Source organism: Scyliorhinus canicula, chromosome 1, assembly GCF_902713615.1.
Source record: "Scyliorhinus canicula chromosome 1, sScyCan1.1, whole genome shotgun sequence".
Classification (NCBI taxonomy): Eukaryota; Metazoa; Chordata; class Chondrichthyes; order Carcharhiniformes; family Scyliorhinidae; genus Scyliorhinus; species Scyliorhinus canicula.
Window position 1 is genome coordinate 305,594,138 of NC_052146.1, and position 71,454 is coordinate 305,665,591.

A 71,454-nucleotide genomic window follows, 5' to 3' on the forward strand; every position below is an offset into this window, starting at 1 on the left:
ATTGTCTGGAAATGGGGCTTAAGTGGTGATAATTGGTTTCTCACCAGGCTACGGCGAGATTCCGATTACGCTTACGGGAGCAGGCCAGTTGCATCACACACCGCTTGGCGCGGTTCTCGCTTTCGACCCCTCTTGCGATTCACTGGTTTGTTTCACTCGAGCAAGTGTAATGAACCTGGAGACCCACTCCTCATATTTCTCAGCTGTATAGAAGAGTTGGGAGCATGACGCAAGGATCTTGGTATCAGCACGGATGTCACGATTCTTTGTGTCAGAAGGAGATGCTGACGGATTCCCGACAGCGTGGGGTGGCCCACAATGAAATGAAAATGGCTTATTGTCACAAGTAGGCTTCAATGAAGTTGCTGAGAAAAGCCCCTAGTCGCCACATTCCGGCGCCTGTCCGGGGAGGCTGGTACGGGAATCGAACCGTGCTGCTGGCCTGCTTTGTCTGCTTTCAAAGCCAGCGATTTAGCCTGGTGAGCTAAACCAGCCCCTATGGGAAACCCCATTGGCCGGCGGCAGGAACGTAGAATCCTGCTGCCGGCGGGGTGCACCATGCCAGAAAACGGGCGGGATGGACAATCCTTCCCTGTATCTTGTCCAGGGGCGGATTGGTAAAGGACATGAGTTTTCTTGTGGTTGAGGTTGAGACCGATTCTTTGGTATGCTTCCGTGAAAGTGGCAGGCACGGCTTGAAGATTCTCTTCGGAGAGAATGGAAATGTTGATGACATCCACGTACCGAAGTTCCACGAGCGATGTCAGTCTTGTTTTCTTCTCGGATTTCATCCAGCTGAGATGGAAAGGTTTTCCGTCCATCTTGTTGACGATGTTCACTCTTCTAATTTGATTTGATTTATTATTGTCACATGTATTACTATTCAGTGAAAAGTATTGTTTTTTGCATGCTGTACAAACAATGCATACCGTACATAGGAAATGAAGGAGAGACTGCAGAATATAATGTTACAGTTATAGCAAGGTGTAGAAACAAGATCAACTTAATACGAGGTAGTTCCATTCAAAAGTCTGATGGCAGCAGGGAAGAAGCTGTTCTTGAGTCGGTTGGTGCGTGACCTCAAACTTTGGTATCTTTTTCCTGATGGAAGAAGGTGGAAGAGAGTATGTCCGGGGTGCGTGGGGTCTTTAATTATGCTGGCTTCCTTTCTGAGGCAGCGGGAATTATAGTTAGCGTCCATGGATGGGAGGCTGGTTTGCGTGATGGACTGGGCTACATTCACGGCCTTTTGTAGTTTCCTGCGGTCTTGGGCAGAGCAGGATCAATACCAAGCTGTGATACAACCAGAAAGAATGCTTTCTATGGTGCATCTGTAGAAGTTGGTGAGGGTTGTAGGTGACATACCAAATTTCCTTAGTCTTCTGAAAAGTAGAGTCGTTGGTGGGCTTTCTTAACTATAGTGTCGGCAAGGGGGGACCAGGACAGGTTGTTGGTGATCTGGACACCTAAAAACTTGAAGCTCTCGACCCTTTCTACTTCGTTCCCATTAAAGTAGACAGGGGCATGTACTCCACTACGCTTCCTGAAGTCGATGACAATCTCCTTAGTTTTGTTGACATTGAGGGAGAGATTATTGTCGTCGCACCAGTTCACCAGATTCTCTGTCTCGTTCCTGTACTCCGTCTCGTCACTGTTTGAAATCCGACCCACTACTGTGGTATCATCAGCAAATTTGAAAATGAAATGAAATTAAATGAAAATTGCTTATTGTCACAAGTAAAGGACATATCTGACTTGAATGCCTCAGACCTAGGCTTCAGCGAGCAGTGGATACCCCTGTTCATCCAGGGTTTCAGGTTGAGAAACACGTGGATTTGTTTCTTTGGCACACAGTCTTCTACACACTTACAAATGAAGTCAGTTACTGTAGTGGTGTACTCGTTCAGGCTGGTCGCACAGTTTTTAAATACTGACCAGTCCACTGACTCTAAGCAGTCCCGTAGGAGATCATCCGATTTCTCAGACCAACAATGCACAACTTGCACTGGGAAGCTTGCTCCTGACAAGGTGGAGGATGGTGGCGATGAAGATGGAGAAAAGGGTGGGGTTGATGACACATCCCTGCTGACCCCAGTCTTGACTTCAAAGGTTTCTGCCTTATTTCCATAGAATGAGGATTGTCACTGAGATCTTGTCGTGGTGGAGTCGGGGGATGTTGATGAATTTCTCTGGACAGCCGGCCTTTGGCAGGGCCTTCTATAGCACTTCCTGATTGACTGAGTCAAAAGCCTTGGTCAGATCAATGGAGGCCGTATAGAGCAGCTCATGTTGCTCCTGGCATTTCTCGTGAAGTTTTCGAGCAGGGAATCATGTTCACTGTTCCACGGTTTGGTCGGAAGACGCACTGGCTTTCCGCAAGGATTTTGCAGAGACTGGGAGAAGGCGACTAGCGAGGATTTGGGCAACTATCATCCCGGTGATGGAGAGTAGGGAGATTCCTCGGTATTCCCATTGTCCACTTTGTCTCCTTTCGTGAAGGTGGTGACGACGGCACCCCTGAGGTCAGCAGGAATTTCTTCTCTGTCCCAGACTTTCAGCAACTTCTGACGAAGATAACGAGTGATCTCGCCTCCTCCAAGTTTGAAAATCTCCATTGGGATCCTGTCCACTCCTGTGGTTTTCCCATTTCTTCTTGTGTTTAATGTCGGCTTCGACTTCGTCCAGACTGGTGAAAGTCCAAGATCACCTTTGATGGGGAGTTGGGGGATTTCCTCAAACACGTCCTCATCGATGATTGCATCATGGTTGAGGAGTTCTTTGAAGTGTTCTCTCCATTGAAGGCGGATGTTTCCTCTGTCTCTCAAGAGGGCTCCATCCTTATTCTACCCTGACCTGAGGCCTTTCCAACCCTGGTGTTCAAGCCCCCTCAGGAATGTTGGAGAGAATGGTTCCAGGGTGGAATAGAAGCTTTCTTTGGACTTTCAATGATATGGAGTTGGGGCTTAGGCACTCACAAGCATTGCCTGCTGGTTCTTGGCAAGTTGAAGTTGGAGCGTCATGAGGCGCTCGTTGAAGCCGACAGGGAGCTCCGAGAGTCGGCTGACGGGTTCGTTCTTGATGGCGAAGCCAATTCCATGTATCCTGGGCGGATTCTCGTGCTTCTCTCTCTCCAGAAGACAGTGTAACCACTGCCATCTTCCCTCAGCTGTCCTTCGCCTGCTCTTTGGGTCTTTCGCAGAGTAGCGATGTCAATATTGAAGTGCCTGAGTTCACGGGAAACAAGGGCAGTTCTCCGTCCGCTCGATTGTTTTGCTCATTATGCAGGTTCCGAAATTCAGTTTAATTGTTATCCTCTGACTGCAGATGGATCAGCTGCTGGATGTGGTTTCCCAGTCAGGTTGGTGATGGAACAGACTATTTGTAGGGCACCTTTTCTAGCCCACTCCCCATGTGGGGTGAGCAGAGTGGAACCTGAAGACGGCGGCACACTAACGAAGAAAGCTGCCGAAACGCTTTCCTGTTCCTATTGCAAGAGCGAGACGACTGAATCTAATTCCACCGCCTTCGTGCCAGTCCGAAGCCAGCGACTTCACACCTCATGGTCCTGTCCCTGCCACCTCTCGCAAATCACTGCAGGGCTTGTCTGAGATGAGGTGTGCTGGTTTCCTCTGGGTAGATGCCTGATGTGGGACATCGGGAGTGCCGGGAAGGTCCAGTTCCAGGGGTAAGGGTCACAATGGGGATCTCCCTGCTGCTACAGCCTTCATCCCCCATCACAGCCGTTGATACAATCCGAGCATCTCCCACCTGATGCGATGTTGGGGATTTGTTTTGGATTGTTCTTTATCTGATCCCTCCCCTCCAACTGTATCGTCATGGGTGAACCTGCCACGAGGTTAAGACTCCTGAAGTGCCATTGTGAGGTGACACATTTTGGTAAGGAAGGCAACATACATATGGGAAATAAGAGACTAAATAGAATGAAAGAGCAGAAGGATCTGGTGATACACACTGACAAATGATTAGAAGCAGCAATTCAGATTAACAAGAGCGTGGGAAATAAACTGGATTTAATTTCCAGAGGAATAAAATTGAAAAGCAAAGGACACATATAAACATGTATGGAACTTCAGTTAGTCCACACTCATCCTGGGGAAGGGATTAAGTCTGATATAATTTGAAGTCAGGATGATGCGTGGATCAGAAGGGCCCTCGCAGATGGCGATGTTCCCATCCGCCTCCTGCTCTTGTACTTCTGCATGAGCGGGATACTCCGTTCCCGACACCAATTTCGTAATTGGTGATCAGGCAGTGAATCTCGACAACGGAATTGGGGGCGGCGCTTGTTTTTTTTCCCACAGGTTTTACATGGTCCGCCCCTCCAAAAGGGTGTCATCGCGGAGCGTGCCGTACGCCGTAGGGATGACTAGTGACAAGGCGCCATGTCGTACGGCTCGACCACTGCAGGTCGTCGCCGTGCGCATGCGCGACCATGGACCCGGCATTTCTCCGGCCGTTTATTTCGTGGAGGCCGGGCGTATTATGTGGCGCGGCTGCTGGCTCCTCCCCGGTCGCAGCATCGGGGAGGGGGTGGGGCCAATTGTTTCCACATAAAACGCCACAAATCGTCCGCACTTAGCCTCAGAATTGGAGAATCCCGCCCCCTAGGGTTTGGACGATGTTATTCAAAGATGAAGCCATGATTAAAGACCGTGCATGATCCATTTTATTTCCCAATCTCATGACTATAGGTGATGCTTCAGCTTTGAAACAAAAGGTAAAGCCATTCACTTTTCTTCCTCCGAGAGGCTAGGAATGCTGCAATTCAAAGCAGCGTGCCATCCTTTCTAAAGCAAACCTTGAGCCTCACTGAGGGTCGCTCTTAGTCATTCAGATCAGCTGTTCAGTCAGGCCATTGATGGGTGACTGATGAATGGAAGTGAAAAAGTTGAAGGTACACGAGGCAGCAGTGTCATATTCCATTACACTTTCATCATTCAGAACACAAATACAGCAACAAAATAATTCACTGCAGTTACTCATTAGCACTTGGTATATGTCCTTTCAAAATCCTTAGAAAGGCAGGAGAAGGACCTGTCAAACTAACAAGTCTGAATAGAGAAGGAGAACAGGTCAAGGACCCAAACACTGAAGTACTCTCTACAAATGTCAAAGGAATCAAAGGCCACATTTGGAAAAATGATTTTTCCAGTGTGTGTTGTGGAATACACTGTCGGAGAGTGTGGTAGAGGCAGGAGCAATCACACATAGCTCACCTGGAGCATTGTGTGCAAGTTTGGTCTCACCAATGGAAGGTCCCTGAGGGAGTGCAGGGAAGGTTCACTGAAGTCATTCCGGGGATGGAGGGATTGTCCCACAAGAAAAGGTGAAGTACACTTTATTCCCTGGAGTTTGGAAGAATGGGAGGAGATCTCGAGCAAACATACAGAGACTTCATTGCAGTGTTAATGTAAGCCTGCTTGCGACAGTAATAAAGATTATGATTAAAGGATTATTATTATTTATAACAGTGTTCCTCTGGGCAAATCAATTCCAACTTATCATGTTCCATCTGACAACGTGGTTTTGAGGAACCAATTGTGTCATACCTTTGAGACCTGCCTGCACAGGGCCAAACGGAATGGTGTTGGGGCAAAAAATGCTCGGGGAGAATCATAGAATTTACAGTGCCAAAGGAGGCCATTCGGCCCATCGAGTCTGCACCGGCCCTTGGAAAGAGCACCCTACTTAAGCCCACACCTCCACCCTATCCCCGCAACCCCTCCTAACCCTTTTGCACACTGAGGACAATTTAGCATGGCCAATCCACCTAACCTGCACATCTTTGGACTGTGGGAGGAAACCGGAGCACCCGGAGTAAACCCACGCAGACACGGGGAGAACATGCAGACTCCGCACAGACAGTGACCCAGCCGGGAATCGAACCTGGGACCCTGGAGCTGTGAAGCAACAGTGCTATCCACTGTGCTACCGTGCCGTCCAAATGTGTGCCCCTGACGGAAGGAAAAGAGAATGAGACAAAAAAAGAACAGGAAACAAAATGGAGCCGAGATTCCGAGTCTGACATTGTTGAACTCAGAGTTGAGTCCAAAAGTTTGGAAAGTGACCAATTGAAAGATGAGGTGCAGTTCCTCCCGCTTATATTGGACATCACTGGAACATTGCAGCAGGTCAAGGACAGAAATATCAATACGAGCACAAGGTGAGAATTAAACGAGGTGCCCAGGGTCATGTTTGTGGATTGAAGGAAGGTGTTGATAAAACGGTCACTCTATTGGTGTCTAGTCTGCTTTTCCTTGGATTGCCACCTTTCCATGGTGGGTGGGGGGGGGGGTGGGGTGAGGCTTGAATGATCCGCCGATCATGTTGGTGCAGTGACAATGCCACTGGATTAGTACCCTAGAGAGCCAGGTGGACATGAGTCCAAATCTTATCACAACATGGCACGGCGGCACAGTGGTTAGCACAGCTGCATCCCAGTGGGAATCGTTCAATTCCGGCCTCGGGTCACTGTCTGTGTGGAGTTTGCATGTTCTCTCCGTGTCTGCGTGGGTTTCCCCCGGGTGCTCTGGTTTCCTCCCACAGTCCAAACGTGTGTATGTTCCGTGGACTGGCCATTTGAGGGGTTACGGGGACAGGGCGAGAAGGGGGGGGGTGGAAACGGGCCTAGGTAGAGTGCACTTTCAGAGGGTTGGTGCAGACACGATGGGCCGAATAGCTCCCCTCTGCACTGTAGGGATTCTATAGACAGTGGGTGGAGTTTAAAACCTGGTGTTGAAAGTTTGTCTCAGTCGTGGTGGCCATGGAACTACCATCTGGCTCACTGATATCCTTTCGGGAAGGAAATCTGCCGCCCTTACCTGGTCTGGCCTATATGTGACTCCAGACCCACAGCATTGTGGTTGACTCTTAAATACCCTCTGAAATGGCCAAGAAAGCCATTCAGTTCAAGGGCAATTAGGGATGGTTAACAAATGCTGACCTTGCCAGTGACTCCCACGTCCCATGGAAGAGGAAAATGACATTTATAGGTATAAAGGTTCTTTGCCATTCACCTGTGCATTATTTTTTTAATTTGTTCACGGGATGTAGCATCACTTGCCAGGCAAGTATTTGCACATCCCTAATTACCCTTTAGAAGGTGTTGGTGAGCCACCTTCATGAACCGCTGCAGTCCATGTGGAGTAGGTACACCTGCAGTGCTGTTAGAGATGGAATTGTGTGTGTAATTTGACGCAGTATTAATGAGATCCCCAATTTGGTGTCAAATTTAAAATTGTACTTGCAGTTCCTGAGTCGGCGATATCCTGTTGCCTCACAGTTACTAATTCAGGGGTGGGCAAACTACGGCCCGCGGGCCGCATGCGGCCCGACAAAGGTTTTTATGCGGCCCGCCAATGAGGTGCCCGGAATCATAACCGGCATTTTTGAAAAGCCGCCGGGGAAAAGCCACTGAAGTAAATGCGCTTATTCAATAAGCGCATTTACTTCAGCGGCTTTTCAAAAATGCCGGTTATGATTCCGGGCACCTCATTGGCGGGCCGCATAAAAACGCGCGTAGTGGGGTGGATGAGTGGGGCTGTCTCATTGGTCGGTTTAGTTGGGTGTGCGACCAATAGGAGTCCAGGTTACAAACAATAAGCCTTATTATTGTTTGTAACCTGGACTCCTATTGGTTGCACACCCAACTAAGCCGACCAATAAGGCAGCCCCACTCATCCACCCCACTATGCGCATTTTTATCGTTGACTCGGCTAGGCTGTGCTTGTCAGTGTTCAGGATCAGCACAAGCAACTTGACACCTTATTTCAACAAACTGGTAAATGACTGCAGTCAGATGCATCATTCTCATTGACATTGTTCTGTTACTTACTGAGTTACTTTGTTTTTCAAATAAATGTGCTTTTTTTTCTTTAAAGACCTTTTATTTTGGCTATTTAAAATATTAATTATTTTACTTAATATACTATGCGCCCCTTTAAAATTGTGAATTTCTGAATGTGGCCCTTGCACGGAAAAGTTTGCCCACCCCTGTACTAATTCAACCGACAAGCAACTGATGGGTACAATTTACAAAACTTTGATTATAATGAAATCTTTGCTTCTGAATGCAACACTGAGATATTGGTTGCACACAAGAAATGAAACGAGAAATGAAAATCGCTTATTGTCACAAGTAGGCTTCAAATGAAGTTACTGTGAAAAGCCCCTAGTCACCACATTCCGGCACCTGTTCGGGGAGGCTAGTACGGGAATTGAACCCGCGCTACTGGCCTGCCTTAAAAGCCATTCTTTAGCCCTGTGCTAAACCAGCCCCTATATAAGTAAATTCTTTGGATCTAGTATCCTGAGATAATAAAATTATCTTTCCAAATCAGGCAGTGTGGTCAGTTAGTCAGGCTGTGGACTCTCTGTGAAGGGCAGAGCTGAAATAGATCGACCAGGGACTGATCGATAGTCTCAAAAAGCTGAATAGTTGGGCAGCACGGTGGCGCAGTGGTTAGCATTGCTGCCTATGGCACTGAGGACCTGGGTTCGAATCCCGGCCCTGGGTCACTGTCTGTGTGGACTGTGCACATTCTCCCTGTGTCTGCGTGGGTTTCTCCCCCATAACCCAAAGATGTGCAGGGTAGGTAGATTGGCCACTCTAATTTGCCCCTTAATTGGAAAAAATAATTGGGTACTCTAAATTTATTTTTTAAAAAGCTGAATAGCCTCCTCCTGCTCCTATTTCGTATGTCCTTGTTCCACAGCACCATTTAAGAATGGGTAAGGGCATCTCCCCAGTGACCTGGTCTATATCTGATCCTCAGTTAGCATTGCTTGGCTAACTGACAATTCATTTCAATGTTGTTTGTGGAAGCTTGCTGTGCGAAAATAAGTTGCTGCAGGGTAATTCATTACGTGAATGCACTTGGGGCGTTTCAGACAGCTGAGTTAGAGATGCTGCGCAAATTTGAAACTGTGGTGCTTGATGCAATTTTAACCCCAGATCTCTTGATTACTTATTTCAAATGAGTTGCCGCAAGACATTAATGTTAATATTTGTACCGATCGGGAAGTTTACTCTTCATTGCCTTTTCCAAAACTATAATGGAGTGACATCTGGTGACAAGATTGTGCATTACAGTAACGTCAGGCCCAGTGTATTTTATCACGAGGATGAATCCTGCATTTATAATCACAGAAAACGTGAGTTTAGATCCCATCATGGAAATTTGAATTAAGATGGTTGTTTTTTTAAATCCAATGTCAGTAAAAGTAATGAAAATCACTTATTGTCACGAGTAGGCTTCAATGAAGTTACTGTGAAAAGCCCCTAGTCGCCACATTCCGGTGCCTGTTCGGGGAGGCTGGTACGGGCCTCGTACGGTTCCCGTACCAGCCTTCCCGAACAGGCACCGGAATGTGGCGACTAGGGGCTTTTCACAGTAACTTCATTGAAGCCTACTCGTGAAAATAAGTGAGTAAAAGTAATGTTAAAGTTGTCAGATTGTCTGAACTTGTTCACCCACATTCTTGCTGGAAGGAAACCGGTCACTATTGAGTCTGGGCTTTATCGACATTTCTAGCTCTCGCTGGGACTATTAACATTTACAGGGAGATCTGGATGAAGGCAGGTGCAAGACCACAATTTGTTCCCAATCTGTCTCATTCCTGCCAACAGGCACTGGAGTCTACACCGAGGATTAGGAAGTGGCCATTTAGCTCCTCAAGCCTAACCCACTCAGTTAGATCATGGATCTGTATCTCAACTCCATTTACCCACCTTTGCTCCCTACCCCTCAGAACCTTTTCTACCCAACTCGCAGAGGCTGTGATCTGAAATATCTTTGGGCAGCACGGTAGTTAGCACTGTTGCTTCACAGCTCCAGTGTCCCAGGTTCGATTCCCGGCTTGGGTCACTGTCTGTGGAGTCTGCATGTTCTCCCTGTGTCTGCGTGGGTTTCCTCCGGGTGCTCCGGTTTCCTCCCACAAGTCCCGAAAGACGTGCTGTTAGGTAGATTGGACATTCTGAATTCTCCCTCTGTGTACCCGAACAGGCATCGGAATGTGGCGATGAGGGGATTTTCACAGTAACTTCATTGCAGTGTTACGGTAAGCCTGCTTGTGACAATAATAAAAATTATTAATGTCACACCTACATTGAAATAAATAGCTTTGTATTCCTGGAGAAGATAGAGGGGTGATTTGATCAATGTGGGGTTATGTTGTCTGACTTTGCACTCAGGAGTTCCGAGTTGCCATGGTAATTCTACATGCGTGTTGTAGCCTGTAGCTATGGATAGTGATGCTTGAGGCTCCAAACTTCTTACCACCACATGGCTGATCAGGACTCTCGCCCACTCTTACCACCTGCCATTGGTGTATTGGAAGGATTCAGATTCATAGTCAATCTCTTTGGCCAGGTTATGAACAGCTTCCTTGCCCATCGAGTCCTGGAGTGGGGCACGAAGCTGCAGTTTCTCGAGGCAGGGATGGTATTCCCTATGGCTGGTATCCCCAGTCTAGGTGTATAAAAGATTAAAGGGATTTGATAGAATGGATACAGAGAACCCAATGCAACTGAGGGAAGAAATGTTTAGCCATTAAAAAGTGGCACAAAATTAAAATTGAAGCCTGACCATTCTGAAGTGAAATTAGAGGCAAGATTGTCCGATCCGCCAGCCATGTGTATCTCGGCCGCGCGCCGTTTGCTAGCGGTGGGAGTTTATCTTCCCGCCGATTGCCAACGGGATCCCCCATTGTAACCACCGCAAAATCCGCTGGCGGGGTCTGCTGTCGGCGGGAAAATTCAATCGTAACAACCGGAGAATTCTGGCTCAGGAAACACTTCCTCACGCAATCTTTCTCCCCACAAATCTGTCGATGAATTGACGTATTTAACCTGGGACATGGAGATAAGGCTGTAGATGACATTCTGATCAGCCATGATCTGACTGAAGGCCGGAGGATGCCCGAGAGGGTTCACCGCCTCCTCCTGGTGCAATAAAGATTTGCTGGCTCAGGTTTCCTGACAAACTTTCACTTTAAACAAACATATTTAATGTTGCTAAAAGCATTTTAATTTATATTCTCTCCTGTCGCCTCATCTCATGGGTTGCGAATCCATGCGCTTCTCTAGGGCGACACAGTGGTTAGCACTGTTGCTTCACGGTCCCAGGTTCGATTCCCCACTGGGTCACTGTCTGTGCGGAGTCTGCACGTTCTCCTCGTGTGTACCTGGGTTTCCTCCGGGTGCTCCGGTTTCCTCCCACAAGTCTCGAAATTCTCCGTCGGCGGTACGCTCCGTTTTGACGGCAGCCCGGGGATTCCTGATGGCGTGGGGCTGCCCCACAATCGGAAACCCCATTGACCAGCCGGCGTAACGGAGCATCCCACCAGCGTGCAGAAACAGAAGTATGGCACGGCGGAAAATCCAGCCCGTGCTGTTTGGCAATTTGGACATTCTGAATTCTCCCTCCGTGTACCCAAACAGGCGCCATAGTGTGGCGACTAGGGGCTTTTCACAGTAATTTCACTGCTGTGTTAATGTAAGCCTACTTGTGACACTAATAAAGATTATTATTAGAGCCCGTGCTCTTCTTATTTCATTGTCCAAAATCCCAGGTTCGCTCTACCCCAATTCAACACATCCTTCCTCTTCTCAATCATTACCCCTTAACCCCACAATGTACACACCTTTCTTCACCTCCCTCTGCAGCAATGATCACCTGCTTCGGTTTAAATAAATTCAAAAGTAGCCAAATTCTCGTGCATTTATTGAACAGTGAATACTTTACATGGACAAAAAACAGTGATATATATTTCATAAAATAATTTACAACAGTATAAAAACTGTAGGACAGCAAACGGACAAGAGGAACGAAACACTGAGCAATAAGTCAGACAGAATTTTCAATGGCCTGAGTCAATTATAAAAATAAATGCCAGCAGTTTATTATTGATGGCTGGAAGTTATAATTTACCAGGAAACTTTACACAATTAAAATCTCTGTGTGGCATGTTCATTCTACAGTAACAACAACCCTTGGCAGGTATATATATATTATATTTTTTAAAGTTTTAAAACAAAACTTTCTAGACTTTAAAATAAAGCTATTCTACATTTCCCATATCGTCTTAAAACACAATTTATTTTTTTCTGAAATCCCTCCTCTTCCAATGGACAAAAAGGCCCAACATATTGATACGTACACACATGCATTCTCTTGCTCGTCTCTGTCAAAGACGTTTTAAGTTCCGCTTGCTCCTTTTACTGCCTGCTTGCGGCTGTAGCTGGGACCTTTTCCTGAAATGGCGGCAAGCACAATCCTTTGAGCCGTGAAAGGTATGGAAACACAGTGTGCAGTAATCGTAGGAGCAGCTCCCGTTGATGCAGACTGCCCTTTGCTCGTGAGGCATAAACCTGGCCGCTGAGTTACATAGGGGGCAGGTCTTGAGGGTCTCGTCCCACTTGAGTGTCTTCACGATCTGAGAGAGAGAGGGAGAGATAGATAAATCACAGCGTGGTTTCAATTGTGGGTGCACACACTGATGGAAAACGTTCAATTTGCTCGACCAGGACTGGACTCCCATGGATAGGCCCATCCTGCCTCTTGGTACTGAAAATAAAAATATGTTCATCTGTAAAATGAAGTGGCTCCATCTGTAAATGTGAGAAACCAATTCTTAATTTGTACAGAGGCCAGATCAGATTCCCACAGGAGTTGGAGGAGGGTACAAGGTGCGGTGATATGCATGTGCACAGTAATGTATATTGTTATATATTAATGTATATAGTTATTGATACGGCCTCCGACCAGCAGGTGGCGATAAGAGATCCACCATGTGACTCCAGAGATCCCGCAGTTGGTAGTAAGTCGTACTAGTGGACAGTCACACTGGAAGTAGCTCCAGGAGAATTCACTGAATTCACTTATTCGTTACCGTTTGTGTAATAGTTCGTTAGTTATCTTTCCACGTGTTCATTTTGTTAATACACTATCTTGCCAGTCAAAGAACTACATGTTCTGTGTGCGTCAATACTACGGCCACAATACAGAATATAACACAAAGTAGATTCACCAATGTGATACTGGGGATCAAAGGGTTAATTACGACAGGTTGCATGCACCAGGGCTTGCATTCTCTTGCGTTTACACGACAGAAGTTATCTGATTGAAGTCTTTAAAAATAACCAAGGGACTAGGCGGGGCAGAGAGAGAGAGATGTTCATCTGGTGAGAAAGATCAGAACAAGGGAACAAATTTTAAAATTAGAGGCGAGCAGAGTGGGGAGTGGACTCAGGAAGAACTTGATCTGGCAAACGGTAGCGGAAAATTAAGTTACCCGTTGGTTCCGTATCCAATTTTGGGAATTGGGGTTCAGCTTGACAGGGCTGAAGGTCTGAAGCGAGCTTTTCTGAGGGGAATTCACACCCACGCGTTGCACGGAAGACAGTGCTCCTCGGGAAACTGTGTACCTGCGAATGGTTCTCTCACCTGCAAGGTTGGCAGCAGACCCCTGACAATGTGTGGAAAAGGAAAACACTGGTTTAAAAAGAAATGGAGCAACTTAACAGAACACAACAAAAGGATGGAGAGCATCCGAACAATTAAATACAACTACATGGGAGAGCATTAGGAACAGGAGGCCATTCAGCCCTTCTGAATTGTTTTGCCATTCAATTAGCATAATCTTTTGTCTCTATTCCACTTGGTTTTGCTGAACAAGAATTTATCAACCTCAGTCTAGAACATGCCGATTAACTCCCTAGAATCCTTAACTTTTTTGAGTAGAGAGTTCCAGATTTTCACAACGCTTTGTGATTCGAAGTGCTTCCTGGCAACTGCCCTGGAGAACCTGGATCTTACGCTTGGCGTGGCCTCCTCCACCAGGGGAAATAGTTCCTATTAAATCCCATTAATATTTTGAACACCCCGATCAGATTATTCCTCAGTCTTCTAAACAAGCAAATACGAGACAATCATTGGCTTGGAGTGGGGGTAGGCTATGAATGAGATGAGGATTACAATCTCACGTCCCTATAAGCAGAGATTCTGTTGCCTCCCCAGTCGCTCTTTGTTCATGGTTAAAGAACTTGCCAAAACTAAGACTGGCCATTTGAGCAAATGCTCAAAACTTCACAGAGACCATCAAATCCCTGCTTCACTCCTCACTGATTAATTCCACTGCTCAAATTTGGTTTCCTGTGAAACTCCGACCAGCGCTTAAAATAATCCCAATGCAAGCACCTGGAAACAGGACTGTAGCCCAGGATTCCTCTCTCCCACCACTTACTGGGGAGAGCACCACATGCCTGACATCCACCCCCAGCAATAGAATCCTATCACCCATCCAATTACACCCACCAGGAATCAAATACTTCAAAATAGCAACAGAGGGAGACCTCCATGTGGAACGAGGAGGCCATTCAGCCCCTCCAGCTTCTCCTGCCATTCGATGAAACCTTGTCTGATCTGCAATTTAACTCCAATTACCCACCTTCACCCCATATCTCTTAATACCTGTGGTTGACAGGTCCAAACTTCATGTTTATAGCTCTCCTTTTATTGTCATCTGTAACTAATCTTTGTGTTAGTATTAATGTGTTAGTATCTTTTCTCAGGTAACCTCCAGTGCAATAGGGTGAAATATACGGGCTGGATTGTCTGATTCTGAGGCTATGTGTGGAGGATCTGTGGCGTTTTACGTGGAAACATCAGCTGCGACCGGTGAGGGCCGAGCAGTTGCGACAAGTAATACTTCCGGCCTCCACGACATAAACGGCCGGAGAATGGCCGGGTCCGTGGCCGCTGAAGCGCACGGCGGCGACGTGCAGTGGTCGCGCTGTAAAACATGGCGCTGACCGTGCAAGGACCCGACCTGCAAATCGTGCCCAACTGGCCACCCCTCAGCAGGTCCCCCCAGCTCTCGCGGAAGCCCCCCCCCCCCCCCCCGTCCCGGCTGACAGGACCACTCCCTACCGACTGTGGCGTCGCTGGACACAGTCCGCAGCTACCACGCCGAGTTACTGCACGGCTAAGACCAGAAATGAACCGCGCGGTCAGGAACACGGTCTATCGGGGGCGGAGCATCGGGGGAGGGCCTTCAGGTGATGTCCTGAGGCCGTCCTAACGGCGTGCACTGCGATGATGCCGTTTTGGAGGGTGGCGGAGCATGCGGAACCTGCATAAAGCAGGCGCTGCTCCCAATTCCATCGGAAAAAGGGATTCTCCGCCTAATCGGCGATTATAAAATCAGCGAGATTCCCGCCCACTAACTGTTTCTATTTTTATGTGCAAAGGCCTTTATTTCTGAGTATTTTACATGGAATTTCCTACTCTACAGTACACAGACATACAAATACATTGCCCAAGGGCACCGTCAAAAGCATCGGTGACAATATTAACAATTGATGTTTGGTCAATTGTTAATATTGTCACAGATGCTTTTGACGGTGCCCTTGGGCAATTGTTTGTGGAAGAGAATTCCAAACTTTGACCACCCTATGTGTGGAGAAGTGTTTCCTGAAAGATCTGACTCATTTGTCGTCTAAACTACCCCTGGACTGAGCAACCAGGGGAAGCAATCTCTCTCTCTCTCTCTCTAACCTATCAGTTCCCTGTAATATTTTGAAGATTATAATCAAATTACCCCTTAAAACCTTCTGAAAACCAGGTAACATAACACTTGGTGTAATCTCAGAGATGGTGCCTGAGAGAGCCGTCCCCTCAAGTCAGAAAGGGAGAGAGGATGGTTGGATGAAAAAAATTCTCCCCCCCCCCCGAAGTTTTTAAACAACATCATGAAGCAGTTTCAAGCGATCCCCACCAGATAGTGCCCGGAAAGTTTGAAGATTATGGGCCAGAATTCTCCGACGGGATACTCTGGTCTCTGCTGGCATTGCAACCCCGGCCACTGGTTTCCGCTTCAATGGGAAATCCCATTGACAGCGGCGGGGGCAGAGAATCCCGCCGGCAGCTAATGGAGCGCCGCCTCCGGCTGCTGGAAAACACGCGGCTGGGGGGGGGGGGGGAGAATCCTGCCCATGATCCCAAACACTGGCATGAGGGGGGAGTGCCTTATGCAATAATCAGCCACGTGCCCAAGTCATCCAATGAGAAAAGACTTTGCTGAATGTTACATCTAAACTACTCTAAGGGATTGACATAATAGACACTGAGAGGCTGCTTCCCCTGGCTGAATAGTCGACAACACAAGGTCACAGCCTCAAGGTTAGGGGTCAACGCTTTAGGACTGAGATGAGGTGAAATGTCTTCACTCAGCGGATTGTGAATCTTTGGAACCCTCCACCCCAGGGGGCTGTGTGTGCTCCGTCGTTGAGTTTATTCAAGACAGAAGTCGATGACTTTTGGACACTGTGGGAATTAAGGGATCTAAGAGATTGAACGGAAAATAGGAGATGAGGTAGATGTTCAGCCATGACCTTTGTTGGATAGCCGAGGGTGTTTGAGGGACTGTATTCTGTACTCCGGTTCCTGTTTCGTCTGTATTAGCACTCGCCGCAGCTTGTGGGCTGCCATCCAAAGTCTGCCCTGCCCACTACACCAGTGTTTACCAAAATTCAGTTTTAAAAGAGAGTGAAGGAAAATGACCTACTTTCTGTAAGTGAGAAGCCTCCTTTAAGAGCTGGCGTCGTGTTTTATTGTCAAAAATAATCCTCCTCCAAGTCTTGCTCACCTTGGCACATCTATGGAGGAAGAACAACGTAAGTCACGGTTTCCTGCAGCTGTACAAATAGAATTTTGGCTTCAAGTGAATCACTACAGCAGCTTCGAAAAGACGGGGCCGTTCCTGCTCAGCTTCTCCACAATGAAAGGTACAGGAGAGGCCCAATCTTGGTCCCAGTTACTGCGAAGTGTCGGGAAGCAGAAACGATGCGGAAGACAAGCTGCTGCTGAAGTAGTCACCAGCGGGCAGCCCTGGGTTGAGTAGGCCAGACAAACACCCACACTCTTCCAAAATGGCTGACGGTACTGCAGAAAACGGGCGCAAGGAGAATATCAGTAATTTGTCCGCAGAGAGATGGCAGCAGAGAAATGGGCAGTCACCAGTGATGAGAGAGAGCAGTGCTCCCCCCCTTCCCATATTTGGGTGTCCTCTCCCAGCACTGCATTGGAATGTCAACATGGTCATATGCTTTACGTTTCTTGACCATTATCTAACCTCAGGCGAATGGCGCCATTTAACGGCCTTGTCACGCTCGATTTGGGGTTGGGATGAGGCCTTTGAATCTCACGAGAAACGTTTTGCGAGATGTAATGGAGTCTCGTGAGGTGTCGCGATCTGGATTGGCCTGACCCAGATCAGCATATTTAAATGAGGATTCTCATTAGGCTGGGTTAAATACCAGTTTGCGGATTCTCCTGGTGTCCGGGACCTAACGGCCATGTCTGGGAGATCTCACCAGGGTTCCGTTCAGAACCGCCTTCCGCAAACGTGGACTAGTCGTGACGGCACCTGTGGGGGTCCCTCAAACCATGGGAGACCCCCTGGGTGGTTGGAGATGGGGCTGGATGGCACTCCCTCCGGCATCCAGGCACATCGGCACCCAGAGTGGCAGGGCCTGAGTGCCCAGGTTGTCAATGCTAGGAATTGGCTTGGGGGGGGCTTACCAGGTGGAGGAGGCGTGCGGGGGTGTTCCTGGGTATCTTACCAGGTGGAAGGGGGATGTTCCTGGGAGCCTCCCCAAGGTTTGGGGGAAATGGGGGTGGGGTCAAAATTAATGAGGGGGGGGGGTGGAAATGGGGCAGCCAGACAAAATGGCGTTGCGATCTGTGAGGAGCCCTTCCTGCTGGACACGCCAGCAGGAAATGACTCAAGCGTGGCCTCGGCGGGGGCCAAAGTAAATGGCAGTGTTGTTGAATAGCGGGGTGTTTCTACGCGCTGCAGCCACCAGGTAATATCCCGCTAAACGCGCCCTAATGCGGACATAGGTTTTTCCATTTAAATCGCGCCCATAATCTCCCTACCATGACATCATCATCATATTGGTGACAACACAAAATACATCTGCGTAGCTTCACAGTAACTATTCTCCACAATCCTGTGCCCACTGCCTCAGTTCAACATAGTGCATCCGCGTCCAGAGGTTTGTCCTGAATTCCCTTCGGATTTATCACTGACCACCTTACATTTATGACTCTAGGTCCGGGTCTTGCCTGCAAGTGGTTACATCGCCCCCTATGTCTACTTGATCAAACCCTTTCACAATCTTTAAAGCCTCTGTCATGTTCCTCCTCAGTGTGTGGGTTTTGAAGTGTAACCAGTCTGATTAACCCATCTGGCTTTCTGTGGTGCTGTGACTACGCTGTGAGGCTGCCTCTGAAGGCAGACCTCTTAGGCAGTTGAATAAAGCCTCTTACAGAGACATAGACTGATGAAGGACAACTCTCCTGATACAGAAAACACGCAGCGTTCCCTTTACTAGCTATAAGTTTCCCCACCAGTTCAGCCTTTGCAAATGGGTCTATAATTTCTCAGATCTAGCGTCATCCTTTCAATCGTTATTTGTAACTTCACCAATGCCTCCATATCCCTTCTGTAATATGGAGACCAAAACTACTCAAGAGTGCTTCATGTGGGACCTTAGCGAGGTTTGAGGCAGCGCATTACACAGGGGGTTAGGTAGGAGTAAACCAGGACATAGAACTTACATCAGGAGGTCAGTAGGGGGCAGAAACCCCTGGATTATTTTCAGAAGTTGAGGGACTCCTCTGTCCAAAAGCTCTTTACAGATGTCCACATATTCTAGCCCCATCTTCCTGCCGATGAGGTTCTTGACATTGCACTCCTGCTCCTGTAATGTTTCCTTCAGCTGGTCTTTCTCATGATCCACAACCTGACAGGCTGTCCACCCCGCCTGCAGGGCCGGCAGTCCTTTCAACCCGGCAGGTGGGTTTACAGGTTTATTCTCGAGTCTGGTGTTCGCCGTCACGCTGTGTACACGGGTAATGCTCGTGGGATCCTCCATCCCCTTCCCCAAAGTACATTTGCAAGGCTGCCCCCCAGTACACCCTCGGCCTTCAGGTGAGCTCCTAGCTCGGTGATCGGCGTCTGGAACCAGGTCCCCTTCCTCATCAATCAAGAGCGAGGGCTGGCTCAGCAGAGATAGGTAACCACTGTCCTGGCACGAGGCGGGGTTGCAATCAGGACAGGCACAAGAGCACCCTGGTGGTTTGCGATGAGGGTTTTCTTTGGCTGGCACAGTGCCAATCAGCTCGCCCACAGCAGGGGATGTGATTCTGCAGTCCACAGGATCTGACTGGTGGTGGTGGTGGTGCGGACTATCTAGGTCATCCTGAAGGCTCCCCATCTTCCTGGGGCATGTCTCCAGCTTCTCACTGTCACCAGCACGGCGCACCGTACAATTCCGCGAGATGGTCAAGTGGCTGCCCCTCATGGCGAAGGAACCAAGAGAAGTGGCCATCGCAATCTTCTTGGCAGCACTGAAACCGAAAAGAAATTCCATTTTAAATAAATACGTCATTTAGAACATAGAACATAGAACAGTACAGCACAGAACAGGCCCTTCGGCCCTCAATGTTGTGCCGAGCCATGATCACCCTACTCAAACCCACGTATCCACCCTATACCCGTAACCCCCCCCCTTAACCTTACTTTTATTAGGACTCTACGGGCAATTTAGCATGGCCAATCCACCTAACCCGCACATCTTTGGACTGTGGGAGGAAACCGGAGCACCCGGAGGAAACCCACGCACACAGGGGGAGGACGTGCAGACTCCACACAGACAGTGACCCAGCCGGGAATCGAACCTGGGGCCCTGGAGCTGTGAAGCATTTATGCTAACCACCATGCTACCCTGCTGCCCCTTTAAAATCTGATTGACAGAAAATCAACTCAATGTTTTTCCAATAGGGAGTTAATTAGAAGGCATTGAGATGACCAATCGTAGATGAAAGTTTGAGATAACTCACGTGGGGAGGAGTGGCTGAGGAAGCCGTGCTTGCGCCCGAGCCAGACACACAAACACATAATAGACTGAATCTGCCACTGCAGTACTGATGGAATGCTGCACTATTGGGGGCGCCATCTTCTGCACCAGATGTTAGACCATAGCCCCATCTTCCCACTGGATGGAAAACATGCCACAGCTTTCAAAGAACAGGAGTTATCCCTGGTGCCCAGGCCAGTATTTATCCCTCAATAAACACACTCTCTCTGGGGACTGTGACTGGGGATCTCAGTCCCGTGTTTTGCACAGCCTGCTGTATGTGGGAATTCCTCGACGCTCCGTGCATTCTGAATGACCACATTTTCCGGGAGTGCCTCCCAGTTTGACCAGCTTGAGCACTGGGTTTCGGAGCTTGAGGGTGGGCTGGAGGTGTTGATCGGTTCGTGGACAGCACGTTTTTGGGCGTGGTCACCCCACTGAATAAGTCAGAGAGGGAATGGTGAGCAGCAGTCAGAAGGGGGGCAGACAGGTAGTGAGGCAAGCACCAGAGTTCATCTCACTCAGGAATTGTTTTTCAGTGTTGGAAAGCGGTGGAGAGCGCAGCCAGAGCCAAGTTCACGGCACTGTGGGTGGCGCAGCTACACAAGGAGGGAGGAGCAAGGGTGGAAGAACGATAGTGGGAGGAGACTCGACATTGCGGGGGTGTGGACAGCCGTTTCTGCGGCCACAGACTTGACTCCAGGATGGTGTGTTGCCTCCCTGGTGCCTGGGTCAAGATGTCTCTGAACTGCTGCAGGGCATTCTGCAGGGGAAGAATGAAGAGTCAGAGGTTGTGATTCACATTGGTACCAATGACAAAGGTAGAAGGAGGGATGAAATTTGGCAGCAAGAATTTAGGGAGCCCGTTAGCAGATTGAAAAGCAGGACCTCAAGGTTTGTAATCTCTGGATTACTCCTGGTGCATCATGGCAGGAAGCATAGGAATAGGAGGGTAGAGCAGATGAATGCATGGCTGAAGAGATGGTATAGGAGGAAGGGCTTTAGTTTCCTGGATCACTGGGTCTGTTTCTGGGGGACCTGTATAAGTCGGACGGGTTACACCCGAATCAGAATACAATCAACATCCTTGTGGGGAGGTTTACTACTGTTGTTTGGGGGGGGGGGGGGGGGGGGACTAATTTAGCAGGGGGATGGGTTACAGTGTGGAGGTACAATAGGAGGTCATACACAGCTAAATATAGAAGATAAACCAACTGGGTCTGGAAGACAGAACAAAGATAGATGTGTTCAAGCACACGGTAGCACAGTGATTAGCTCTGTTGCTTCACAGCGCCAGGGTACCAGGTTCGATTCCGGGCTTGGATCACTGTCTGTGTGGAGTCTGCACGTTCTCCCTGTGTGTGTTTGTGGGTTTCCTCCGGGTGCTCCGGTTTCCTCCCACAGTCCAAAGATGTGCAGGTTAGGTGGAGTGGCCATGCTAAATTGCCCTTAATGTCCAAAATTGCCCTTAGTGTTGGGTGGGGTTATAGGGATAGGGTGGAGGTGTGGGCTTGGGTAGGGTGCTCTTTCCAAGGGCCGGTGCAGACTCGATGGGCCGAATGGCCTCCTTCTGCACTGTAAATTCTATGATGAAAGTCTTAAATTACAGGATTAATTTGACGGCAAGGTCAGACGGGCAGAACGGTGGCAAATGGAATTTAACCCTGAAAAGTGCGGGGTGCTGCATTTTGGGAGGACTAACAAAGTAAGGGAATACACAATAAACAGCAGGACGCTCGGAAGCACAGAGGACCAGAGGAACCTTAGTGTGCACATCCATAGGTCCCTGAAGGCAGTAGGACAGGTAGACAAGGTGGATAAGAAGGCATATGGGATACTTGCCTTTATTAGCCGTGGCAGAGAATATAAGAGCAGGGAGGTTATGATGGAGCTGGAGAAAATGCTCGGTGGGCCCCAGCTGGAGTACTGTGTGCAGTTCTGATCACCATATTATAGAAATAATATTATTGCACTAGAAATGGTGCAGAGGAGAGTTACCAGGATGTTGCCTGGGCTGGAGCATTTCAGCTATGGAGAGAGGCTGGTTGGACTGGGATTGTTTTCCTTGGAGCAGAGAAGGCTGAGGGAGGACCAGATTAAGGGACTTTGATAGGATAGTTAGGAAGGAACTTTTCCCCTTAGTACAGTGTCAATAACCAAGGGACAGGATTAATCAAAGGTTTGGTCAAAGGAAGATCATGTCAAACAAATTTGTTTGAATTTTTTGAGGTGATTGGTGTGTAGATTAGGGTAGTGCAGTTGATTGGATCTCTCTCCCTCCAGGCTGGATCTATCTCTCCCAGGGCTGGATCTATCTCTCTCCAGGCTGGATCTCTCTCCCCGGGCTGGATCTCCCTCCACCAGGCTGGATCTCTCTCTCCCCGGGCTGGATCTCTCTCTCCCTGGGCTGGATCTCTCTCTCCCCGGGCTGGATCTCTCTCTCCCCGGGCTGGATCTCTCTCTCCCCGGGCTGGATCTCTCTCCCTCCAGGCTGGATCTATCTCTCCCCGGGCTGGATCTATCTCTCCCCGGGCTGGATCTCTCTCTCCCCGGCCTGGATCCATCTCTCCCCGGGCTGGATCTCTCTCCCTCCAGGCTGGATCTCTCTCTCCCCGGGCTGGATCTCTCCCTCCGGGCTGGATCTCTCTCTCCCTGGGCTGCATCTCTCTCCCTCCAGGCTGGATCTCTCTCCCCGGGCTGGATCTATCTCTCCCCGGGCTGGATCTGTCTCTCCCCGGGCTGGATCTCTCTCCCCGGGCTGGATCTCCCTCCACCAGGCTGGATCTCTCTCTCCCCGGGCTGGATCTCTCTCCCTCCGGGCTGGATCTCTCTCTCCCCGGCCTGGATCTCTCTCCCCGGCCTGGATCTCCCTCTCCCCGGCCTGGATCTCTCTCCCCGGGCTGGATCTCTCTCTCCCCGGGCTGGATCTCTCTCCCCGGGCTGGATCTCTCTCCCTCCAGGCTGGATTTCTCTCCCCGGGCTGGATCTCTCTCTCCCCGGGCTGGATCTCTCTCTCCCCGGCCTGGATCTCTCTCCCCGGCCTGGATCTCTCTCTCCCCGGCCTGGATCTCTCTCCCCGGGCTGGATCTCTCTCTCCCCAGGCTGGATCTCTCTCCCCAGGCTGGATCTATCTCTCCCCGGGCTGGATCTCTCTCTCCCCGGGCTGGATCTCTCTCTCCCCGGGCTGGATCTCTCTCCCCGGGCTGGATCTCTCTCTCCCCGGGCTTGATCTCTCTCTCCCCGGGCTGGATCTCTCTCCCCGGGCTGGATCTCTCTCTCCCCGGGCTGGATCTCTCTCTCCCCGGGCTGGATCTCTCTCCCAGGGCTGGATCTCTCTCCCCGGGCTGGATCTCTCTCCCCCCGGGCTGGATCTCTCTCTCCCCGGGCTGGATCTCTCTCCCTCCAGGCTGGATTTCTCTCCCCGGGCTGGATCTCTCTCTCCCCGGGCTGGATCTCTCTCCCCGGGCTGGATCTCTCTCTCCCCGGGCTGGATCTATCTCTCCCCGGGCTGGATCTCTCTCTCTCCTCCATCCCCCCCCCCCCCCTCCCCGGGCTGGATCTGTCTCTCCCCGGGCTGGGTCTCTCACCCCTCCTTCCCCCAGAGTGGATCTCTCTCCCCAATTGGATCTCGCCCCAGTTGGATCTCTCTCACCTTGGTCTGGATCTCACTCACCTGGGTATGGATCTATTTCCCCGGGCTGGACCTCTCCCCGGGCGGTAACCCCCCCGGGCTGGACCTCTCCCCGGGCGGTATCCCCCCCGGGCTGGATCTCTCCCCGGGCTGGACCTCTCCCGAGCGGGATCTCCCCCGGGCTGGATTGCTTTCACCGGGCTGGATCTCTCCCCGGGCTGGACCTCTCCCGAGCGGGATCTCCCACGGGCTGGATTGCTTTCACCGGGCTGGATTGCTTTCACCGGGCTGGTTCTCCCCCGGGCTGGATCGCTCTCCCCGGGCTGGATCGCTCTCACCGGGCTGGATCGCTCTCACCGGGCGGGATCTCTCTTCCCGGGCGGGATCTCTCTTCCCGGACGGGATCGGTGGCGGTCCGGGCTGGATCTGTGGCGGTCCGGTGCTGCTGGGATTTACCGTTCCGGGCGGATTTGGCGGCACATTTCAGTCGCGAATGTTTGAATTTTGCTACACGTCTGTGATTGGCAACACGGCCGCAGCAGCCAATCAGAGGCGGACCCGGAAGTAGCCGTGCTGGGACAGGAAAAGTTTTCAAAGTGGCAGAAACTTTCCGAAATGAGAGTTAGGCTGGCAGCATTCTCAGCTTTGTGTTTCCCTCTGACATTTAACCAGTCTCTCCCCAATCTTTATTTTAAAAATATTTTTATCAAGCTTATCTCATTTTCTACAAAAATACAAACAACAGTAAACTAAAAAATAATCTGATCTACACAACCCCTTCTCTCGAAACAAACCCAGCCCCCCCCCCCCCCCCACCCCCACTTCCCTCCCCTCGAACAGCTAACAATAACCAATTACTTGAAATACAATATAAACAGTTGCCAACTACGGTAGAATCACAGAATTTACAGTGCAGAAGGAGGCCATTTGGCCCATCGAGTCTGCGCCGCCCCTTGGAAAGAGCACCCTACAAAGCCCACGCCTCCACCCTATTCCCGTAACCCAATAACCCCACCTATCCTTTTGGACACTAAGGGCAATTTAGCATGGCCAATCCACCTAACCTGCACATCTTTGGACTGTGGGAGGAAACCGGAGCACCCGTAGGAAACCCACGCAGACACGGGGAGAATGTGCAGACTCCGCACAGTCACCTGAGGCCGGAATTGAACCCCGGACCCTGGAGCGGTAAAGCAACTGTGCGAACCACTGTGCCACCATGCCGCCCAAACCCTTCAATTGACCCCCTCATGTTGTATTTGACCTTGTCTAGGTGCAAAATCTCCATTTAGTCACCAAGCCACACCGAGGTACTGGGTGGCGTCGCCAGCCTCCAACTCCACAGGATTCGCCTCATGGAGGTGAAGGGCAGGATATCAGCTTGCACACCCATGCGCAGCTCCGGCAAGTCCGAAAGCCCAAATATAGCCGCTAAAGGACAGGGCTCCAGCTCAATGTTCAGGATCGCTGACATGGTGCTAAAAAGGAGACAGAATCACAGAATGCCAGAGTGCAGAAGAGGCCCTTCAGCCCATCGAGTCTGCACTGACACATAAAAGGCCCTGCCTTGCCCACCTTGAATGTCATGGTGTGCCAAGTTCTCACCCAGGTACTTTTTAAAGAATGTGAGGCATCCCACCTCCACCCTCCCAGTCAGTGCGTTCCAGACCATCACCACGCTCTGGATAAAAAAGGTTTTCCTCAAATCCTTCCTAAACCTCCCACCCCTCACTTTGAACTTGTGTCCCCTCGAAACTGACCTTCCAACTAAGTTGAACAGCTACTCCATATCCACCCTGTCCATGTCCCTCATAATCTTGTCCACCTCAATCAGGTCACCCTTTCAGTCTTCTCTGCTCCAGAGAAAACAACCCAAGACGCCAACTTCTCTTTATAATGTAAATGTTCCATCCCAGGCAACATTCTGGTGAATCTTCTCTGCACCCCCTCCAGTGCAATCACAACCTTCCTATAATGTGCCGACCAGAATTGCACACGTACTCCAGCTGTGGCCTCACCAAAGTTCTACACAACTCCGCCATGACCTCTCTCCTTTTGTAATGTTGTGCCTAAACCACAGTGTGTCTTCAACCTGTATACGATGGACAAATGACCACAAGCCACAAGTTTCATGTAACAAATCAATATTTATTCACTATCACACAATTGTTATTGTTGATCAATCACACACACATGCAAGGTGAATTATAAGCTTGTACACACTGGACCATAACTTTTAAGTGACTGGCAAGTACCGGGCAGATATGGCCTTTATCTGCAGTCCGCAGTCTGACAGTGTTTAAAGTCTGTTGCTGGTTGTCATTGACCTTGACTCTGTCCTTCCTTCTGCTGGCGTGGGTGGTCTTTTCTTCGCCAGTGAAATGTCACCATTGTTGGTGGCTGTCAAGAACTGCTGTCGAGAGAGAGAGAGTGGTGGACTGCACAGCACCTTTTATCCCCAGGAGTTTTCGCTCCTTTCTGGACTGTCCCAGGTGATTATGTCCAATTAAGATCCACCACCTTGATGGCGGGGCATGTCCCTATTGACCATGTCCATTGGTGGCCAAGGCATGTAGGCCCTCCAAAATAAGAAAAACAAACGCAACCAAGTCTGTTATACTATATCGATTTGCATTTAAGCCCATTGTCCCGGGATGGCCTCTTGATGGCCCTGTTCCCGTCCAAATTGCAAAAGTCTGGGCTGCAGCTTTTGCTTATTTGCAAGCTGCAGCCTGTTTTCCCTGAACTTGGCCACTTTTCCCAGCGTCCTTTGATGGACACCATTTTAGGTGGTCACAGTAATCTGCTCCGATTGATAAAAGTAAGTGTCCCATGTGCCTTTTTCACTACCTTATTAACCTGCCTTTCTGCCTTCAGAGATCAATGGACAAACATGTTCTTCGGAACTTCCTAGTGTCAGACCTTTCATAGTATACTTCCTAGTTAAATTACTCCTTCCAAAGTATATTACATCACACTTTTCAGGATTAAATTCCATCTACCACTTATCCGCCCATTGTACCATCCCATTTATATCTTCCTGTAACCCAAGACACTCAACCAATTTTAACCACCCGGCCAATCTTTCTGACATCCGCAAACTTACTGATCCTACCCCCCACACAGTCATTTATGTCATTTATATAAATGACAAACAATAGGGAGCCCAGCACAGATCCCTGTGTTATGCCACCGGTCACTGGCTTCCAGACACCAAAGCAACCATCTGTCATCACCCTCCAAATCCCTAACATGAATGATCTAATGGAGGGCAACACGGTAGCATTGTGGTTAGCACAATCGCTTCACAACTCCAGGGTCCCAGGTTCGATTCCCGGCTTGGGTCACTGTCTGTGTGGAGTCTGCACATCCTCCCCGTGTCTGCGTGGGTTTCCTCCGGGTGCTCTGGTTTCCTCCCACAGTCCAAAGATGTGCAGGTTAGGTGGATTGGCCATGATAAATTTCCCTTAGTGTCCAAAATTGCCCTTAGTGTTGGGTGGGGTTACTGGGTTATGGGGATAGGGTGGAGGTGTTGACCTCGGTTAGGGTGCTCTTTCCAAGAGCCGGTGCAGACTCGATGGGCCGAGTGGCCTCCTTCTGTACTGTAAATTCTATGAAATTCTATGAAATTCTATAATCTCCAACGCTAAGCCAATTATGAATCCACTTCATCAAATCATCCTATATCTGACGTGCATTATTTTTCAATTAATTTACAGGATGTGGGCATCACTGGTTAGGTTAGCATTTGCCTTTGAGGGGGAGAGCTGACTGGTGAGGATTTTCAGGAGAAGAGAGATAAATGCCTGCCCAAGCTTCTCAGGAAGGGAGCCACATGCCAGTGAGTCAGTAAACATTCCCATCAATAACGGAACCAGCTGATCCACAAACTTGTTGCAGACTTCCTCATCGAAACCCAGCAGTGCTTCCAGTCCTTCCCACAATTCCTCCACCACCTTGGGGAACTCCAGGCCCTCTGAAAACTCTGCTAACCCCTACTTGTCCTCTGGCAGCTCCGACTTACAAAGACTCTCATAGAAAGCTCGAAATGTCCCATTCACCTTGTCCACGGTGGAAACCAGCCTACCCTCCAAATCCCTAACATGAATGATCTTCCGAGCAGCCTCCTGCCACCTTTGATGGTGAGCCTGAAGAACAGCTGGCCTTCTCCCCAGACCCATACACCACCCCCCCTCAAACATCCCAGCTGGTGCAGCACCCTATCCGTAGGCAGCAGGTCAAATGGCATTTCCAGCTTTTTCCTGCATGCCAAGAGTTCCGGGGGTTGGGTCATTTGGCCACGGTCCATTCCCAGGATCTCATCAACTAACGTCCAGCATTCCTTCCTAGCCTCCCCTTCCATGTGTGCCTTGTACAATACGATCTATTTGGATAAATGTGAGGTGATGCATTTTGGTCGATCAAATCAGGGCAGGACCTACTCAGTTAATGGTAGGGAGTTGGGGAGAGTTACAGAACAAAGAGATCTCGGGGTACAGATTCATTGCCCCTTGAAGGTGGAGTCGCAGGTGGACAGGGTGGTGAAGAAGGCATTCAGCAGGCTAGGCTTTATTGGTTAGAATACTGAATACAAGAGTTGAGACGTCTTGTTGAAGTTGTACAAGACATAGGTCAGAAAATACTTGGAATACTGTGTTCAGTCTGGTCATCCTAATATAGGAAGGATATTGTTAAACGAGAAAGAGTGCAGAAGAGATTTCCGAGGATGCTACCAGGACTGAACTGTAAGAAGAGGCTGGGACTTCTTTCCTTGGAGTGTAGGAAGCTGAGGGGTGATCTTATAGAGGTTTATAAAATAATAAGGTAGATGGTCAACATCTTTTCCCAAAGGGAGAGGAGTCTAGAACTAGAGGGCATAGGTTTAAGGTGAGAGGGGAGAGATACAAAAGAGACCAGAGGGGAAATTTCTTCACACAGAGGGTGGTGAGCATCCAAAGGCAGTGGTAGAGGCGGGTACAATTTTCTTCCTTTAAAAAGCAGTTAGACGACTTCCGGTGGCGCCCTCGAGGAGACAGGTCGCAGGTCGCATCGCTCCCGCCCGAGATGGGTAAACGGACCTTTGTCAACGGACTTTTTTGGGACCTGGCAGCCTGAATCGGTGGAGGAGACGATAGGGAAGAGGCTTCCTTTCCGGGGTATGGGCAGCTGGACCAGAAGTGGTCGAGTGGAGCGGCAAGGATCGAAGCGGGAGCAGCGGGGACCCCAGGCCGGGCGGCCAAGCATGGCGGACGGCGGGGACCGGGGAGCGGAGGCTCACTGGCCAAGGGAGGAGCAGATGGAATTCTTCAAGAACTGCTTCGCCGAGCTGAGGAGGGACACGCTGGACCCGATGAGAGCGGTGATGGACCGAATGGTCGAGACACAGGCGGCCCAAGGGAAGGCGCTCAGGGAGGTCGAGGCGAAGCTCTCCAGTCAGGCGGGCACGGTAACGGAGCTGGAGCACGAGGTGGAGGAGCTGAACGCCCGTCAGAGGAGGATGCAGGAGCAGCTTGAAGAGCTGGGGAACAGAGCCAGGAGGCAGAATTTACGAATCGTTGGCCTCCCCGAGGGCTGCGAGGGGGTCAGATGTGGGCGCATACGTGACGGGTATGCTTGAGGCGCTGATGGGACCGGAGGCCTTCCCTCAACCCCTGGAGTTGGATGGGGCACATAGAGCCCCCGCAAGGAAGCCCAGGACGGGCGACCGACCGAGGGCCTTGGTGGTCTGCTTTCACCGGCTTGCTGACAGGGAACGTGTGCTGCGATGGGCCAAGGCGGAGAGGAGCAGCAGATGGGAGAACTGCGAGGTGCGCATTTACCAGGACTTGGGAACGGAGCTGGCCAAGAGGCGTGCAGGATTCATCAAGGTAAAGGCAGCCCTCTACAAAAAGGAGGTGAGGTTTGGAATGCTATATCCTGCAAAGTTTTGGGTTACGTTTGAGGAACTCCACTACTATTTTGAGACACCAGAACAGGTTTGGACCTTTATTAAAGACAAGAAGCTGGACTTGAACTAATGGGCACTTAGTTCTTTCAGTGCTGTACAGTGGCGGCGGCCTGTTAACTCAAAATTGCTCTGATTATGACTTTTACTAAAAGAAGAAGCTGGACTGGAACTAAAGGACTTAGGGCCCTCAGACCTTTTGTGTGGCGGCGGTTTGTTAAACTATCCTGTACTGTAATGTTTTATCCAAGAGTGTTTTCAGCCTGGACAGAGAGTGGGGGCTGGAGGGCGCACTGTTTAGGGTCCTTTGGGGGGACTGCAATGGGGGGGGGGCCTGTGCTTGGTACCTTTTGGCGCGAGATCGGGTCCTCTGATAGGGGGATGGGCTAGGGGCTAGTCACGGGACTTGAAAGGGCACGGTGGGATACAATTAGGTTAATGGGTCCCTGGCGTGGGGGGGGAGGGCCTGAGCGCTGGGACGGGAGACAGGTAGGCGTCAAGGGCAGGGGTCAGTGTGGCTAGCGTAGGTCAGCAGCAGAGGGGCAGCAGGGTAGCATGGTGGTTAGCATAAATGCTTCACAGCTCCAGGGTCCCAGGTTCGATTCCCGGCTGGGTCACTGTCTGTGTGGAGTCTGCACGTCCTCCCCTGTGTGCGTGGGTTTCCTCCGGGTGCTCCGGTTTCCTCCCACAGTCCAAAGATGTGCGGGTTAGGTGGATTGGCCATGCTAAATTGCCCGTAGTGTCCTAATAAAAGTAAGGTTAAGGGGGGGGTTGTTGGGTTACAGGTATAGGGTGAATACGTGGGTTTGAGTAGGGTGATCATGGCTCGGCACAACATTGAGGGCCGAAGGGCCTGTTCTGTGCTGTACTGTTCTATGTCAGGGGGCACCAGGGAGATCGGAGGGGGGGCGGGGCGGGCTAGGGCCAAGCGCAGGGCTGACCTGGCAGGTCAGGCCTTGGGGAGTAGGGGAGACCAGGCGGAGGGGGGGCGGGGAGGGGGAAGAGGGTTAGGGCCACGTTAGTTTAGTAGAACACGTGTGGCATGGGTAAACAGAGCTGGCAGGGAAAGTGCCTTATGGAAGGATCTTTGGCTTCAACACTTATTAACATGTTTATTCTTTCCCACTGTTCGTTTTCACTATGTTAAGGCTCTTTGCACAGGGCCATTTTTCTCTCTGTAACTGTTACAAATTTGTGTTAAATAAAAAAGTTTTTAAAAAAAAAAAGCAGTTAGACAGTTACATGGGCGTTGGTATAGAGGGATATGGGCCAAATGCGGCCAAGTGGGAGTAGCTTAGTGATAGAAACTGGGCGGCATGGACCAGCTGGGCCAAAGGGCCTGTTTCCATGCTGTAAACATCAATGACTCTATGACTCTATCCCCCTTAAATCACGACCTTTAACACCTCCCACAGAGGGTGAGACCGTCGCATTCCCATTAAACTACGCATATTCCCTTATGGCTCTCGAAACCCTTCTGCAAAACCCCATATTCGACAACAGCCCTACATCCAATCTCCATCCCGTGTGCTGCGCCTGGCCAGCCTCCAACAACAGGTCTGTCAGCTACGGAGCATGTTCAGAGATAACCACAGCCGAATATTCCACCTTCTTCACCCCAGAGAGAAGAGTCCTACCCATAACAAAGTAATCGATCCTCGCGTACGCCTTGTGCACTGGGGAGAAAAAAACGAAAACTCCTTACCCCTCCCAGGTTTCACACACCGCCCCCATCTCCTCCATGAACGTAGAAAGCACCTTCGCCATCCCAGAAGGGGCCAACGATTTCAGCTTCGGGTCCAATACACAGTTTAAATCCCCCCCCCACACCCCCCAGAATCAGTTGGTGATCCGGTACTACGGCCAACAGCCACCTTATAAACATTACGTCATCCCAATTCAGAGCGTACCTGTTTACTCAGGCCACTGCCGTTCCCTCCAGTGTGTCTGCAACCATCACATACTGGCCCCCCTGATCAGCCAGTACTTTCCCCGCCTGGAAGCGGACCCTCTTATTGATTAAAATTGCTATCCCCAGGCCGGGCTGTCAAAGCCTGAGTGAAAACCCTGGCTCACCCAGGCCTTCCGCAGCCATGTTCATGTTCACGCTGTCACATGTTCTACAAGAGTAACTGCACCTAGGAAAATACATCACGGCTGTGAAGTACTTTGGGATGTGCTGAGGTGTTTTCTATTTGTTTATGGGATGTGGGCGTTGCCGGCTGGGCCAGTATTTATTGCCCATCCATGAGGACATTTCAGAGTCAACCACATTGCTGTGGATCCGGAGTCACATGTAGGCCAGACCGGGTAAGGACGGCAGATTTCCTTCCCTAAAGGACATTGAGTAATTGACAATGGTTTCATGGTCACCTTTAAATCCAGTTTTTTTATTGAATTCCAACTTCACCATCTGCCATGGCGGGATTCGAACCGGGGTCCCCGGAGCGTTAGTAGTCCAGTGGCAATACCACTGTGTCTCTGCCACCCCTTGGCAGCACAATACAGCGCAAGTCTTTCTTATCTCATTGAAGAGAAGTCTCACGATATTCTGGTTTCTGAGGGCTGGGTGGGTGGGAGTGACAGGCTAGTCAAGCTGATTTCCATTTTTTTAAATAATCTTTTATAATAATCTTTATTGTCACAAGTAGGCTTGCATTAACACTGCTATGAAGTTACTGTGAAAAGCCCCCAGTCGTCACATTCCAGCTCCAGTTTGGGTACACAGAGGGAGAATTCAGAATGTCCAATTCACCTAACAAGCACATCTTTCAGGACTTGTGGGAGGAAACCGGAGCACCCGGAGGAAACCCACGCAGACACGGGGAGAACGTGCAGGCTCCGCACAGACAGTGACTCAAGCCGGGAATCGACCTGGGACATTGGCGCTGTGAAGCCTTAGTGCTAACCACTGTGCCACCATGCTGCCCATTAATTTTAACAGATTGCAAAGGTGCCAGCTTCCACAGCAGGTGTGTGATCCATGAAATTAAAAATTAACCCACCCTGCAATCTCAACCTGTTTCTTTTTATTCGATGATGGGATGTGGGCATTGATGTCTGTGCCAACATTTGTTCCCCATCCCTAATTGCCCTGAGACTGAGTGACTTACCAGGTCATTTCAGAGGGCAGTTGAGTCAACCGCATTGCTGTGGGCCTGGAGCCATATGTAGACCAGGTAACGATGGCACATTTCCTACATTTGTGAACGCAGATGGGTTTTTACAACAATCGACAATGATGGTTTCATTCCACATTTAATTGCAGATTTTTATTGATTGGACCCTCGATCACCAGAGCATTACCCTGGGCCTCTGAATGACCAGTCCAGTGGCAATACCACTGTCTGTCACTTTATTTGACAAGCCAAGTAAACTCAAACAGACCTGTGGTCTGCCACTGAGTCCATAAACCTTCGAACCACTTATCAAGAAAAAGTAAAGTGATTATCAGCACTCGCGCCTGCAGGGGCCCAGTGGAAATGTCACATTCTTCTTCTTCTTCTCAGACAGTCCCTCGGGATCCAAGATGACTTGCTTCCACTCCAGTCTGATGAGTTCTCAGATAGCTCTGAAGTCCAATGTCACAATTATAAACTCCTACTGCCGCATTCAACGCGCTCAAGTGCTGATACTTTACAGCCTTGTTTCCAGGTCCTCCCCCGATATCTTTCCCACAAGCTCATTATTTAATCAGCACAGTAATGGTGGGATTTGACCACATATGGGACCTGTTCAGTCACGAGGGCAGAAATCCGTGATGCTGAGCAGATGCCATCCTCGAATCGAAGGGCTGCCAATGATGAAGCGTATGGGATTACGGGTAGCATCGAGGTGGATAGAAAGCTGGTTAGCAAACAGGAATCAAAAAGTTTGAATAAATGGGTCTTTTTCCCCAGTGGCAGGCAGTGATTAGTGGGGTACCTCAGGGATCTATGCTGGCACCCCAACTATTTATATATTAATGATTTGGAATAGGTAACTAAATGCAGTATTTCCAAATTTGCAGATGATACAAAGTTGGGTGGGAGAGTGAACCATGAGGGTGCAGATTCTTCAGTGGGATTTGGACAGGCTGAGTGAGTGGGCACATGTATGGCAGATGCAGTATAATGTGGGTAAACGTGAGGTTATCCACTTCGATAGCAAAAATAGGAAGGCAGGCTATTTGAATGGGTGTAAATTGAGAGAGGTGGATACTCAACGAGACCTTTGTGTCCTCATGAATTGATGGGCCGAATGGCCTTCTTCTGCACCATAGAGATTCTATGGTTCCATAGTCGCTGAAAGTAAGCGTACAGGTACAGCAGGCAGCAAATAAGGAAAATGGTATTTGGCCTTCATAGCGAGAGGATTTGAAAATAGGAATAGAAATGTTTTACTGCGATTATATCGGGCATTAGTGCGGCCACACCTGGAGTATTGTGTGCAGTTTTGATGTCCTTATCTGAGGAAGGATGTCCTTGCTATGGGGGGAGTGCAGCAAAGGTTTACCAGGCTGATTCCTGGGGTGGCGGGACTGTCATATGAGAGACATAATCAGTTAGGATTATATTTATTGGAGCTTAGAAGAGTGAGAGGGGATCTCATCGAAACTTACAAAATTCCATCAGGATTAGACAGGGTAGATTCAGAAAGAATGTTCCTGATGGTGGGGGAGTCCAGAACAAGGGGTCATAGTTTGAGGATAAGGGGTAAAACTTTTCGGACTGAGGTGAGGTGAAATTTCTTCACCCAGAGAGAGGGGTGAATCTGTGGAATTCACTCCCACAGAAAGTGGTTGAGGTCAAAACGTTGTGTAATTTCAAGAAGGAATTAGATATCGTTCTTGGGAGCGAAAGGGATCAAGGGATATGGGAGAAGGCGGGATCAGAGTATTGAACTTGATGATCAGCCATGATCATAATGAATGGTGGAGCATGCTCACAGGGCTGAATGGCCTCCTCTTGCTTCTATTTTCTATGTATGTTTCTATGTTAGCACAGGGCTAAATCGCTGACTTTGAAAGCAGACCAAGCAGGCCAGCAGCACAGTTCGATTCCCGTAACAGCCTCCCCGAACAGGCGTCGGAATGTGGCGACTAGGGGCTTTTCACAGTAACTTAATTGAAGCCTGCTCGTGACAATAAGTGATTTTTCATTTCATTTCATGTATGACAATGCTATTTGACCAAGGGGTGTGCACATCTTCACATCACATCGAGCAGTAATCCCTGGACAAGAACATCAGGCAGATTGCCAACTCACAGACCCTAGGACCGAGTCGAGGTTAAGTACTGGATCACCCCTGAACCGAGAGTCAGCTTTAGCTCAGGGGTCGCAAGATAGCAGCTTGGAGCTAAAGCAGGAGTTAACAGACATTTGCACTTCTAGTGACATGATTAGATAGAAATGCTGCACTGCCATTGTTCAGAAGAAATATCGGTCATCTCAAGTGGATGTAGAAGCTCCTACACCTTGTGGAAGTAGATCAGGGGAATGTTCCTGCTCAATATTATCAAACACCTGCTTGTTATCTGTTGACTTACATGGACTTTTTGTGGGATTGCACTGTGTAAACTTCCCGTGTGTAAATTGGCTGTCATGGAAGCCATTCGGCCCATCAATCTGCACCGACCTTCTGAAAGAGCTCTTTACCTAGGCCCACTCCCCGCCCTATCCGCATAACCGCACCTAACCTGCACATCTTTGGACACTAAGGGGCAATTTTATCATGACCAATCCACCCAACCTGCACGTCTTTGGACTGTGAGAGGAAACCGGAGCACCCGGAGGAAACCCACGCAGAAACGGGGAGAACGTGCAGACTCCGCACAGACAGTGACCCAAGGCCACCCGGGTCCTTGGTACTGTGAGGCAGCAGCGCTAACCACTGCGCTGCTCCTACCTTATAGCTCTTACTTACAACAGTGACAGCACTTCAAAAGTACTTAATTGGTTGTGAGATACTCATAAAAGATCTTTCTTCTTCCTGTTGGATGAGCTGCTTTTCGGGCGCCAACAAATCTCTGAACTGAAATCTAGCATATCCTGACGTGGAAACACAATACTGAACCTTACACAGTAAAGAAGGATGTGGAGAAAAGCTTTTCATTTATATAGCACCTTTCGCCACCTCAGTATGTCGCCAAGTGCTTCACAGACAATGACAAACTTTTCAAATCCTCACTGTTGTGATGTATGATCTTTGTTTCTGACCCATTTTCACACACTTGGCTTGTCCGCGTCCTTTGACACATCAATAATCAGCCACGTACAGTCAGATGTTCACAACACAGCTCCATGCTTTCCACATGTGCTCAGCACATGTTTGAATTATTTACAGCAGTCACCGGGCGGTGAGGAAACATCCACACAGCTGCCACACGAAAGTCACCCACAGCGCCCAACATCACTGGAACTGGTATTTCCTTCTTTAATGGCTTCAGTATCCCGAGGGACTCACAGGGGGAACTCTTTCCCTGCAGTTAATTTAGGCCTCAACAATAACTTGCATTTATATAGCACCTTCTACATAGGAAACCATCCCAAGGCACTTTGCATGAGTGTCATTCTAGAATTATTCAATTAGAGAGGTTTAAGGATTCCAGAGCTTGGGGCCTAAAGGGCCAAAGACATAACCACCAAAGGTGGAGCGATTATCACAGAATCTACAGTGCAGAAGAGACCATTTGGCCCATCGAGTCTGCACTGGCCCTTGGAAAGAGAACCTTACTTAAACCCACACCTCCACCCTAACCCCGTAACCCCACCTAACCTTTTGGACACTAAGGAGCAATTTAGTATGGCCAGTCCACCTGACCTGAAATGAAAAGAAAATCGCTTATTGTCACAAGTAGGCTTCAAATTAAGTTATTGTGAAAAGCCCCTAGTCGCCACATTCCGGCGCCTGTTCGGGGAGGCTGGTATGGGAATTGAACCGTGCTGCTGGCCTGCCTTGGTCTGTTTTAGATGCCAGCGATTTAGCCCTGTGCCAAACCAGCCCCTGCACATCTTTGGACTGTGGGAGGAAATCGGAGCCCCCGGAGGAAACCCACGCAGGCACGTGCAGACTCCGCACAGACAGTGATCCAAGCCGGGAATCGGACATGGGACCCTGGAGCTGTGAAGCAATAGTGCGAACCACTGTGCTACCGTGCCGCCCCCTTTTGCTTTCTCAGATTGCCTCATTGTATGTGCCCACTGAGATGTCCTCCCGCAGTATGGCTATAATATTCTCCTTAACCAGTAATAGATTTCTCTCTGATTATCGCTCTCCTGCATTTTGCCCTCCCCTGCTGACCAACTGAGCCAGTTGTGGTGCCACTGTTCTGGCTGCTGTTGTTTTCACCGATAGGCTATCCCCCCGACAGTATTTAAAAAGATATACCTGTTAGAGAGGGTGACAGCCACAGGGGATTCCTGCACTGACTGCATGCCCTGCACCTTGGGTGCGACCATGTCTCTATAACTCCTAATCACTTTCCGCCACCTGCTCCTAAGTGTATCCAACTGCTGCTGCAACCGAACCACGCAGCCTGTGAGGAGCTGCCATTGGTTACACTTGCTGCAGACGTAGTTGACCGGAACGCTGGAAGCGTCATGGACCTCCCACATCCAGAGGTCAGCACTGGAGGAGCTCAGATTTCACAGAGGTATGTGTGGCTGGAGGAGATTACAGACACAGTGAATAGCGCGATGACGGTGTGGTTTGTAAACAGGTATTCAATTTTTAAAAATTGATGCATTGTCAGATGGGGAGACGATGTAGGTCAGTGAGCACAGGGATGAGGGGAATTAGGATACAGGGAGCAGAGTTTTGGATGAGCTCAAAATGGGAGGCAGGCCAAGAGAAAGTTAGACTGGCAATTCATAAAAATGTGTCAGGAAAATACATTCTTTTCTTTTCAACATTTATTTATTAATTCTCAGGTTACTGACAAGGCCAGCATTTATTATGTATCCCTTGTTGTCCTTGAGAAGGTGGTGGTGAGCTGAATCTTTGAATCGTTGGGTGGTGAAAATACAAACAACATTGCTGTTAGACGAGGAATTCCGGAGTGAAATCTGGGAAGCCGGCCAGGGGAGAGAGTTGGAAGAGTTGAGTGCGGAGCTGACCATGGATCACTGCAGGCTGGAAGTGAAAGGAATACCTTTTTGTTGAGCTGTAGAGAGTTTCCGCCTTGAGTTCTCACTGATGTGTTTGCTGACTCTCCTGGTGGCTGAGTGTGTGCTTTTCTAGTAACTCGAGGAGTGACTCGGTATCTGCCAGGCCCTTCAGCTCCTCAACCATATCGTCCAGGAGCTCCTCCCCCATCATGAAACTCCTCAGGTCATAAAGCGATTTTCCGATCCGATGATCCGTAACCCTGTCCTGCGGAAAATTGTACGTGCGGATTTTCTCCGACCTCCCCTTGGTCCCAATCTGGGGAAAGAATTGGAGAAGTAACGTTGGCAGATAACTTGCAACCTCTTGGCGGACTGAAACGATTTCCTCGCGTGAGGGCGGGCAGAGAACGGAGCCACGAGCTTAAAATGAGGACGGGTCAGGCTGACGGCAGGCAGCATTTGACACAATGGCAGTGGAAATCTGGAGCTCTCTGCCCAGTAAGAAACTGTTAAAACTGGGGGTGGGGGTGAGGGGAGGAGGGGGGGAGTTGAACATTTCCCAAATGAGTGATAGAGTTTTGATGGCGAGGGCATTCGAGGGTACAGGACCAAGATGGAGTAAATGGAGTGAAGTTATAGATCAGCCCTGATCGAATTGAATAGCAGAACATGCTCAAAGTGCCTCTTCCTAGTTCTTTTTTCTAAAATAGAATCATAGAATCCCTCCTGTGCAGGAGGCCATTTGGCCCATCGAGTCTGCACCGACCCTGCCCTTATCGGCGTTAGCTAACCTGGACACTAAGGGGTAATTTATCATGGCCAATTCACCTAACCTGCACATCTTTGGACTGTGGGAGGAAACCGGAGCACCCGGAGGGGAGAATGTGCAGACTCTGCACAGTGACCCAAGACAGGATTTGAACCAGAGTCCTGGGCCTGAGGCAGTAGTGCTAACCACTGTGCCCCAATATTTTGTCACAATACTTCCAGGGTAAACTTCTCCCCTAATCGACTAACTTTCATTACTCAACAGCCATTAGAACTGCATGGTGGCACGTAACCCTTCATTCCCCAACTGATTAAAAACCTCGAAAATCTCAGCCTTGAAAATGTTCACGGACTCGGCTCCCGCCGTTTCCGGGGGTGATGGATTCCCAAGATTCACCACTCTGAGAGAGGAACATCTTCCCCAAATCTGTCTGAAATCAGCTCCCCATGATTCTGCTACTCTGTCCTCTGGTCCTGCACTCTCCCATGACTGAAAACACCCTCCCAACATTTACCCTGTCTGATCCCCAAAGAATCTTATATGTTTCAATCACATCAACTCTCATTCTTCTGAACCCAAGGGGAATAGACCCAATCTTTCCTGATGCGGCACTCCCTCCAGATCGGGGATCATCCTAGTAAACCTCCTCTGTACTGCCTCTAATGATAATATGTATTTACTTAAATAAGGGGACCAAAACTGTACCTAGGATTCTAAATGTGGCCTCACGAGTAGAATAGAATAGAATTTACATTGCAGAAGGAGGCCATTTTGCCTATTGAGACTGCACCGGCCCTTGGAAAGAGCACTCCACTTAAGCCCACACCTCCGCCTCTACCCGTAACTCAGTAATCCCTTTGGATAGAACATAGAACAGTACAGCACAGAACAGGCCCTTCGGCCCTCAATGTTGTGCCGAGCAATGATCACCCTACTCAAACCCACGTATCCACCCTATACCCGTAACCCAACAACCCTAACCTATCGGCCGTCGCGAACCTCGGGTGACGGCTGCGTCCTCAGTCCGCGGCCACCCTGGTGGGGGGCGGAAGATCCTTCGCTGGGGGGTGGGGGGGGGGGGGGGGGGGGGGGGGGGGGGGGGGCACGTGGACAGCCAGGCAAGCGATCGGGCGGCACCGATCCACGGGCGTGCGTGATCACGGGGGAACATACTTCCTCCATCCCGGTCCCCGGTGCGAGTGTGCCATGTCGCACGGGGTGGCTGCCGCCGTGCGCATGCGCGGACTCCCGACCGGAAGTGCAGGGCCCCGTATCTGCAGCCAGAGCTGTGAGAAGCACTCCGGGTCCCTTCTCGCCCCCTGAAGGTAGGAGAAGCACTCACGACTTTCTTAAGGAAAGTCCAGAGTGAAACGCCAGCGTTTTGACACTGGAGTGGGGACATAGCCCAATTTTTGGAGAATCCAGCCCAAGGATATTTTGGACAATACATCTACAATCTCTGTAGTTACTTCCGATAAGATCCTGGGATGCAAATCATGAGATCCAGCCTTTAACCTCATTAGTTTGCCGAAAACTAATTCTGTGGTGATAGTGACTGTATTGAATTCCTCCCCCTCTTGGATAAGGAGTTAAACCGATTTATACTTTAACAAGGTTACCAGCTGTAGTTGTGAGGGGCATCTTTATCCTAGGAGTCACAAGGTTGAACATTCTGACTCCTGTGTTTAAGAAACACCCGCCCTGGAGCACCCAGGGGATGTGGCACTGTCAGATATGAGACATTAAACCGCAGCTCCATCTCTGCCTCCTCGAGGGGTATTTGAAGAAGAGCAGAGTCGTTCTCTGCAGTGTTGTGGCCAATATTTCTCCCTCAATCAACATCATCAATTCAGCAGGTCTGGCAAACATGGAGATACAATCAGAGTTCATGTTTCAGGTCGATGACCTTTCACCAGAACTGGACGGTTTTAGATCCGCTCAGCCTTTGAGGAAATTCAGAGTCAGGGATAGATCAATAAGGGAGATTTGTGATAAAAGAATGGATAAATAACAAGAGGACTAATGAAAAAACTACTAACACTTGGATACAGATAAGGAAAATACTGGGGACATTGTGGAGCAAGACTAATTGAAGGGCTCTTTCAAAGAGATGGCAGAGGCTCGATGAACTTTTAAAACCGCCTCCTCATACGTCATGAGATTTTTAAACAAGTGATCTGATTATTTAAAAAGGAAGATTCTGCAGATAAAAGCACAATACTGCAAACAGTAAATAAAAACAGAAAATGCTGGATAAACTCAGCAGGTCCCACAGCATCTGTGGAGAGAGAAACACAGTTAGCGTGTCGAGTGCATATGACCTTCCTGCAGATGCTGGAAATCTGAAGTAAAAAGAGAAAATTCTGGAAATATTCTTGGTTGTTGTTTGGTACAGAGTGTCAGGGCAGCACGGTGGCGCAGTGGTTAACATTGCTGCCTCACGGCGCCGAGGTCCCAGGTTCGATCCCGGCTCTGGGTCACTGTCCGTGTGGAGTTTGCACATTCTCCCCGTGTCTGCGTGGGTTTCGCCCCCACAATCCAAAGATGTGCAGGGTAGGTGGATTGGCCACGCTTAATTGCCCCTTAATTGGAAAAATGAATTGGGTACTCTAAATTTTTTTAAAAGTACAGTGTGTCAAATTTGACTGTCCGAAAATGGGACACTTTTAAAAAAACTTCCTGGACAAGTCAGCTAGGCGTTGCATTTGCACGGTGTAGGCTCCAAACTTTAGCTTCGTCACTTTGCACACTGTTCTCCCCAGTGCTCAAAGCGACCCTTAACCCCACCGGACACAGCTTGACCTCAACAGCCCACCCCCCGAACTGCCCGACCCAAAATCTGGCAATATCTCCGACAGAACCTCCGACTGAAAGGTGGCTGGATTTGAGGCACAAACCTGGATTACACCAGTTACCACTCTTCAAAAGTACTTCGCTGGCTGTAAAGAACTTTGAGACATCCGGAAGTCATGAACGGTACTATAGAAATACAAATCATTCCTTTCTACTTAACCAGCCCCAACACAATTTATCAATTTAACGGGCTTTGCGGCCAGTTTTGGGCTATGACGAATGAAATGTTTAATGGAATCATAGAATTTACAGAGCAGGGGGCCATTCGGCCCATCAAGTCTGCACCGGCCTTGGAAAAGAGAACCCTACTTAAGCCCACACCTCCACCTTATCCCCTATACGCAGTAACCCTACTTAACTCAAGGGCAATTTAGCATGGACATTCCACCTAACCTGCACATCTTTGGACTGTGGGGGGAAACCGGAGCACCCGGAGGAAACCCACGCAGACACGGGGAGAACGTGCAGACTCCCCACAGTCAGTGACCTAAGCTGGGAATCGAACCCGAGACCCTGGAACTGCAGAGCAGCAATGCTAACCACTGTGCTCCCGTGCCACCCGCGAGTGATCAGAACTGGAGGACCATAAATGTAAGCCAGGCGCTAATAAATCCAACAGCAACAGGGAATGCAGGAGAAACGTCTTTAACCCAGAGAGTGGTGAGAATGTGGCACTCGTTACACATGGACGTGCTGAAGGTGAATGGTATAGATACATTGAAGAGGAAACTGGACAAACACAAGAGGGAGAAAGGGATTGAAGGATAGGCTGACAGGATGAAGGTGAGCAGGTCAAAAGCTAGGAATTCTGCAGCGAGTAGCCCACCTCCTGACTCCCCAAAGCCTGTGCACCATCTACAAGGCACAAGTTAGGGGTGTACACCTGCCTGGACGAGTGCAGCTCCAACAACACTCAAGACATCCAGGACAAAGCTGCCCCACTTTATTGCTATCTCTTCCACATTCAATCCCTGCACCACTGGTGCACAGAAGCAGCCGTGTGTGTCATCTGCAAGATGCACTTCACAAACTCACCAAGGCTCCTTAGGAAGCACCTTCCAAACCCTTGATTGCTACCAACTAGGACAAGAGCAGCAGAAAGATGAGATCACCACCACCTGAAGGTTCCCCTCCAAGTCACTCACCACCCTGACTTGGAAATATATCATCGATCCTTCACTGTCGCTGGGGCAACATCCAGGAATTCCCTCCCTAAGGGCACTGTGGGTGTACCTACACCTCAGGGACTCCAGCGGTACAAAAAGGCAGCTCACCATCAGCTTCTCGAGCGCAATTCGGGATGGGCAACAAATGCTGGCCTAGTCAGCGAGGCCCCCATCCCGTAAAATTAATTTTGAAAAAAGTAGGGGTGGATGGAGGCTTGAGTGAATTTGACACATTGCTTGGATTAATAACATTTCTAAAGTGACTTTCATGACCACTGAATGTTTCAAAGCGATTTACAGCAAATGAAATAGTTGTGAAGTGTAGTCACTGATCAAATGGAGAAGATACGAGGCCCTGAGAGATGCAGAGGATTTGTTCCAGGGACAAAGGATTTTAGTTCCAATGTTAGCTGGTATTCCCATTCAACAGAGACTCAATGGTCCAAATGGCCTCTTCTTTGTGGCAATTAGCAGTCCATGTCCAAATTCAGCAAGACCTGGACAATATCCAGGCATCGGCTGACAAGTGGCAAGTTACATTTGCGCCACACAAGTGCCAGGCAATGACCATTTCTTACAAGAGATGATCTAGCCATCACCCTTGACATTCAATGGCATTGCCATCGCTGAATCCCCCACAAGCAACATCCTGGGGTTGCCATTGATCAGAAACTGAACTGGACCCAGCCACATTAATCCTGTGGCTCTCAAGGCAGGTCAAAGGTGAGTAACTCACTTCCTGACCCCCCCAAAGCCTGTTCACCATCTACATTATAAAATAAAATTCCAATTAAGGGGCAATTTAGCGTGGCCAATCCACCTAACATGCACATCTTTGGATTGCGGGAGTGAGTCGCACACAGACACGGGAGAATGTGCAAACTCCACACGGACAGTGAACCGGGCCGGGATCGAACCTGGGTCCTCAGTGTCGTGAGGCAATAGTGCTGACCACTGCGCCACCTCTGTTCACCATCTACAAGGTACAAGCCAAGAAATGAAACTGAAATGAAAATCAAATGAAAATCGTGTATTGTCACAAGTAGGCTTCAAATGAAGTTACTGTGAAAAGCCCCTAGTCGCCACATTCGGGGAGGCTGATATGGGAATTGAACCATGCTGCTGGCCAGCCCAGTGTGCTAAACCAGCCGCTTGAGTGCAATGGAATACTCTCCACTTACCTGGATGAGTGCAGCTCCAACAACACTCAAGAAGCTCAACAGCATCCAGAACAAAGCAGCCCCGCTTGATTGCTCCCCCTTCACATTCAAACCCTGCACCACCTTCGAACAGTAGCAGCATGTGTACCATCTACAAGGTACACTGCAGTAACTCACCAGGGTTCCTGAGATAACACCTTTCAAACCCACGACCACTACCATCTAGAAGGACAAGGGCAGCAGATAACTGGGAACCCCACCACCTGGAGATTTCTCTCCAAATCACTCACCACCTCGACTGGGAAATATATCGGCTGTTCCTTCACAGTCACTGGGGCAACATCCTGGAACTCCCTCCCTAACAGCACAGTGGCTAGCACTGTTGCTTCACAGCTCCAGGGTCCCAGGTTCAATTCCCGGCTTGGGTCACTGTCTGTGCGGAGTCTGCACGTTCTCCCCTTGCCTGCGTGGGTTTCCTCCGGGTGCTCCGGTTTCCTCCCACAAGTCCCGAAAGGCGTGCTGTTGGGTCATTTGGACATTTTGAATTCTCCCTCTGTACCTGAACAGTTGCCAGAATGTGGCGACTGGGGGATTTTCACAGTAACTTCATTGCAGTGTTAATATAAGCCTACTTGAAAGACTATTATTATTATTACTGTGGGTGTACCTACACCTCAGCGACAGCAGTGGTTCAAGAAGGCAGCTCACCTTCTGAAGGGCAACTGGGGATGGGCAATAAATGCTGGCCTAACCAGCGACTCCCACATCCCGCAAATAATTTTTTTAAAAGACAGTGACATAACACCGAAGGATGGAGAGAAGAGGAAAGAGGAACTGTGGCCTAAGCCAGAAATGCAACAGCCAACTTGCACAGAGCAAGGTCCTCCAAACAGTAGAGTGATAAATGACCAGGTCATTGGCCTGGATCTGGAGAGGTAAATGGGAAAAACCGTCCACAGAAAGATGTGGGAAGAAGTCACCTGTTTCAGCGATGCTTGCTGAGCGATGAATTGGCCAGGACACCAGGGAGGACTCTCCTGCTACGGAGGACAAAAAAACTGGAAAGTAAAAGCACAGAAGGATCCCAGTGATTCCTGCAGGAGTGAGGAGGAGGACCAGGATTGGACTCGCCTGTGGCTCCTCCCAAGTCAAATTGCCCAACACTCACTTGTCCGAGCACTCACCCAGACCCCGGGTCGACTGGACAATGTGGCTGGCTGCTGAGGAAGTGGAACCGGCAGGATGAAAGCGGGGACGAACACGGGGTGGGGGGGGAGCTGAAAGCAAGGCCACGGGGTACCTGAATCTTTCGAGCACAATGTCGCTTGCTAGTCTGTTCCTCCAGCTTCATGCTGTAAAGTTTAGCTCGCAGCATCTGCATCGCCTTCTCTCGGTTCTTCAGCTGTGACCTTCCCTGTTGGCATTCGGACACCACCCCTACCGAGAAACAGTGTGAACCAGGTGTTAAAATGAAAGAACTTGCACTTTTTAATTCTTACATGGAATGTGGGCCTCTCTGGCAAGGACACATTTGTTGATAATTGCCCTTGAACTGACCGACTTACTGGGCTATTTTAGAGGGCAGTTAAGAGTCAAGCATATAATTTGAAGTCGGAACAGGAGTAGGCCACTCGGCCCCTTGAGCCTGTTCTACCATTCAATAAGATCATGGCTGATCTGATTGTAATTTTAACCCCACATTCCTGTCTACCCCCCCCCGATAACCTTTCACCTTTTGAGGAAGAGGGTTCCAGGGACTCACGACCCTCAGAAAGAATCTGCATCCTAAATGGGTGACCGATGTTACCACTCCCTTTGCTGGGATCTGGCGTCACGTGTAGTCCAGGCCAGGTAAGGATGGCAGATTTCCTTCTCCAAAGGGCAGTAGCAAACCAGGTGGGTTTTTACAACATTCAATGATGGTTGGCATGGTTTCCATTACGGAGCCCAGTTTTATATTCCAGATTTAAATACCCGCGCCCCCAAAAAAGCCCAAGAAAAAGACGCAGCAGAAACAACAGCATTAGTCTCTTCTACCGTGGGCGGCGTGATAGCACAGTGGTTAGCAATGTTGCTTCACAGCTCCAGGGTCCCAGGTTCAATTCCCATCTTGGGTCACTGCCTGTGCATGTTCTCCCCGTGTCTGCGTGGATTTCCTCCGGGTGCTCCGGTTTCCTCCCACATGTGCAGGTGAGGTGGATTGGCCGTGCTAAATTGCTCTTAGTGTCCAAAAAGGTTCGGTGGGTTTACTGGGTTACAGGGATTGGGTGGAGGCGTGGGCTTAAGTGGGGTGCTCTTTCCAAGGGCCTGTGCAGACTCGATGGGCCAAATGGCCTCCTTCTGCAGTGTAAATTCTATGATTCTCCCTCTGTGTCACAGCCAGGATCTTCCAGTAAGTGGCAGTGAAAGTGGACTGACTGTACAACAGGTGCACTGCTGCTGGAGAGTAAGGACTGTCGATACCTGTTGGGATGTGCAGTATGCGAACAGCGCTGTCTGTCGTGTTCACGTGCTGACCCCCAGCTCCACTCGCACGTTTCGTCTCTATTCGCAGGTCTTTGGGGTTGATGGTCATCTCAATCTGATTGGAGGAATATCAAGGTAATGTTGTTTAATCAAACTACAGAAACCATGTGTCAGTGTCCACTAGCCCCAGGCTGCTAAATTCCAGCCTCTTGCTCATCCCTATCTTCCGCTATCGTCTCTCTCTCTCTCCGCAAGGCTCTCCTTAAAATCCACCTGGAGCCACTTTATTGCTTGTCCTCAGAAGGTGGTGACTGAGCGACCTAATTGGCCACTTCAGAGAACATCAGAGTCAAACTTGTTGGTACAGGACTGAGGACACAAACACACTCGAACAGGTAAATATTACCACTTGGTATCTTGCAACATATTTACTGGCATATCAAGATTTTTTTAAGCAGAATTCAAATTCTCCTTTTTTTTAATAAATATAAATTTAGAGTACTCAATTCTTTTTTTCCAATTAAGAGGCAATTTAGCGTGGCCAATCCACCGACACCTTTGGGTTTTGGAGGTGAGACCCACAGACACAAGGAGAATGTGCAAACTCCAAGCGGACAGTGACCCGGGGCCGGGATCGAATCCAGGTCCTCGGTACCTTGAGGCAGCAGTGCTAGCCACTGCGCCACCATGCTGCCCCAGAATTCTCAAACAGTCATAAGATTTTACCTCACCTCACTAGCCCAGTAATAGAACCACTACACTACTGTGCCTTATAGGGGAGCATGTTCCAGATTTTCACTGTGTTTGATAGGGACAGTATAGTGGGAGCCTTACTGTGTATCTAACCCTGTGCTGTACCTGTCCTGGGAGTGTTTGATAGGGACAGTATAGTGGGAGCCTTACTGTGTATCTAACCCTGTGCTGTACCTGTCCTGGGAGTGTTTGATAGGGACAGTATAGTGGGAGCCTTACTGTGTATCTAACCCTGTGCTGTACCTGTCCTGGGAGTGTTTGATAGGGACAGTGTAGAGGGAGCTTTACTCTGTATCTAACCCCGTGCTGTACCTGTTCTGGGAGTGTTTGATGGGGACAGTGTAGAGGGAGCTTTACTCTGTATCTAACCCCGTGCTGTACCTGCCCTGGGAGTGTTTGATGGGGACAGTGTAGAGGGAGCTTTACTCTGTATCTAACCCCGTGCTGTACCTGTCCTGGGAGCGTTTGATGGGGACAGTGTGGAGGGAGCTTTACTCTGTATCTAACCCCGTGCTGTACCTGTCCTGGGAGTGTTTGATGGGGACAGTGTAGAGGGAGCTTTACTTTGTATCTAACCCCGTGCTGTACCTGTCCTGGGAGTGTTTGAGGGGGACAGTGTAGAGAAAGCTTTACTCTGTATCTCGCCCTCCAGGATCTTTGAGCAGCTCTGATTGATAGAGTAAAACTGAAACATTCTGAACTTTTGGCAACATCTGTGGAGTGCAAAGCAGAATTAACATTTCAGGCTGTTAGCTCTCATCAGATCTGGTCTATTCTACATCCTGGTTTTAACCATTCCAGCATCAGTGACTGTATCGCCAATTGCCCTGAACTTTGCAATTCCCTCCCTCACCTCTCGGCCTCTCTCTCACCCCATTTAAGTCGCTTCTTAAAAGCTTTGGCCAGCCTTTTGGCACCTGGCACTTTGAACGGCTCTAATTGATGAGAGTAATGTGGGTACCTCAGTCGGCTGTGGTAATATGGCCACAGTCATGGTGCTGGTATGAGTCCTGCCTTGTTTTTCAGTTTTAGGAACCCGTTGAACTCTGTGAACTCCCCGCTCGTACTTCATGTGCTTGAAGGACTCTGGGCCCCTCACACTGGCTGTAGCATGTCGCAGACCCCCTGTGGAGCAAAGACCACCATGAACACCAGCTTGAAGGAACAGTTAAAAGCTGCACTTAAAAGTTCTCATCCTTGCCTTCAAATCCTTTCATGATCTCCCCCTTTCACATCGTTTTCACCAGCCCCACAATCTTCCAAGTTATCTCCGTCCCTCCAATTCTGGCCTCCTGCACTTCCCCAGTTTTGATCACGCCCCCATCAGTGGCCATTCCTGCAGCTGCCTGGGCAAGCTCTGGAATTCCCTCCTGCTTTGCTATGAACAAACAACAAAACAAAGTACAGCACAGGAACAGGCCCTTCGGCCCTCCAAGGCTGTGCCGACCATGCTGCCTGTCTAAACTAAAATCTTCTGCACTTCCGGGGTCCGTATCCCTCTATTCCATCCTATTCATGTATTTGCCAAGATGCCCCTTAAACGTCACTATCGTCCCTGCTTCCACCACCTCCTCCGGCAGCGGGTTCCAGGCACCCACTACCCTCTGTACAAAAAACTTGCCTCGTACATCTCCTCTAAACCTTGCCCCTCGCACCTTAAACCTATGCCCCCTAGTAATTGACCCCTCTGCCCTGGGGAAAAGTCTCTGACTATCCACTCTGTCTATACCCCTCATAATTTTGTGGAAATCTAACAGGTCGCCCCTCAACCTCCATCGTTCCAGTGAGAACAAACGGTGTTTATTCAACCTCTCATCATAGCTAATGCCCTCCATACCAGGCAACATCTTGGTAAATCCCTTCTGTACCCTCTCTAAAGCCTCCACATCCTTCTGGTAGTGTGGCGACCAGAATTGAACACTATACTCCAAGTGTGGCCTAACTAAGGTTCTATACAGCTGCAACATGACTAGCCAATTCTCATACTCAATGCCCCGGCCAATGAAGGCAAGCATGTCGTATGCCTTCTTGACTACCTTCTCCACCTGTGTTGCCCCTTTCAGTGACCTGTGGACCTGTACACCCAGATCTCTCTGTCAATACTCTTGAGGATTCTATCCTCTGTGAAACCTGACCCTGTGACCAAGCTTTTAGTCACTTCGCTAAATATCTCTTACTATAATTCAGTGAAAATGTTGCTTTGTAACATTTGTAACATAACTTACTAGGTTAAGGCCTCTACATAAGGGGAGACCATAAGACATAGGAGGAGAATTCGGCCATTCAGCCCATATAGTCTCTGATCCCCCTTCTCCCCAAAACCCCTTATTAATCAAGAACCTATCTATCTCTGTCTCAAAGACACTCAGTGATTTGGCCTCCACAGCCTTCTGCAGAAAAGAGTTCCACAGATTCACCACCCTCTGGCTCAAGAAATTCCTCCTCATCTCTGTTTTAAAGGATCGTCCCTTTAGTCTGAGATGGCATCCTCTGCTTCTAGTTTTTCCTACAAGTGGAAACATCCTCTCCACGTCCACTCTATCCAGGCCTCGCAGTATCCTGTAAGTTTCAATAAGTTCCCCCCACATCCTTCTAAACTCCATCGAGTACAGACCCAGAGTCCTCAACCGTTCCTCATTTGACAAGCTCTTCATTCCAGGGATCATTCTTGTGAACCTCCTCTGGACACTTTCCAAGGCCAGCTCATCCTTCCTTAGATATGGGGCCCAAAACTCCTCACAATACTCCAAATGGGGTCTGGCCAGAGCCTTATATAGCCTCAGAAGTACATCCCTGGTCTTGTATTCTCGCCCTCTTGACATGAATGCTAACATTGCATTTGCCTTCCTTACTGCCGACTGAACCTGCATGTTAATCTTCAGAGAATCTTGAACAAGGACTCCCAAGTCCCTTTGTGCCTCTGACTTCTGAAGCCTTTTCCCATCCTGAAAATAGTCTATGCCTCCATTTCTCCTTCCAAAGTGCATAACCTCTCACTTGTCCACATTGTATTCCACCTGACACCTCATTGCCCACTCTCCTAACCTGTCCAAATCCTTCTACAGCCTGATTGCTTCCTCAATATTGCCTGTTCCTCTACAGATCTTTGTATCATCTTCAAACTTAGCAACAGTGCCTTCAGTTCCTTCCTCCAGATCTTTAATGTATATTGTGAAAAGTTGTGATCCCAGCACAGACCCCTGAGGCACACCACTAGTCACCGGCTGCCATCCTGAAAAAGACCCCTTTATCCCCACTCTCTGCCTTCTGCCAGTCAGCCAATCCTCTTTCCATGCCAGGATCTGACCCTTAACACCATGGGCTTTTAAATTATTTAACAGTCTCCTACACGGCACCTTGGTCAAGATTTCTGGAAATCTAAATAAATCACGTCCACTGGTTTTCCTTTTCTAACTTCCCTGTTACCTCCTCAAAGAACTCTAACAGATTTGTCAGACACGACCTCCCTTTGACAAAGCCGTGCTGACTCAGTCCTATTTTACCATGCACTTCCAAGTACTCCGCAATCTCATCTTTAATAACGGATTCTAAAATCTTACCAATGACCGAAGTCAAGCTATTGGCCTATAATTTCCCGTCTTCTGCCTCCCTCCCTTCTTAAACAGCGGTGTTACATTCGCCACTTTTCAGTCCTCTGGGACCCTTCCTGCCTCCAGTGATTCCTGAGAGATCACCACCAATGCCTCCACAATCTCTTCAGCTATATCTTTTAGAACTCTGGGACGTAGTCCATCCGGTCTGGGTGGTTTATCCATCTTCAGACCTTCCAGTTTCCCCAGAACCTTCTCCTTAGTGATGGCCACTGCACTCACCTGTGCCCCCTGACTCTCTTGAGGTTCTGAGGGTTGTACAGTGGCAGTGTCACTGGACTGGTAGTCCAGAAGGCCAGATAATATTCTGGGGCACAGGTTGAAATTCCACCAAGGCGGTAATTAATAATCTGGAGTCGAAAGCAAGTCTCAGTGATAGCGACCACGGCAATCATTGTCGATTGTTGTAAAAACCCATCTAAGTCCCCTCAGGGAAGGACATTCACCATCCTACCGCGGTCTGGCCTGTGTGTGACTCACACCATTGTGGTTTATTTAATTGCCCTCTGAAATGATTGAACAAGTCACACACTGTTCAAGGAAAATTAGGGATGAGCAACAAATGCAGGTGATCCCAACATCCCAGGACAGAATAAAAACTAATTAAAGGCAAGTATAAAAGCAAAATCTTGCAGATGCTGAAAATCTGAAATAAAAACAGTGATCTTTCTTTCATCAGTTCTCTTGACCTGTTTCGAAATGTTAACCGAAGATGCTGCCAGACCCGCATTTTCCCTTTTTTGATTATACAAATGCAAGTTGTCGTTAGACAAGTTCTTTTTTGATTATACAAATGCACGTTCTTCAGCCAATGACAGAATTAAGGATGCTCACCAGGCCAAACGAGGAGTGAAGCAATCTCAAGGAGGCTGTCCAGCTGGAAGAGGTCACAGAAATATCTCCAAATCTTTGTGATCTTTTCTGGCTCTAGTCTTCCTCGTGCTCTGTGCTCCTTCAGCAAGGCCTTGCAGGGATGGGAAGTGTGCATTTTAAAAGGTTATTTCACAGAATTATAGAATCGCCCACCCCCGAGGGGACTACAGGATAAGGTGATGTCAAAAACGGGGTTTGGGGAGGGGAGGGTCTCGGAGATGTACCAGGAATTGATGGAGTGGGAAGGGGTCCCAATCGGGGAGGTGACGAGGAAGTGAAAGGAAGAGTTCGGAGGGGAGCTGGAAGTCGGATTATAGGAAAAGGCCTAGAGGAGAGTCAATTCATCCTCGCCGTGTACCAGGTTCAGCCTGATCCAGTTCAAGGTGGTTCATTGGGCCCACATGACGGTGGCCCGGATGAGCAGGTTTTTTGAGGGAGTGGAGGATAGGTGCGGACGCTGTGGGGGAAGCCCGGCGAATCATGTGTATATGTTCTGGGCGTGTCCGGAGTTGAGGGGATTCTGGCAGGGATTTGCGGATGTCATGTCAGAGGTCCTGGAAGAGAGGGTGACTCCGAGTCTGGAAATGGCAATATTTGGGGTATCGGAAGATCCAGGGGCCTTGGGGGGGGGGGGGGAGGCCCGGAGATGGATTTTGCTGGGATGGACGGACTCAGAGCCCCAAAGTCAGGAGTGTGGGTTAGTGACATGGTAGGGTTTCTCAGGCTGTTCACATTGAGAGGGTCAATCCAGGGGTTTGCTCGGAGGTGGCAGCCGTTCATCGACTTCTTTAAGCAAAATTGAACGTCAGCAAAGGGGGGGGGGGGGGGGGGCGCAAGGGGGGGGGGGGGGGGCAGAAAATGGGAGGCATGGCAGTGTGAAATTAGGACAGGGAATCTAATATATGGGTAGTTAGGAGCTAGGGCGGGAGGGTAGTTGGGTATGTTGTGATGTGGTCGCGTGCGTCGGGCCACTAGGTTGTTTAGAATATTAATTTGTTGAGCTGTGAAAATTACAAATGCTTCAATAAAACATCTTCTAAAGAAAAATAATTTTAGAATTATTACAGCATAGGACGATATCATTTGGCCCATCGTATCTGTACCAGCTCTCCAAACGAGCATCATTGGCATGGTCAGCATTTATTGTCCATCCCTAATTGCCCTCGAGGAGGTGGTACTGAGCCATATGTTGGAACTGCACACATTCGGAAGCCATGTTGTGTACCTAGATCACTGTGGCAATACTCCAGGACCTCAAAGTGCAAGTCCTTGTAGGCTGCGTAGCTCTGGTACATTTCGAACATCTCCGCAGTGAACAGCATGGACTCCTGCCCCCCAACCCCTGCTGTCACCTCCAGAATCAGGTCATTGTCATCGGCTTCTTCAGGAGGGATCAGGAGGGAAATGATCTGAAATCAGGGAGGGTGGTGGAGGGGTTAGTAGCGGGACAGAGGTAAAAGAAAAAGAAAATTTCAAAATCACTTGACTGAAGGCTGGAGATGTGAGAGGGTCTGCTTGCAGGCCGAATCTTCTGTGTTTCTAAACACTTACCCATCGTAACCTTTGGAATGTTCCTCGTTGCATTCCGCACCGTGCCCCTGTAGTGCTCCGCCATGCCGACGCCGAGAAGAGAACCCCCCCCCACGCATGTGCCAAAGTACGCCGGCTGGTCTGCGCATGCGCAGAACCGCGCCAGTGGTTCCGCACATGCACAGGATCACGCCGGTCCTTCTGCAGATGCACAAACTCACGCCGTCCCTTCAGCGCCGGCTGCAGCAGCGCCAACCCCTCCGGCGTCCACCAAGCCCCCGGAAATGCAGAGAATTCCACACTTTCGGGGCTGTTGACACCGGAGTGGTTGGCGCCGGTTCTCCTGCGGCGTGGGGACTTCGTTCCCAGAAAGGAGAATCCCGATCCCTGTCCCCTCCCCTAACAGGTGGTGTGAATACCGCAATGAAGTTGGGTGGGGATTAGTGTTTCTTGTATCAAGGAATCCGTGAAAAGGCCCAGATTTTCAACCCCAGTAGAGTTCCACACCCTCTGGCAATGTGTTCACTCTGAGAGATACAGGTTCCATCAACATCATATGTGGTTTGACACATCGCCTTGTGAAGGACAATTCCTGTCCCTTCAACCTGAGCTGGTCTTGCCACTGCATATCTGCTCCATAGATTCATAGAATTTACAGGGAGGAGGCCATTCGGCCCATTGATTCCACACCGGCCATTGGAAAGAACACCTTACCTAAACTCACATTTCCACCCTATTCCCGCAACCCAGTAACACCATCTATCCTTTTGGACACTAAGAGCAATTTATCATGGCCGATCCACCTAACCTGCACAATCTTTGGACTGTGGGAGGAAAGCGGAGCGCCCGGAGGAAACCCACGCAGACACTGGGAGAACGTGAAGACTCTACACAGAGTCACCCGAGGCCGGAATTAAACCTTGGTCCCTGGCTCTGTGAGGCAGCAGTGCTAACCACTGTGTCACAATGCCACCGCTATGATTTTTAACTCGCACCTCCATAACATCACCCACCTCCGCAACTGCCTCAGCTGATCTGCTGCCGAAACGCTCACCAAGCTGTGAGGAAAGACCCCTTCCCGCTTCCTAATGTTCCTCCTTGCCTCTCCCAACTTGCTCTGAGAAGCTCTGAGACAACGGAGTGTTGGAAGAGGCAGGCTTGATGAACCAAATGCCCTTTTCCCATTCCCTGGTTCACCCTTATCCGGCATCTAAACATTCGGGATCTGATTATTACCTTTGACTTGAGAGCGCTGATGCTTTCCAGGCAAGCTCTCTGTTCACTTTCTGCAAGTTTCTTCAAATCCATATCCTCATCTGTAACATAGAAACCGGTCATTTCCCAACTCCGATCTCACCGAATACCGTGAGTTTAACACAGAGGAAGAGTTCATAGAATCACAGAATTTACAGAGCAGAAGGAGGCCATTCGACCCATCGAGTCTACACTGGTTCTTGGAAAGAACACCCTACTTAATCCCATGCCTACACCTTATCCCCGTAACCCAGTAACCCCACCTCACCTTTTTGGACACTAAGCGCAATTTATCATGGCCAACCCCATCTAACCTGCACATCTTTGGACTGTGGGAGGAAACTGGAGCACCCGGAGGAAACCCACGCAGACACGGGGAGAACGTGCAGACTCTACGCAGACAGTGACACATTGTACTTCAAACACATGGGGGGGGGGGGGGGGGGTGTTTATCGGTTTATGTATTATAAACTCAACAGGATCAAGTGGGTAATTAACAGGGGCTGCAAGGAAGCTCTGAGACACAAGGTGGAGATGGTTACTCGTGCAGAACAACGCACAACGCGGTATCTAATTGTGTCTTGGGCACTGATTCACTGTAAGCTGTGGTTCAGCGGCTGGCAGTCTTGTCCCCGTGTCAGAGGCTGTGGGTTTAAATTCCATTCAAGAGTCATGAGCTGATAATCGAAGCCAACACTCCCAGTGCAGTACTGAGGGAGTCCTACACTGTAGGAGGGCGCTGCAGCTCTGGATGTTGTACAAAAGCCTTTTCTGCCCCCGTCAGGTGGATGTAAAAGATCTGATCACTGAACCCCTACGGGGCAGAAGGCCATTCGGCCCATCGTGTACGCGCCGACCCGCCGATAGAGCACCCTACCCAGACCCACTCCCCATAACCCCACTTAACCTCTTTGCAATGTGGGAGGAAACTGGAGCAACCAGAGGATACCCACGAAGACACAGGGAGAACGTGCAGACTCCAGGCAGACCGTCACCCAAGGCCGGAATTGAACTCCGGCACCTTTTTGAAGAGCAGGGGAGCTCCCTCCACCCCTCCACCAAGTGTCCTGCTATTCAATATTTTATCCTTCAATCGGGCGGCACGGTGGCCTAGTGGTTAGCACAGCTGCCTCACGGCGCCAAGGTCCCAGGTTCGATCCCGGCTCTGGGTCTCTGTCCGTGTGGAGTTTGCACATTCTCCCCATGTCTGCGTGGGTTTCACCCCCACAACCCAAAGATGTGCAGGGTAGGTGGATTGGCTATGCTAAATTGCCCCTTAATTGGAAAAATGAATTGGGCACTCTAAATTTACAAAAGATTATCCCTTAATCAACGTAACAACAGATAATCGTTATCGCATTTCTGTTTGTGGAATCTTGCTCTGTGAAAATTGGCTGCTGCGTTGCCGACATTACAACTGGAACCACACTTCAATCGTAAATTGGCTGGTAAAGTGCTTTGGAATCTCTCAGCATTGCGAAAGCAGTTATATAAATACCAGTCTCTCTTCCAATCACAACCCTTGATTAGTTAGAAAGGTGGGCAGCTGGAGACACATCTCCCCTGGCGCTATTCACAGTCAGTTTGGAGGTTCTGCTGTTACACTGGGCAGACGGGACAGGGTATAAATTAGTCAGCGAATATTGAAAGCAACTTCACAGGGAACACAAGCCTGCAGAGTAAATGAAGTGAGTCCTTTACCTTTCAGCAAGCTCTCCATATCCTGGAGCTCCTGCATTTGGATCCTCAGTTGCTGTAGTTCCGTTACCACCGGTGCCAGCTCAGCCACTCTCCTCCTCAACACTTTCGCCCTTTCCGCCTCCTCACCCCCTTCCTCCAGAGGGGCCTGGTTGAAATTGAGCCTCTGCGCCGACTCCGCGTACTCCTGCTCCAGCGCCCTCAGGTAACCCTGTAGCGAGCTCCTTGCAAAGAGTCCGTCCACCACCTGCGTGCCCGCGCTGAAGGCACGGGTGGGCTCAGGAGTGCCAGCGGGGAGGTTGGCGTACGGGGGCCGATGAAATCCAAGCCGGCCCTTCTGCCGGAAATACCTCCTCGCGCACTGGAGCGGATGCTTCGCGATGCAGCCCAACGTGGGAGATCGACTGCTGCTGGCAGTCAGGGTGCTGAGGACAGTCCGTCCAATAATCAGCATGTTCCACACACAGGGTTGTCAGTGCCCTCAGTGCCAGGGTCGGCAAGCGGTAGAGTCTTGCTTCAGGATGTACCAGGAAGATTCCGGGCCTCAAGGATTCTCAGATATTTTCCAACTACAAGAGAGGAAGTGCACACAAACATTTCAGTCATCACAGAATCGTTACAACACAGGCTATTCACATCCATGCTGGTTCACCTAAGGAGCAAATCTGCCACTCCCCATATCTATGAACATTCCTCCTATTCAGATACTTAGAAAATGTAAACATTGAGAGGCCATTCTGCCCATCCTGCCTGTGCGGCTACGAAAGGCCACCCAGCCTAATCCTACTTTCCAGCATTTGATCCCCTGATCTTGCAGGTTTCAGGACTTCAGGTGCAACCGCTTTTCCCTGGCCTCTACGTTCCTGACGGCGCAGACACGATGGGCTGTAGGGCCTTCTCTGCGCTGTAGACCTCTGACTCTACAACATGGTACACAGAGACCCAGTCAATGATAATACACTGGGACAACACGAAACAACATGAACCAAATGATGGGATATTAAACTGAGGCACCATTTGCTCCATCGGGTGGATTTAAAAGAACCCAGTGCCCTCTGAAGAGGAGCAAGGTGCTTCTCCCTGATGTCCTGGTCAATATCTATTCTTCAACCAACATGAATGAAAGAGATGATGTGCTTATTTATCTCACTGTTGTTTGTGGGAGTTTGCTATGCACAAATTTGCTGAGGACGTGAAAGGTGCTGTAAAAATGCATGTCTTTATCTTTGAAGTAAACTCTCACAAAGTGCAATGACGTTAAGCACTACACTAAATCATTTGTTGTATTGATCACGGTTGAGGGACTATGTACCCAATTCTGAATGGAGAACCTCCTGACTCATTCAATTACAAATGTTAACACTGGAAATTCTCAGCAGGTGAGGCTGAAACAAAACAAACCTGCATTTCTATAGCACCTTTCAAGACTACTGAACATCCTAAAAGGCTTTACAGACAATGAAATACTATTCACAGTGTGTGGTTAGGATCTGGAATGCACTGTCTGAGTGTGTGGCGGGGGCTGATACACACAGCGAGTGGTTAGGGTCTGGAATGTACTGTCTGAGAGTGTGGTGGAGGCAGATTCACACAGCGAGTGGTTAGGATCTGGAATGTACTGTCTGAGTGTGGTGGAGACAGATTCACACAGCGAGTGGTTAGGATCTGGTATGTACTGTCTGAGAGTGTGGTGGAGACAGATTCACACAGCGAGTGGTTAGGATCTGGAATGCACTGTCTGTGAGTGTGGTGGAGGCAGATTCACACAGCGAGTGGTTAGAATCTGGAATGCACTGTCTGTGAGTGTGGTGGAGAAAGATTCACACAGTGAGTGGTTAGGGTCTGGAATGTACTGTCTGTGAGTGTGGTGGAGGCAGATTCACACAGCGAGCGGTTAGGATCTGGAATGTACTGTCTGAGAGCCAGACATTTAAAATTCTTTGCTTTGAACAGAGTCCAGTTCAGAGTCAATCATATTGCTCTGGGTCTGCAGCCACATGCAGACCAGTCTGGAACAAGACAGCAGATTTCCTTTCCTAAAGGGGATTAGTGAACCAGCTGGATCTTTACGACAATCAATGATAATTTCATGGTTGCCATTACGTAGAGTAATTTTCAATTCCAGATATATTCAACATTGAAACTTAAATTTCACCAGTTGCCGTGGTGGGATTTGAACCCATGCCTCCCGAGCTTTAACCTGAGCCTCAGGAGTATTAACCCAGTGACATTAATCTACACCACCATTACTCAGATGTTGTAACCAGTCTGATTCTAACTTTAGTCACTGTTGCGATGCTGGGAACACAATTTGTGCACAGCAAGCCGCCATAAACAGCAATGTGATAATGACCTGCAATCTGTTTTTGTGATGATTGAAGGATAAATATTGTTCAGTACACTGGGGAGAACCACCCTGCTCTTCTTCAAAATAGGAAGTCTTACAACACCAGGTTAAAGTCCAACAGGTTTGTTTTGAATCACTAGCTTTCGGAAGGAGTAGTGCTCCGAAAGCTAGTGATTCAAAACAAACCTGTTATACTTTAACCTGGTGTTGTAAAGCTTCTTACTGTGCTCACCCCAGTCCAACGCTGGTATTTCCACATCATGGCTTCTTCAAAATAGTGCCCTGGGCCTTAAAACATGCAACAGAATCATTAAATGCTGGATAAACTCAGCAGGTCTGACAACAACTGTGCAGAAAGAGAGTTAACATTTCGAGTCCATATGACTAATCCAAGAGATGGTGGTGCAGTGTGTATTGGGCTAATCGTCCAGATGCCCAGGTTAATGCTCAGGGAAGATCGGATCCAAATCCCATCTGGGAGAGCGGTGCAGACAGGGTCTGGTGTTAACATCCTGTCTGAAAGACAGCAGCGCCGGCAGTGCCGCAGTCTCTCAGTCCTGCACTGGGGTCTCATGCCTGAGTTTTTGCACTTCACTTTCTGTAGTGGGACTTGAACCCTGAACCCTCCCACTTCCCGAGCTGGGGCTGACTCGGAACTGGAGATCTCGAACTGCACAGTGCAGAGGGGCAAGATAGGTGGCACAGTGGTTAGCACTGTGGCTTCACAGCTCCAACATCCCGGGTCCGATTCCCCGCTGGGTCACTGTCTGTGCGGAGCCTGCACGTTCTCCCCGTGTCTGTGTGGGTTTCCTCCCACAGTCCAAAGAGAGGTGGATTGGCCATGATCAATGCAGGGGATTAAGTGGATACAGCGGGGCACTGGGCCCAAGCTGGACCATGTCAGAGGGTTAGTGCAGGCACGATGGGCCGAATGGCCTCCGGCTGCACTACAGGAATTCCATGGTGCTGTGATTTATCCCGGGCTGTCCCTGGGAGACACTGGCAGGAGACAGGCTTTCCCAGCACCTACCTGGCTGCCCAGACCCAGGGCAATCCGCAAGCCGGAGCCAGGCCCCGCCCCCGGCCCACAATACCCCGCGCCGGCTCCAGGCCCCGCCCCCGGACCCAGGCTTCACACCCGCCCCGGCCCACAACACCCCGCGCCAGCACGCAGGCCCCGCCCCCGACCCATAACATCCCGCGCCGGCCCCAGGCCCCAGGCCCCGCCCCCGGATCGGGCCCCGCACTCGCCCCGGCCCACAATACCCCGCGCCGCCCCCAGGCCCCGCCCCGGTCAGGCCCACAACCCGCCGCGCCAGCTTCCATTCCCCGCCCCCGGCGTCCCCAGACTCCTCTCCCTGTCCCAGGCCCCGCCCCCGGCTGCCCCAGGCCACGCCCCCGGCTGCCCCAGGCCACGCCCCCAGGCCCACAACAGCCAGCGACCGCGCCCCTCCCCCGGGACTCGTCTACGGCCCCGCCCCCGGCTGCCCCAGACCCCGCTCCCGGCCCACAATCCCCCGCGCCAGCACCTAAGCCCCGCCCCCGGCCCCGACTGCTCCAGGCATGGTCCCAGACCCAGAGCCCCCCGCGCCCCCTCTGCACATAGACCACTTTCCCACCCGCGGGTGGTTGTGGGACAGAGACTCTCCCATTAGCGGAGCAGTAAACTGGCTCCAGCTCCATTAAACCGGAGGGAGGGTTACTGCGCAGAGTGTTTTCTAGAAGTATGAAGGGAAAGGTGATGGGAAAGTGGGAGGAACATAGAAGTAGTGGTTAACCATGAAGAGGGACATGAGCAATTATTTCCGGTGCTCTGCAACAATTTTATGTCAAGAGGCGACTGGGACTGAGGATAATCCAGCAGCACGTATATGTATATGGTATTTTATCTCCTGTGATCTAATCTATCAAATCAGACATGCGGTAGTCACTATTTTATATTTAAAACGATCGTCTTCATGTAGTTTTACTGAGTCCCTGCAGCAGTTTTATTTGTTTTAAAGAGTAAAATTGAAATTAATTCGCAAGGAGTTGTGAGACATTGCAGAAAAAAAAGAAACCTAGGCCTCTGGAAGGCTCAGGAAGAATCCTCCCGCCATTGATTGGAACGTGATGCTGTGAATCACCTGATCATGTGACTGCTCATGTGTTTTCTCTGTTGTTGGAACTCTGTCTCCAGACACCAAGTGAAATGTTGAGATCCTTTCCAAAAATGCAGCTGCCATTGAAATAAGTTATCAACACAGATATCAATGCTGAGTTGAAAAGAGCAAATCCTGGCAAAAAGAAGTCGGAATGTTTTGACTTGAGGCTGAATAAAATGAAACACCCTCCGGTCGTTCAAAGTTAATAAGTAACTGGGCAACACATCAAAATATTAGGTGGGAGATTTAGAAATCAGGCATCGGGGGAAGACCATGCTGGGTATCTGAAACCCCAGGACCGAGAGGAGGAAGAAGTGGGGTCTCTGTTAGAAAGTGGGAGGAACACAGAAGTAGTGGTTAACCGTGAAGAGGGACATGAGCAATTATTTCCGGTGCTCTCCAACAATTTCTGTCAAGAGGCGACTGGGACTGAGGATAATCCAGCAGCACGTCCGGGTGGAGGGGGGACAAACATGTGGTGTAAGGAGATTTGAATACTTGAGTGACGACCTGGAATTCCCATCACCCGATGTTAGGGACTGGGACCCTCAAATAAAGACAGTGAAATGATTTTGAAACAACTGCATACATATCAGGCAGATTTTTGAGTAGGTGTGTTTCAGTTCTAAGTGTTCCTCTAATATATAAAGATATATTCTAATATATAAAGATGAGGAGACCTGGTCAATGAATAGGTGCAATTCTGCAACCTACCGCTCTGTGGCGCCATATTTCTGCAGTTGGGAGGGTTCAGCTTTTACCAAGAGAGTTGGAGCTCACAACGTCCAAGTAGAGACGTTGAATGACTTTCAAAGGAAATTGGATGGATGCTTGTGGAAAATAAACTAGCTGGGGTGAGGGGGTGGGCAGAGGGGGGAATGAGGAACAATTCAATTCTGTAGAGAGCTGGCATTGGACTTGATGGGCCGAATGCTCGCCTTCTGCACTAATATATGGGCCTAGTTTTGTCACATTGGGCGATGGGGACAAGACTGGTACTTAGGGCAGCACGTTAGCACAGTGGTTAGCACAGTGGCTTCACAGCGCCAGGGTCCCAGGTTCGAATCCCGGCTGGATCACTTTGCGGAGTCTGCTCATTCTTCCCGTGTCTGCGTAGGCTTCCTCCGGGTGCTCCGGTTTCCTCCCACAAGCCCTGAAAGATGTGCTGTTCGGTAATTTGGATATTCTGATTTCTCCCTCCGTGTACCCAACTGTGACAACTAGGAACTTTTCACAGCAACTTCATTGCAATGTAAGCCTACTTGTGACAATAAAGATTATTATTACATATTGACAATCTCCAGCTGCCCTTAGTGCCCAGATGCCTTTACCAGACCCCATCCAGTGTACTGGATGTGTGGCACCTCACAAAATATGTATCGCTCTTTGAAGGTAACAGGCCGGATTGAAACCAGGACAAAAAGGTTTAAATTATAAGGATAGGTTTGATCATTCTATGGCACTGGACCGTTAGCCTGGATTTTTATACTCAAATCCTGGAGTGCAACTTGAACCCAGAACCTTGTGATTCAGAGGCGATTCAGCCCCGGTGACACACATTTCAGGGATTAAAGAAATACAAAGTACATAGTTGTTTTCCGACAGATGTACTTTGAAAGTAAAACGTTGGGATGTTTCAATGTGATAAGCAGCTGTATAAATGTTTTATATTAAATATGACACTGCTTTCTTAGTGACCAAGAGGCAAGTTTTCTTTCCTCAACAAGCAATTTATTTACATGATGCTTAATGTTACATTGAAAATTGTCAAAGACTGTACAGCCTTGTTGTACCTGAAAATCAGCAGGCAAAAAAAAACATCCATAGCATTATTCTCTGCATTGATTATAAATCTGGATATATTTTTGCTAACAATTATATCATTTTGATAAATGACAAACAATTTATCCCAACAGTTATAAATAGATTTTCAATTGCCCATTAATGACATTTCCTGTGTTCATTTCACAGTTGGCATTTAGATACATATACTTGTTGTAAAAAAAATATGAAACTGACTTGAAAACATCATTATTTGTCCTCGTTGCAAGTCATTGCATCATCAGTTTCCAATGAAATTGGCATTAGAAATTACAACATTTCCTCTGCAGATTTTAAATCTGCTCAAAATTTTAAAAATGTTATCTCACAATCACAGAACACAGGGGGAAGAGGGAGGTTTGGGGGGAAGGGAGTGACATTGAGCCCATTAAACCTATGCCGGCCCTTTGGAAGAGAAGTGACAGTAGGGTGAGGGTAACTATTGCATGGGCACAAGGCTGTACTTCCCAATGTCTGATTGCAGACAGGGTTATGCCGAGTTAATCCCACTTCCAGTTCCTCCAAAAGGGGCCTACCAACTTCACAAGGGAGAGTCTCATGCAAAAACGCCCTGGCTAACAGCACTGTGGTTGTACCTACACCACATTGGCTGCAGCGGTTCATGAAGGCAGCTCACCACCACCTTCTCAAGGGCAATTAGGGATGGGCAATAAATGCTGGCCTGGATAGCGATTCCCACATCCCGTGAAAGAACTAAAATCACCTTTTCACCTCCCTGGCTGCGCACAGATGAAGCAACGTCGCCTGACCAAGTGGACTTTCATCGTCAGGTACCTGCATATCATGAAAATGCCCCTGAATCTGTTCTTTGGAAACATATGAGAAAGTATTTGGCAATCACTATTCCGGGAAGACAGTGATCCTTTACGAAAATCAAGTTGTCTTCAATTCCTCTCCCCATCACCCCTCCCCCCCTCCCCCATCAACTGACAAGTAAAAGGAAGGAACAGCCCAGTTACGATTAATCTGTTATAAAGGGGAGGGTAGTTCAGAGTACTTACAGATCTATTCATTCTTTCCTGCTCTGCACTCTTTTCAAATCCTGTTTTCACAGTTTCTCCGTAAGGGAAGATCCAAAATGTCAGGAGTGTGAGGGGGAAGAAAGGGCGAGGCAATGAATGTGGAGATTGATACATTCTTTTTTTGGTCTTCTGTTACTGGCATGATAATTTACACTGAGTTTCCATTCCATCCCCTCAGACCTACATCAAGCTCTCCAATCTCCCTCTATCCTGAATTCAAATCCAAGAGACACCTCATTCTGTATCAGGAAATCGTTTGTAAGTCCAATTGTGGAACTCATCTTCCTCTCTGACTTTTCTTCCACTTCTACCCCCCCTCTCAAAGCCTCAGTTTGTGCCAACTTCTACGCGATTGTGTCCTGAAATTGTCAGCTGTCACCCCACCCACGCAAGAGGCTCTGACTCTTCTCCCTAAACTTCCCAAATAAGGAAGATACATAGAGGAGCTGAAATTGCACCAGGTTCCGGTACTAATGAACAATTAAACAGGTTAGCATGAAATCCATAACTCCTGTTTTTAACAAAAGTTGATGTACCTGAGGATGTAACATGGGCACAGTAAGATGTATCATGTGACACAGCCAGGTGCACCATGTGTGCACTGTCAGGTGTACCATGTGGGCACTGCCAGGTGTACCATGTGGGCACTGTCAGGTGTACCATGTATGCCCAGCCAGGTGTACCATGTGGGCATTGTCAGGTGCACCATGGAGGCACTGCCAGGTGTACCATGCGGGTACTGTCAGCTGTAACATGGGGGCACTGTCAAATGTAACATGGGCACTATCAGGTGTAACATGGGATCTGTAAGATGTAACATGGTTATTGTAAAATGTGGGCACTGTCAGATGTAACATGGGGGCACTGTCAGATGTAACATGGGGGCACTGTCAGATGTAACATGGGGGCACTGTCAGATGTAACATGGGGACACTGTCAGATGTAACATGGCAGCACTGTCAGATGTAACATGGCAGCACTGTCAGATGTAACATGGAGGCACTGTCAGATGTAACATAGGGGCACTGTCAGATGTAACATGGGGGCACTGTCAGATGTAACATGGGGGCACTGCCAGATGTAATATGGGAGCACTGTCAGATGTAACATGGGGGCACTGCCAGATGTAACATGGGGGCACTGTCAGATGTAACATGGAGGCACTGCCAGATGTAACATGGGGGCACTGTCAGATGTAACATGGAGGCACTGTCAGATGTAACATGGGGGCACTGTCAGGTGTAACATGGACGCACTGTCAGATGTAACACGGGGGCACTGCCAGATGTAACATGGGGGCACTGCCAGATGTAACATGGCGGCACTGTCAGATGTAACATGGAGGCACTGTCAGATGTAACATGGAGGTACTGTCAGATGTAACATGTTCAGGGTATACTAGCTAGATAGATGAAGAACTGGCTGGGCAACAGGAGACAGAGAGTAGTGGTGGAAGGGAGTGTCTCAAAATGGAGAAGGGTGACTAGTGGTGTTCCACAGGGATCCGTGCTCGGACCACTGCTGTTTGTGATCTACATAAATGACCTGGAGGAAGGTATAGGTGGTCTGATTAGCAAGTTTGCAGATGATACTAAGATTGGTGGAGTTGCAGATAGTGAGGAGGACTGTCAGAGAATACAACAAAATATAGATAGATTGGAGAGTTGGGCAGAGAAATGGCAGATGGAGTACAATCCAGGCAAATGCGAGGTGATGCATTTTGGAAGATCAAATTCAAGAGCGGACTATATGGTCAATGGAAGGGTCTTGGGGAAAATTGATGTACAGAGAGATCTGGGAGTTCAGGTCCATTGTACCCTGAAGGTGGCAACGCAGGTTGATAGAGTGGTCAAGAAGGCATACAGCATGCTTGCCTTCATCGGACGGGGTATTGAGTAAAAGAGTTGGCAGGTCATGTTACAGTTGTATAGGACTTTGGTTCGGCCACATTTGGAATACTGCGTGCAGTTCTGGTCGCCACATTACCAGAAGGATGTGGATGCTTTGGAGAGGGTGCAGAGGAGGTTCACCAGGATGTTGCCTGGTATGGAGGGTGCTAGCTATGAAGAAAGGTTGAGTAGATTAGGATTGTTTTCGTTGGAAAGACGGAGGTTGAGGGGGGACCTGATTGAGGTCTACAAAATTATGAGAGGTATGGACAGGGTGGATAGCAACAAGCTTTTCCCAAGAGTGGGGGTGTCAGTTACAAGGTGTCACGATTTCAAGGTGAGAGGGGGAAAGTTTAAGGGAGATGTGCGTGGAAAGTTTTTTACGCAGAGGGTGGTGGGTGCCTGGAATGCTTTACCAGCGGAGGTGGTAGAGTCGGGCACGATAGCACCATTTAAGAAGCATCTAGACAGGTATATGAACGGGCGGGAACAGAGGGAAGTAGACCTTGGAAAATAGGAGACAGGTTTAGATAAAGGATCTGGATTGGCGCAGGTTGGGAGGGCCGAAGGGCCTGTTCCTGTGCTGTAATTTTCTTTGTTCTTCTTTGTTCTTTGTAACGTGGGAGTACTGTCAGATGTAACATGGGGGCACTGTCAGATAAAGCATGGGCAGTATAAGGTATAATATGCACACTATAAAATGTACCAGGTGGGCATTAAAGTATGTAATGTGGACACTGTGCCATGTACCAAATGATGATTCTGAGATGTATATGTGAGCATTGTTGGGTGTATGTGAAGGACACTGTCAGGTATGTCTGGAGGACACTGTCCAGTGTATCATGTGGGCACATGGTGGGCACTGTGAGATGTACCCTGTGGTCACTGTGAGATGTACCCTGTGGTCACTGTGAGATGTACCCTGTGGTCACTGTGTAATGTACCCTGTGGACACTGTGATGTACCCTGTGGACACTGTGATGTACCCTGTGGTCACTGTGTGATGTACTATGTGGGCACTGTGAGATGTACCCTGTGGACACTGTGATGTACCCTGTGGGCACTGTGATGTACCCTGTGGGCACTGTGAGATGTACCCTGTGGTCACTGTGAGATGTACCCTCTGGGCACTGTGAGATGTACCCTGTGGTCACTGTGTGATGTACCCTGTGGGCACTGTGATGTACCTTGTGGACACTGTGATGTACCCTGTGGGCACTGTGAGATGTACCATGTGGGCACTGTGAGATGTACCCTGTGGGCACTGTGAGATGTACCCTGTGGTCACTGTGTGATGTACCCTGTGGGCACTGTGATGTACCCTGTGGTCACTGGGAGATGTACCCTGTGGTCACTGTGAGATGTACCCTGTGGTCACTGTGAGATGTACCCTGTGGTCACTGTGAGATGTACCTTGTGGTCACTGTGAGATGTACCCTGTGGTCACTGTGAGATGTACCCTGTGGGCACTGTGAGATGTACCCTGTGGGCACTGTGAGATGTACCATGTGGTCACTGTGAGATGTACCATGTCGTCACTGTGAGATGTACCCTGTGGGCACTGTGAGATGTACCCTGTGGGCACTGTGAGATGTACCCTGTGGACACTGCGTGATGTACCCTGTGGACACTGCGTGATGTACCCTGTGGACACTGTGATGTACCCTGTGGTCACTGTGTAATGTACCCTGTGGTCTCTGTGAGATGTACCCTGTGGGCACTGTGATGTACCCTGTGGTCACTGTGATGTACCCTGTGGGCACTGTGATGTACCCTGTGGGCACTGTGAGATGTACCCTGTGGTCACTGTGATGTACCCTGTGGGCACTGTGATGTACCCTGTGGTCACTGTGAGATGTACCATGTGGGCACTGTGTGATGTACCCTGTGGGAACTGTGAGATGTACCCTGTGGACACTGCGTGATGTACCCTGTGGACACTGCGTGATGTACCCTGTGGACACTGTGATGTACCCTGTGGTCACTGTGAGATGTACCATGTGGACACTGTGTGATGTACCCTGTGGGCACTGTGTGATGTACCCTGTGGGCACTGTGAGATGTACCATGTGGGCACTGTGAGATGTACCATGTGGGCACTGTGAGATGTACCCTGTGGGCACTGTGAGATGTACCGTGTGGGCACTGTGTGATGTACCCTGTGGGCACTGTGAGATGTACCATGTGGGCACTGTGAGATGTACCATGTGGGCACTGTGAGATGTACCATGTGGTGATTGTGAGATGTACCCTGTGGGCACTGTGAGATGTACCATGTGGTGATTGTGAGATGTACCATGTCGTCACTGTGAGATGTACCCTCTGGGCACTGTGATGTACCCTGTGGTCACTGTGAGATGTACCATGTCGTCACTGTGAGATGTACCCTGTGGGCACTGTGAGATGTACCCTGTGGGCACTGTGAGATGTACCATGTGGTGATTGTGAGATGTATCATGTGGCCTCGACCAATCAAAATCGACTTTCCAACCAATCAGCCCCTTTTTCATGCAATATAAATGGTTGCTCCCTTTGAAATTTGGTTTTCCTGCATTGGTGCAGATGAGGCCAGGATGAAAAGCTTTGACAGCCTGCCTCTTTGTTCAGCAATATCCTCACAGGACACACCTCCTGTGCCCTCACCACAGCAGAATGTTGACACATTTCTCCTTATTCCCTATTTCCCTCCGACCTCTCAACTGTGGATTCTCTCCTTCTGTTCATCTCACTTCCACAGACTTTTAGACCCAAAACTTTGTCTAATCTCTATTCCTGTGTCTATCCTGCCACCTTATTTTCAGATATCAGCAGTTAAACTCAGCTTTCCCCCCATAGAAAGAGTTGGGGGGGGGGGGGGGGGAGAGTCAGGCAGGGTAAACAATCTGATAATATTTTGCCAGCCAGGCATCCGCAGACCCAAGCAGGAGTCTGGTGGTCGGTCTCTTAACAGAAAGGGAGAGGTTGGAAGGGTCAGATTGAAGGGGCACACCCAGAACCCGGGCTGTGAAAACAGGAAACCTTCTACAAATGGAGACAGGAAAAGAGCATCTTCCGCATCCCTCATCAGGAGAAACTCTGAATCGATTAACTAAAACCCACCCTGCTTCCTCTTTCAGCCTCCTCGACCCCCATGTATACCACCAACTTCAAACCTTTTCAACTTGTCCCCTCTATGAAACATAATGAGGTCTTTAAACAGGAGCAGAGAATTGCAATTAACAAACTGTTTCATCACATTTTCTACACTGGGACATCAATATTAGTGTCCCCCCCCTTTAAAACACAGAAATATTTCAGCAAATGTTTCTTTCAAACATATATTTTAATGCTCTCTCTCTCTGTATACATATCTATATATATATGGTATATGAAAGTCATTACTTCTAAAACTCACAATCACATTGGTGGAAATACAGTATTAACTTGGAGAGGTCCAGCGGCCTCTGTGTAAACTAACATCTCTTTAATATAGTGTCTGTATGGTTCCTTAAATTGTACATCGTCAGACATCACCACGGCAACACATCTTTGCATAGGGAATGAGAAATAGCCCTTTTTAACATCATGTTTCCTGAATTCCTTGGAACAGTTAGAAAAACTATTACAAAAAGTGACATGCTACTTTATTCTCTTAAAGTGAATTCAGTGAGGCAAACAAACTGTGATTTCAGGTTTTTAACCAGATATATATTTAACATTTACAATCTATATACACACACAGGAGTTGTTGCTTATAAATAAAGCTGAATGATTCTGTTCCAAAAGCGAATCTAACAGAGAGAGGCGGAAAAGATAGTTGGATTCAATGTAGGCACAGCAAGGTGGTGACAGACAATTGGTGAAGAATGACTAAAGCAGCCAGTTCCTACTAACACAGTAATAAAGACAAGAGCTATTTCAGTGGAGTTTTCCCTGAAGTCAACTTCGTCCCATCAAACCATCTACACAGCCCATCGATTTCTTAGTTTATTTTCCTCGCAGGAGGAGTGGGGGTTGCTAATTTGCCCAGCTGCCTATATCTCCATGTGGCTGACCCCAGGTGCCTGCCCCACTCCCGTGTCCTGCACACTGACCCTCCCCACGCACCCAGCGTTAACATTTGGGGGGGGAAGGTTCCCCACCACTAGTCACCACAGTTGATGATTTGATCTGTCTGGGGTGGGGCTTGAAGGCCCAAACCTTAAACCTGCTCGGGAGTCCCACTGTCAATGTTACAAGGAGGGTTAGTATGGGGTGGGGTCCACTATTCTCCACAGCCTCCACCCACTCGGGTTTTGCTCTTCCCTAAATTGTCTCCGGATGACTCCTCACTTCCCAAATTCTCCGGATGACTCCTTATTTCCCGATCCCCTTAGAACTTAGAACATACAGTGCAGAAGGAGGCCATTTGGCCCATCGAGTCTGCACCGATCCCCTCACTTCCACCCTATCCCTCTAACCCAATAACCCCGGTATTGGTACATATGGTGTTTTAATTTTCTCTGAACATTTTATATTTAATAATGGGTGGTGGTGGTGGGGGGGGGGGGTGTGACAGTGGAGAGGAGGGGAGGCTATTTTAACAGGTGGGGAGGGGGTTTGAAAGCAGAGGTTTGGTGTGGGACAGCGAATTGGTGAAATTGCTGTTAAAGGTTCCTGAACCGCTTACAATGCAGGAGATGTGCCTGAACTGGCACGGGTCCATTTAATCTCTGCCACTTTACTGTAAAAATAAGAAGGAGACACCCCCCTCCACCATCCTGGACATGTCACAACGCCAGCTGTATTCAGGCAGTTGGGATGGGGGAAACGGGACGGGTTTCTTCCTGCTAAAATGATTGAGTTCTATTGTTTAAAATCCTGAAGAAACCCACTTCACACTGATCCCTAAAGTTGCCCGATAAGTGCTCCCCAGAGTTTATTACTCCTTTAAGAATTCGTGGCAGTGAACCACCATGAGAATTCCCAGAGGATGGTGGGAATCTGGAACCCACTGCCTGAAAGGCTGGTGGAGGCGGGAACCCTCACAACATTTCAGAAATATTTGGATGAGCATTTAATCGCCATAACATACAAGGCCATGGGCCACGTGCTGGTAAATGGGGGTGAGACTAGACAGGTGCCGTCACACACAAAATAAGCCAAAGGCCCATTCTGTAAAAACTCCTCTGCTCGAACTACTTTCACCGTTAAAATACCAGAAGAGCCAGTACTGACCCCACGAGTTCCCTTGCCCTTCCCAGCCTGGAAGTGCTGCTCTGTCCTCTTTCAGATGCCACTGAGGGACAGGCCGACCAAGTGTTGCCTCCCCCTTCAAGGAGTTCTTGCTAACCTTCCTTTCAGGGTCAGGTTAAACCCAACCATTCCTTTAAGAAAAAAAGACATTGGCATTTTTAAACTGTGCAGATGGTAAAGTTCAATTAACTTCGGGGAATTCCTCCAATCGACAGTATGTTAGTCGCCCCTTTCTCTTTTCTTAAGCAACAACTTATTTTAAATTAAAGACTATTCTAAGTTACTTTTCACTAACATTGCATTTTTCAGAAAGCTTTGAATTGTCATGAACTTTGAGATTATTCCTCTCTCTCGCTCAGAAGACAGGGAAGTCCCGGTTGTACAAAATGAGCATTGACAATTCTTCGAACACATGCTAAGTAAGACTGCGCTGTCCCTTTAAATCAAGGGGGGTGTACTCCCCCCCTCTCCCTCTTCCTCCACTTTCTTTCCCTCCGTCCATCTCACTCCCGTTAAAAACCACTCACTCACGCCAAGTTCAGTCGGAGATAACACGGGGAGTAAGTCTCCAGGAGCAGTGAATCCAGCCAATCAGCGAGGGAACCTTCAAATGGCTATCCAATCAGCTGTGACTCTACCCCCCCCACCCCCCCAGCTCCCCAAGAGTCACCCCAACTTTCACCCCTTCTGATTCGAAAATGTAAAAAAAAAAATCTTATTTGTAGTTGTTTTCTTTTTAAACATATTTTCATTTATGTACAATATTTACTTTATCGGTGAATACTTCTGATCTATTTTTTTTCTGAATCGAGAATTTTTGGAGTGTCTTTATAAATATGGTAAGAAGTCTCACAACACCAGGTGAAAGAGCTTTCGGAGGGCAGCTCCTTCATCAGGTGAATGGAGGAGCCACGCTCCGAAAGCTAGTGATTTGAAACAAACCTGTTGGACTTTAACCTGGTGTTGTGAGACTTCTTACTGCGCCCAACACCGGCATCTCCACATTATAAATATCAGCTTGAGGAGGATGGGGGGGAGGGGGGGGGGGGGGGAGAGAGAGGATGGGGGGGGGGGGGGGGGAGGGGGAGGTGGGGGGGGGGAGAGAGAGGATGGGGGGGGGGGGGGAGGGGGGGAGGGGCGATATGGGTGGTGATGTGTCAGATTCAAGGTTCAAATTATCCCAAAAGCTACCGGATGGAGTTTGAACTTGGTAAAGTAAAGGAGAATTGGAAAATTTTAAAACATGCAAAATTGAA

General features: G+C 49.2%; 2 protein-coding genes across 3 annotated transcripts; both read right to left on the minus strand.

The window, feature by feature from the left end:
* Window positions 1-11,727: 11,727 nt before the first annotated feature.
* Window positions 11,728-36,918, minus strand: fbxo5 (F-box protein 5). Its single transcript, XM_038817011.1, has 5 exons — window positions 36,889-36,918; window positions 18,645-19,436; window positions 16,588-16,678; window positions 13,315-13,488; window positions 11,728-12,456 (listed from the first exon to the last, which is right to left on the minus strand). The coding sequence occupies exons 2-5, from the start codon at window positions 19,415-19,417 to the stop codon at window positions 12,208-12,210; spliced, it is 1,287 nt and encodes a 428-aa protein (XP_038672939.1). The 5' UTR covers window positions 19,418-19,436; window positions 36,889-36,918; the 3' UTR covers window positions 11,728-12,207.
* A 476-nt stretch (window positions 36,919-37,394) lies between these two features.
* On the minus strand, window positions 37,395-59,228 carry mtrf1l (mitochondrial translational release factor 1-like). 2 transcript variants are annotated; one of them, XM_038817000.1, is made up of 9 exons: window positions 59,118-59,154; window positions 58,320-58,375; window positions 55,744-56,309; window positions 54,025-54,104; window positions 52,484-52,667; window positions 47,736-47,899; window positions 46,019-46,136; window positions 44,856-44,992; window positions 37,395-37,923 (listed from the first exon to the last, which is right to left on the minus strand). In XM_038817000.1, exons 3-9 carry the CDS (start codon window positions 56,192-56,194, stop codon window positions 37,690-37,692), a joined length of 1,368 nt encoding a protein of 455 aa, XP_038672928.1. In that variant the 5' UTR covers window positions 56,195-56,309; window positions 58,320-58,375; window positions 59,118-59,154; the 3' UTR covers window positions 37,395-37,689. The 2 variants fall into 2 exon arrangements, with proteins under 2 accessions (XP_038672928.1, XP_038672920.1); XM_038816992.1 differs by lacking the exon at window positions 58,320-58,375 and having other exon boundaries at window positions 59,118-59,228.
* Window positions 59,229-71,454: the final 12,226 nt, after the last annotated feature.

Excerpts from the sequence above, each read along its gene's own strand:
- fbxo5 (XM_038817011.1), bottom strand. The coding sequence starts at position 19,417 with ATGGCCACTTCTCTTGGTTCCTTCGCCATGAGGGGCAGCCACTTGACC. Across the intron at positions 13,489-16,587 it reads AGGCTTCTCACTTACAGAAA|GGGTCTGCTGCCAACCTTGC; the intron begins GTAGGTCATTTT and ends ACACATTGTCAG. Across the intron at positions 12,457-13,314 it reads ATTGGATACGGAACCAACGG|ATCGTGAAGACACTCAAGTG; the intron begins GTAACTTAATTT and ends TCTCTCTCTCAG.
- mtrf1l (XM_038816992.1), bottom strand. The coding sequence starts at position 56,194 with ATGCTGATTATTGGACGGACTGTCCTCAGCACCCTGACTGCCAGCAGC. Across the intron at positions 46,137-47,735 it reads TATTACCACAGCCGACTGAG|ATTGAGATGACCATCAACCC; the intron begins GTACCCACATTA and ends TCCTCCAATCAG. Across the intron at positions 44,993-46,018 it reads CATACTGCACATCCCAACAG|GGGTGGTGTCCGAATGCCAA; the intron begins GTATCGACAGTC and ends GTTTCTCGGTAG.